The 56,966-nt window shown below is 43.8% G+C and overlaps 4 protein-coding genes across 4 annotated transcripts; all 4 read left to right on the forward strand.

Moving 5' to 3' along the window:
- Positions 1-1,311: 1,311 nt before the first annotated feature.
- MED6 (mediator complex subunit 6) lies at positions 1,312-14,325 on the forward strand. The gene is made up of 8 exons (XM_035113287.2): positions 1,312-1,371; positions 6,026-6,185; positions 8,214-8,305; positions 10,628-10,710; positions 11,591-11,699; positions 12,179-12,294; positions 13,019-13,046; positions 13,499-14,325. The coding sequence occupies exons 1-8, from the start codon at positions 1,350-1,352 to the stop codon at positions 13,627-13,629; spliced, it is 741 nt and encodes a 246-aa protein (XP_034969178.1). The 5' UTR covers positions 1,312-1,349; the 3' UTR covers positions 13,630-14,325.
- A 4,714-nt stretch (positions 14,326-19,039) lies between these two features.
- On the forward strand, positions 19,040-22,257 carry LOC118084010 (disintegrin and metalloproteinase domain-containing protein 20-like). The gene has a single exon (XM_035113224.2). It carries the CDS (start codon positions 19,045-19,047, stop codon positions 21,157-21,159), a length of 2,115 nt encoding a protein of 704 aa, XP_034969115.2. The 5' UTR covers positions 19,040-19,044; the 3' UTR covers positions 21,160-22,257.
- Positions 22,258-22,393: 136 nt separating this feature from the next.
- Positions 22,394-31,613, forward strand: LOC118084000 (disintegrin and metalloproteinase domain-containing protein 20-like). Its single transcript, XM_035113212.2, has one exon. It carries the CDS (start codon positions 27,998-28,000, stop codon positions 30,146-30,148), a length of 2,151 nt encoding a protein of 716 aa, XP_034969103.2. The 5' UTR covers positions 22,394-27,997; the 3' UTR covers positions 30,149-31,613.
- A 16,708-nt stretch (positions 31,614-48,321) lies between these two features.
- On the forward strand, positions 48,322-52,101 carry LOC118083991 (disintegrin and metalloproteinase domain-containing protein 20-like). The gene has a single exon (XM_035113203.2). The coding sequence runs from the start codon at positions 48,608-48,610 to the stop codon at positions 50,819-50,821; it is 2,214 nt and encodes a 737-aa protein (XP_034969094.2). The 5' UTR covers positions 48,322-48,607; the 3' UTR covers positions 50,822-52,101.
- Positions 52,102-56,966: the final 4,865 nt, after the last annotated feature.

The following is a 56,966-nucleotide window of genomic DNA, read 5'->3' on the forward strand; positions in this document are numbered from 1 at the left end:
GTTGGACAGTGTTCTTGAAGCCACCAACATGAGTTTGACCAAACTGCGGGAGGCAGTGGAAGACAGGAGTGCCTGGCGTGCTCTGGTCCATGGGGTCATGAAGAGTCAGACACGACTAAACGACTAGACGACAACAACAACCTATAAACACTTGATGAAATGCATACGGGTGCGGGGAAAGTATGTGTGCAACTTTTGAGAAAAAAATTGTGAAGTTACAGGTGTTAAGCAACAGACAATCCATTCCAAGGCTGCAATCCTATATCCACTTATATTGGAATGTACCCAACTTAACTCAGTGGAACTTATTTTTGAGAAAGACATCTCACTGTAATCTCTCAAGAATGTATCCTAAAAGAACAGAGGTCAGACCACAAGCAACTAAGCCCAGCCAACTAGTTTAGGGTGCATGATTTCAATGGGCTCCATAGCACATTTTTGTCGGGTATTGGGCTCAAGATTAAATAGCTTGTAATTAGAGTGGCAGACCTTGGAGCCTCAAATTTCAGCCCACCTCTCATTCTTCATCATAGTAGTGGCCCCCCTGCGGCTCCGTGCCCAGTGCAACCAAATCAGTCGTGCTGCCCTCAATCCACCTCTGTAATTAAGGTTGCCAATTTTTTTTGTTCATGAATTTCTGCTTTTTTTACTTCAACCTTACCATGTTTGAAATTTAGCAGACATGAGAAACGCCACCCCACCCCCAGTCCTTATTTCCATGCCCCAAAACCTGGTTTCTGTAGTTACAGGTAGGTAGCCGTGTTGGTCTGACGTAGTCGAAACAAAAAATAAAAAAAATTCCTTCCAGTAGCACCTTTGAGACCAACTAAGTGTGCTGTTAAAAGCATACACGTTGGCCTTTTGTTTTTTGGCGGGTTAGATTTACAACCAACTATGCAACGGTATACTTCATATGTGTTGCATTTGAAGCGCTGGTGTGTGTATCTGATTTACTTTTCAGCGCAATCCTAACCACGTCGACTCAAGAGGTAAATCCTATTGATACCCAATGGGACTTATTCCCGTGTGTGGAGCTAGAATCGCACCCTTAGACTTTTTAAATGTCCTTAAAAAGACACCCTTTACTTTTCACTCCTAAAATTATATTTCACCCACTTTGCTTTTTAGCGCCCATCAGGGGTGCGCAATCCTTCTGGGACCCCAAAAGGATTACTCCTCCAGTCGCTGAAGGGACAACTACGCATACTCCACGCTCGGCTCTCTCGTCGCCGCTCTAGCCATTCGCTTCGCCTCATCTCCGAGGCTTGCCATCCTAGGCAACGTCTCTCTATGGTGCAGTGAGGTCATAGAATTGCGCCGGGGCGGATGCGACGCGCGGCGCTGAAGCCATGGCGGCGGTGGACATACGAGGTAATGGAGACTGGATACTGTTGCTTTACTATAGCTCCTTAGGCACCTTGTTTAAGGAAAGGCCACTGACTCCCGGCTCCCTTCCCGTCCCGTGTGTCTCCATTTTGCCATCCATGTCCACCAGGGCCCCTGAGGCAGATGCAGAAAGCAGGGGCGAGCGGCGTTTGTCGTCTCGATAGGGCTGGGAAGGAGGGAGTGGACGAAACCTTTGTGGGGGTCGCAGAATAAAAGTAATTCCAGTTATTATTTTTTAAAAAGACGCAGTGGAATCAAGTGTCGTTGTTGTTTTTATAAGACTCCCAATAAGTCCTGCGCCCAAAGACATTGTAACGTTGCGCCGATCTGCGGCTGAGATTAGAAGCGGTATTAGTGGTTTGGGGGCTTTTGAAATTATAAACATTATTCTGTTGTCGAGAGTAGACAAAACAAGAGAAGGAAAGACGCTGATACTGTAACATTACAACTCGGGATCACCTAATGATATTGCCAGGAGGTTCAGGACAAATTCAAAAGAAACAGGTCTTTCATAGAGAATAACGTGTTCACTACTCCACACTGTGTCAATAGTCACCAGATTCAGATGACTTCAAAAAAGACAGAAACTGGATCAGAAAGGATTTCTGAGTTTGTACTCTTCTCAGTTTCATTTCATTACAGATGGACTATAGATATCCTTGAGTTTCTACCTAGAGTTGCATGTTGCCTGCAGTGTTATAAACTCAGATATATAAGCTAATTGCCAATTAGCACCTTAAACCTAGGTTACGGTTGCCAGAACAGAATGTCTAGGTACCCCCCCATGAGATTTATTGTTATTATTAATATCCATTTGCGACTAGCGTGGGTCCAATTACGACCTGGCACATATCTGGGTGCCAGGTTGGCAACTGACATCTCCATCTCACTGCCTCCCCTTTCTTAAGCAGGTAAGCAAAAGAGCTTATTTATTACATTTATACCCCAACTTTTTTTTCTCAAGGAATACATGGTTTCCCCCTACTCCTCAGTTAATACCTACAACAACCCTGTGAGGTAGATTAAGAGGCTGTGACTGGCCCAAGATCACCCAGTGAGCTTCATGACTGAGTGGGGCTTTGAACCCTGATATTCCAGGTCCTAGTCCAACACTCTAACCACAACACCACACTGGCTTCCTAGAGTACTTCTGCTTTGGGGCAGGTATATAAATTAAGTAGGCAAATAAATATGGGGAAGACAAAATGTCACTTAGAGAAGGATCTGAAATACTTTCCTTGAAGCTTGAATTTGTTTTTGTTCTGGATTTTAAAAAATGTTTTAGTGTTTTGTAAACTACTTTGAGATATTTTTAAAAAAATTATAAAGCTGTATAGAAATGAAATGAATCATCATCACCGTCATCTCCACGGGGGGCGGGGGGGGGATGACGCCTAGACATACCATTGTGGCAAACGCAACCCAGGTTTGGCGATTAGCTTATATATCTGAGTTTCTAACACTGGGTGGGACACCAGTGGGGTGGGGTGGCACGTTCCCATTTTGCCTCATTTTTTCTAGACTTAACAAATGCTGTTATAAGAATAACCTGAAGTGCAGACAACTTTGAGGCATTAAGGTAAATGTTTATTTTTGAAATGATTAAAACAGAATTTCTGACACCTCAAAGAGAATGATTACATTCGTACCTCGAAAGTCGAACAGAATCTGTTTGGGAAATCTGTTCTACTTCCAAAATGTCCGGAAACCAAGGCGCGGCTTCTGATTGGCTACAGGAAGCTCCTGCAGCCATTTGGAAGCTGCGTCAGATGTTTGGGTTTCAAAGAACATTTGCACACCAGAACACTCACTTCTGGATTTGCTGTGTTTGTGTTTATTAATTATTTTCACAGGAAAGGTTCCATTGTTTCCACTGATATTCCCTAATGTGGGAATGCTTCCCCCCCTTTTGAATTGCACTTGAAGATAAAGGCGTGACTTTTTGATGTGTTCCTGTATTTTAGTTTGTACTATGGGTAGAAGCCCATAGTGAACAGATATAACACTAAAAAATTATTGAGGATAGGTATTGCTGAATCTGTGGCATCTGTGGTTTCATTAATTCCCACATTTTAACCTGCTTTTATGAAAGAAGGTAAATTGCTGCATTGAGAGAAACCTTTCTCTATAGAAGTAGAATGGAGGAAGGCACATTTACATAATAATATGACCATCTCTTTGCTTGCCTCTGCTTTATGCAAGAGTTTGAGCAGCATATTATTGATGCAGCATATGCATTATTCATACCACTATTTATGCAGCATTAATCATGGTTTCCTAAGCATCTAGGTATGCTTTCTAAAAGATTGCTGAAACAATGTACAGTGGTACTTCGGTTTTCAAATGTCTCAGTTGACGAACATTTTGGTTTACGAACACCGTACACCTGGAAGTAAATGCTTCAGTTTTCAAACACACCTCAGAAGTTGAACATGCCACATGGCTTCTGCTGATCCTGAGGCCTAGCTGTCAACTGTTGAGTCCTGAGCACCCACACAACATGGAGGTGATATTTGGGCTTATTTGGTGACTGTGTGCAATCAGTCTGTGTTCATGTCATCTCAGAAGCCCTCTGCCAATCACCCCTTGCTGTGAGAAATGGATAAAATCTGCAAAGCCAAGAGAATCATTAACAGAACAACAATAGAGGTGAAGAAGGAAATTCTTTCCAAGCATGAAAGTGTAAGTGATCTGGCAATGCAGTTTGGTATGCCCAAATCTACAATTTGTACCGTCATAAAAATAAGAATGTCATTAAGGGAGCCAGTGTTGCAAAGGGTGTTAAGACACTCACAAAGCAACGAACACAGAGAATTGAAGAAATGGAGAAATTGCTTTTAATATGGATAACTGAAAAACAGTTGGCCGGTGACAGCATTTCTGAGAGCATAATTTGTGAAAAAGCTTTACATTTGCATGCTGACCTCATCAGAAACACCCCTGGAACAAGTGCTGAGGGTGAGAGTTTCAAGGCAAGCAGAGGGTGGTTTGATAAGAGGGGAAGTGGCATACACAGTGTGGTGAGACATGGTGAAGCTGCCAGTGCCAACAAATTAGACGCCGAGCAATTTGTTTTGGAATTTAAAGATTGTTAAGTCACAGGGTTTCGTTCCCCAACAAGTTTTCAACTGTGATGAGACAGACCTCTTTTGGGAAAAATGCCAGAGGACCTACATAACAAAGGAGGAGAAATCCTTGCCAGGACACAAGCCCATGAAAGACAGGCTAACCCTTTTATTTTGTGGTAATGCAAGTGGAGATTTTATGTTGAAGCCTTTGGAGAACCCCAGGGTATTTAAGAAAAACAATGTCACAAAAAGCAAATTGCATGTGATGTGGAGGGCAAACAGCAAAGCTTGGGTAACCAGGCAATTTTTTATTGAGTGGGTTCATGAAGTGTACGGGCCAAGTGTAAAAAAAATACCTCCAAAACTATAATCTTCAAATGAAGTGCCTGCTTGTTATGGATAATGCTCCAGCTCACCCTCTAGCATTGAAGGAGTTGATGGAAGAGTTCAGTTTTATCAATGTAAAGTTATTGCCCCCCAACACGATTCCTCTCATCCAGCCCATGGACCAGCAGATCATATCTAATTTTAAGAAACTTTACACCAAAGCACTGTTCAAAGGTGCTTTGAGGTGACCTTGGACACAGAGCTAACCCTCAGAGAGTTCTGGAAGAATCATTTCAATATCCTACATTGCTTACATCTCATAGAAAAAGCATGGAGGGATGTGTCTCACAGAACAATGATGTCAGCATGGAAGAAATTGTGGCCAGAAGCTTGTCCCTGAACATGTATTTGAGGATGTTGAAGAGGATGCTCCTATTGTTGAGGATATTGTGCCTCTGGGAAAGTCCATGGGCTGGGAAGTGAGTAGTGATGATGTGGAGCAGTCAGTGGAGGAACACAAGACTGAACTCATCACAGAAGAACTTCAAAACATTCAGGTGGAGCAGCAACAGGCGGCAACTGAGGAATTGTCTTCGGAGGAGGAGGAGAGAAGAGAAAGTGTTTCTACTGCACTGATCAAAGAAATGTGTGCAAAATGGGTTGAAGTGCAATTTTTTGTTGAAAAATATCACCCTGATAAAGCTGCTGTAAGTCATGCTACTAACACTTTCAATGATAATGCTATGTCTCACTTTAGACAAATTTTAAAATATCGGAAAAAGCAAATGTCAATTGAAAAAGTTTTAGTGAGGAAAAGAGCCCGTGAGTCTGAACCAGGTGTCAGTGGTGTAAAAAAATCAAGGGAAGGAATGGCAGGAAAGGAGTCACCCACAGTGATTCTGGAAGAGGGCTACAGAACACCTGTAGAACACTCACCCAACAACAACAAAAGTTTTGTACAAAGTTGAGAGATCGACTACCCTTTAGAGAAAGTCTGCCAACTTCCTGGTGCTTGAAACCAGTTCCCCATAGAGCAAGTCCATGGGGATCCTGCCATACTCTGAACTCCAAGCACCCATTGAAGCAGGTGATAGTGGTGGACCAGCACTTTATTGACCAGGGCTGCCTGGCTTAAAGTGGGCAGTAGTTGACCAGTGAGACACAATCTCTCACACTGATGAAGACTTTCACTATTGTAACTATACAGTACTTGTGCTAATCATACATTTCTCTTTCTCCTCCAGATAACCTCCTGGGAATTTCCTGGGTCGATAGTGCTTGGATTCCAATATTAAACAGTGGAAGTGTGTTGGATTATTTTTCAGAGCGTAGCAACCCATTCTATGATCGAACGTGCAACAATGAAATGGTCAAAATGCAAAGGCTATCGCTGGATCACCTAAAGTAAGTTACTGCTAAACATTGGTAAAGTAATCCTATAAAACAGGAATAGGGAATGTCCAGCCTACAGACCTGATTCATCCCAGCAGGTCTCCCTATTTGGTGCTATTTGTTTTAGGCACACCATGGCCAAATGCTGCAGCTCTCTTCATATATATGTTATGCCTGCAAGCCCTGTTCTGCAGCAGTTTCCCGTTTCCTGACAACCAGCTGGCTGATGGGTGATTGGAAACTGCTGTGTGAAGCATTTTGCTAGCTCTTTGCTTGGAGTGTGAGAAGTGGTGGCAAAGCTCCTAGTGCAGCTCTTTCCAAGTGCCTGACAGCCACCTGGTTGTCACATGCTTTGGAAGCGTTATGCAAGGGACTTAAACACCCACCAGTCACCTGATGTAATTATGACACCACATGATTGACAGAAGGATAGTCCAGCCCACCTTTCACAATTGGTCTGCTGGAGTGGGGAGAGAGGAGGATCTGGGCTGTTGAGACTATGTTTCCCCTTGCGGTTATAAAACAAGGTTTAGAATAGTAGTTGTCACCTGTGAAAAGTAAACACTACCAGTAATTGAGGTACTAAAGCCAGAGATGATAGAACTTTTCCCTTCTCTTTGTCCCTATTTTGCCTTGACAGCTGGTTCACTTAAACTGCTTGCCCTGCCCTTTTATATAAGCAGAAGACAGTTACCCAATTTGTTTTGTGCTATGGATGAAATATGGGTTCAATGATTCTGGCTTATGTAAGATTAGAGAAATGCCTATTAACTGGTGGTCTTCTGAAAGTTTCTTATTCTGTTTGAAATGGTACCGTAGATGTTGAATGACTAAGATACTGTGTTCCATGCATATGAGAAATTGTCAACTTTCCTGTTGATTATAGAATGCTCTGCAACACAGTTGTTTGCATATTTTACCATCAACTAAAGTTGGAGCTATAAAAGATTGCTTTAATTAATGTTAAATTAAAATTCATTTCAAAATGAAGAGCATCATAACTGTTTTGGATATTTTTTTCTATTGCTGTTAAAGGATAGCTTTATTAAGTATATTCAAAATAAACAATGAACAAATATATTTATTGGGAAAGACATACTAATGAAGGAAGGAAGCACTGTTTCTTTTTTACATCGGAAATAGAGCCTATAGAACAATTTAAGTGGTCTCATTAGTAAGCAGTTACCTTGAAACCCCCTTTCTCCTTTATTTCTATTTGCTCTGAAAATGCTTTACAATAAGATAACTCTTTTTTTTTGAATATTCTGAAATTTCCTAATGAAGTCCTTGTTGGTACAATTTGTGGCTGGGATCCTTTATAGTGTTGCATCTCCAAACCTGCAGAGAGTCAGAATCCAATAACCACACTAATCAAATCCAAACATGAACACTATGTTAAATCATCCCATGGTGCTGTTAAGCTGTCGATGAATTTGGTGGGAGTCCAGCTGGTGAAAAATTTATTCAGGACAGCAGTATGAAACCCGATAGATTAAGAGCAAATAGATCCATCAGGTGACTGTCAGAAAATTACTAGGATCTGGGACAATTTTGAATCCCAGCTTCTGCCCACCTAGCAGTTTGAAAGCACGTCAAAATGCAAGTAGATAAATAGGTACCGCTCTGGCAGGAAGGTAAACAGTGTTTCCGTGCGCTCTGGGTTCCATCATGGTGTTCTGTTGCGCCAGAAACGGTTTAGTCATGCTGGCCACATGACCCGGAAGCTGTCTTTGGACAAACGCCAGCTCCCTCAGCCTATGGAGCAAGATGAGCACGCAACCCCAGAGTCGTCCGCGACTGGACCTAACAGTTAGGGGTACCTTTACCTTTTAAGACAATTTATTACATGATTTGGTCCAAGAGGGGGCACACTTGCAAGTGTGCACTAGATGACCCTTTGAGTCTCTTCTAATTCTACAATTCTATGATGCTATAGGTGTGATCTGTCAGTGGGAGGCTTGTACTTTCAGGTGGCTTCTTTAGCCTGTACAATAAATAGTAGTCTTATCTCCTTGTTCAGTCTTGTCTCTATTCTTTCAGTCAAATGGTTGGAGTGGAATATATCCTTTTACATGCACAAGAGCCAATTCTCTTCATTATTCGTAAGCAGCAAAGACAGAGTCCGACGCATGGTAAGGATTTGTACAGTATTTTGTGGAGGACAAGATGGAAACAACAAAAAAGGATAGGTACATTGCTTCCCTGTACAGATGCAGTGCTCACATACAGAGGAATCTTCACAGGGCTAAGCAAAGCTATATTCTCCAACCTTCCCTCAGTGCACATACAGGAAGTGATTTGGTGTTTATGAAGAACAAGAGGTCTCTGCATATCCTCATTTGCATATCCCCATCCAGGCTTTCCATTCTGCTTGATTGATCAAGTTAACCTACCTCTGTAGCGCTCATAACTTGAGCAAACGGGGAGGAATTGGCATACAGAAGGTGCATATTCCACCTCCAATTCCTCATATCAGCTTGTGCCTTTTTTGAGGGGTGGAGTGGAAAGAAATGAGAATCCTATGTTTAGGTGCTGGGCCCCGAATGCTCCACCTGCTTTTGTTTTCCTGTTCACAGAAGCATAGGTAGAAATGTTAGCTCCCAGAATTCACTTTGCTGTTACATTTTCTTCCTGAATTTTGCTTTATGGTCTAATTTCCTTTTTGAGATAATAAAAGAATGCCCCCTTGTGGCAAAAGGCAAATAGTGCTGATAAAAACATGCCTATTTGCAGTCTTATGTTTTTATTTATATATTTTTTAAATACTTTTTATTAAATTTTCCAATTAAAACACAATTCAATTATTTCAATTATTTCAAATTATACACATACATATCAATTAAGCCAAATAATATGCCAAATCATAATTTTTTTAGGCTTCCCATGCTTCAAAATGGGGATTCTAGATAACTGTTCGCACTGCCATCCTAATCCTGATATCAAAATCTTGCTCATAGTCCATTATAGTCCCGATCTTTTCCAAAAGTCCCTCTAGATGTTTTCTTCTCTCTTTTGTCACAGCTTCTGAGATAGGCATCAAACAAGATTTAACACATAATCGTTCTTCCTGTGTGGGTTTTTTATCCAGTCCAACGTCCCCATAAATCTTCCTCTTGATCTGGAGTGCCTCTCCTTGTCATCTTTCCGCAGGGCCTGCAAGACAGAGCTGTTCTGCCTGGCCTTTGGGTTGGACTTAGTCTGACCCCTGTGCTTTCCTCCCTCATGGCTGGATTTATGGACTACTTAAAATGAGGCTGCATTTTAAATTTTAATATTGTATTTTAATCTGTATTTTAATTAATTGCTTTTTTATCTTTTATTGTAATTTTATTGGTGTGAGAGGCCCTTAGCCCGGTTCTGACTGGGGAGGGCGGGGTATAAATAAAATTATTACGTTTAAAAATTCTCAGGGCAGATAGTGCAATTGCATAATAAAAGAATAAAAGCAATACCGGTAATAATAATAATAATAATAATAATAATAATAATAATAATACTAGTAAGTAACAAGGATAAAAGAACAAAAGCAAAATGCAGCATGGCAATATTGCCAAGAGCAGACTAAAAAAAAAGCTGAATTTTTTAAAGGCCTGGGGAAAATAAAAAGGTATTTTAATAAAAAGGTAAAGGCATGAAAAGACACCATGTATCTTCACCATGTAGGAGATCTTGGAGACAATATTAATATGGATGGATATGTGATGAAAGCATAGGAGGGGGCTACCCTAGGTGGATGTTTTCCCTTTAAAAATACTCCTCTCCCTTGTTCTTGATATGCACCTCAGGTTGAGGCTTGCCTGTACAGTCGTACCTTGTTTTGTGACCAGGATCCATTCTGGACCCCCGGTCGCTAGCCAAAAAGGACACAGGACAAAGCGCCGTGTCTGTGTGCGGAGCAGTTTGCATTTCTGTGCATGTGCAAAGTGCGATTTAGTGCTTCTCTGCATGCGCAAGCGGCATACCCAGAAGTAACCTGTTCCGGTACTTCTGGGTTTGCCGCGGACATTCACCGGAATGGACACTAGATGAGGCGGATGTGGAGGTATTACTGTACAGTCTCAAAATGTTTTCTTTCCCCGTGTTATTTTGCTCAAGTGTTGGACTGGCAATAAAGCATGAGGAAAAAGACATTCAATCCCCTCCCCCAGGCTTTCTTCATGTTTTAACCATGGGTTGAGATTTGCTCTAACCATTGAGTTTTTCTCCCCATTGCTTGCTTCAAAAGTAAGAAAAGTGGAAGAAGACTGAGCCCTCACAAACTGAGCCCTACTGGGCCATGTGTGTGTGATACACACGTGTGTGTGTGTGTGTGTGTGATACACATATGAGAGAAATTAGGCACTCTGCTAGATTTTGGATAGTAGGCTTGAATGTCCCATGACCGATCTACCAAATACACTTGCAATGCCAGTTGTTCATTTAGAGTAGACTAATGTTGTGCTTTTCTTTTATAGTTACCCCACTGGCTGATTATTACATTATTGCTGGAGTGATTTATCAAGCCCCTGACTTGGGGTCAGTTGTAAACTCTAGAGTGGTAAGTCTATTTCCTGTATTCTTATAATAAAGGTATTACCAGTGCAAGTGCTTAGGGTTTTTTCCTGTTCCCCTGTTTGTCCTCAGGTTTGGGGGCAAAATGTGTGAAAAAAGGATCTCCACCTTTTGCGAAAAACATTTGTGTTGTAGGAAGTAAGATGATTTACTGTTGTTCTGGACTGTTAACTTTTGAATGGTGTCTTGTTCTTAAGTTTAAGGTTGAATATGCCCTGTATCAGAATAGGTTTTTCCTCCCTTAGAGGGAGTGTTCCCAAAGTGGGGTACCACATCTCAGAAGTCCCTCTCAATGGTTACCAACTGCCTATCTTCAGAAGATGGAGATATTTGGTCACTGAAGAGGTATATGTACAGTGGTACCTCTGGTTACAAACTTAATTCGTTTCGGAGGTCCGTTCTTAACCTGAAACCGTTCTTAACCTGAGGTACCACTTTAGCTAATGGGGCCTCCCGCTGCCACCGCACAATTTCTGTTCTCATCCTAAGGTAAAGTTCTTAACCCGAGGTACTACTTCTGGGTTAGAGGAGTCTGTAACCCGAAGTGTTTGTAATCCGAGCTGTTTGTAACCCAAGGTACCACTGTAGTAGAAAATTACTTCAGAGCATGTGCAGACTGCCTTGCCTTTACTCCATGTGTTCCCACCTCCTAAGTGAAAGATCTGGCTCAATGGTATCATTATTCAACTCCCCTCCCAATCTTCCAGCCTCTGTGCATGAAGGTACAGGGAGATTCCACCCCAAACTCAGAGTACTGGACAACCTGTATAATGACATTTATTTTGTGAGTTGGCCGGTTTGGCTGGCTAAAATATAGCACAATGTGGGAAATCATGTATCTTGTTACAAACTTATTTTTTTTCAAGCTCAGTGCAGTACATGGAATCCAGTCAGCTTTTGAAGAAGCCATGTCCTACTGCCGCTATCACCCTTCGAAAGGCTATTGGTGGCATTTCAAAGATCAAGAGGAACGAGGTAGCATTCTAGGCTTTAAAATATATGCTCTTTCTCCTTTGACAGAAATTGTGGGCTTGGGCTTGGTGTGTTGACTTCTCTGAAATGCCTGTTCTGCTGGTTTATGAATGAATGAATGCACCTCAGGAGTTGGAAAGAGTTAAAACATTCCAGAAAAGTAATGGTGTCAACACAATGTCATTTTAGGTGTCTGGGCATGTAGGATGGGGCACTGTTGGTGGTAGTGAAAGCTTACATTAATTCTGCAGGGATACGATACCAAATCAACTGAAGGAGCTTAGGGAAGATATCAAGTAAACAGAAAGGAGAAACCTTTCTGAGAAGTTGTGGAAAATTAAAGGTTAACTTCTACTGCAAAACTAACAAACAAACAAAGGAAGACAAGAAGCTTTATTCTGTAAATGAATGGACAGATAAAAGAAAGTTAAAAGTTTATGTTCTGATGGGATGCTTCATTACAATCTCTAAATTATTTTCAGATAAAGCCAAACCCAAAGCCAAAAAAAAGGAAGAACCAAGTTCCATTTTCCAGAGACAACGTGTAGATGCATTACTCCTAGATCTGAGGCAAAAATTTCCTCCAAAGTTTGTGCAGGTATTAGTTGGGCTCACACTTTAACTGATAATACATCAGTACTGTACTGTAGGTATTAGAGCTGTCATTCAAGCCTAAAGATTGGCATCTGTTATGGTTGGCATCTTCAGCCTATTTATTTATTTACTGAATTTATATACCGCCCTATACCCAGGGGGTCTCTTGTTAGCTGGTTTCATATGTTACTTGATTTTTAAAAGTGTGATTATTAAAAGTGATATAATTTGACTTTCCTGAGCAATACTTTGGAAATCTTGTGTAATGAAAGCCATTGCACAAGGCTATAGATTTGGCTTCTGCAAGATTAAGTTCTGCCTCACAAACCTATTATTTGAGTGTGTCAACAAGCATATACATAGATATACATAGATAAGAGGTTGTGTAATTGACATGCTGTACTTGAATTTTTTTTTTAAAAAAAACTACTGTATATTCCGGCATATAAGACGACTGGGCGTATAAGACGACCCCCAACTTTTCCAGTTAAAATATAGAGTTTGGGATATACTCACCGTATAAGAAATACGACCTGGTGTATGACGACCCCCGACTTTTGAGAAGATTTTCCTGGGTTAAAAAGTAGTCTTATAAGCAGGAATATACAGTAAATTGTTTTTTATATAAGGCAGCAGTTATTAGTAGGACAATAGCAAGATTGTGCCAAAGCCAGATGCATGTATTTTTTTAAATTAGTGACTGTTTTTCTTTTTGCTCTTCTTCACAGCAAAAGTCTGGAGAAAAACCCATTCCAGGTGAGAATTCAGTCATTGTTTTTAAACAGAACCAAATCCAAAGACACTGCAGTTTTCTTTTCAGCTGAGGCTTATGAGAATATTGCCACTAAGGTCATGTTCACTATAGAGAGTGAGTGGGGGAAGAGAGAGTGAGGTCCCCAGTGCTGGGACCCTAAAAAAAACCCACCACTTTTATTAATATTTATAAACATTCTGGGTGCAGGAAACTATTATTCTCCAGTAGGATTGAAAATCTGAATGCAGCAATTCGAGTTATTGTATTTAATATTTTGCTGGAAACCACCCAGAGTGGTTGGGGAAACCCAGCCTGATGGGCGGGGTATAAATAATAAATTGTTGTTGTTGTTGTGGTTGCTTTATTCTGGCAGTTTTGCATTGGAAAATAATCTTACGGCAGAATCACATATGTAAAGCTGTTAGAGTTGGATTTTTTTATTTTATGTTTCCAGTGGATCAGATCAAGAAGGAGCCAGAGCCAACCCCTGAAGCTACAAAACAAGAGGAGAAGGACACGGCTAAGATCACCCAACAGAGCACTAGCACCAAAGGACCACCAGAGAAACGGATGAGACTGCAATGAGAGAAGGGAAGATTATACTCTTAAACTGCAATACAGCAAGGAAAGGAATGACAACTGAGTGGTGGACTTTTGACATTTCAAGGCTCTTTCCTTTTGCACTGTTTACAAACCTGCTAGCTGCAAACCTTTAGTTAAATACAGGAAAAAATAGTTTAGCCTTTCCCCTATTTTAATATTGAAGGCTGTATTTCTTTTAAGAAGCTTAGACCTTGGAAAAGGATGCCTCAGGAAAGAAGACCATCAAGAAAAAACAAATGCAAAACTAGCCAATTCCTTGATTATTATCTTCCTTTTACCCCTCATTCTTACGTGTTCTACAGAATAACAAATGTGTGGCAGGATTATGTGAAGAAATGAGCAGGTTATGCTTTGGGCTTTGAAGAATGGTGTTGGCAGTAGATGAAAATATTTTCAAAACTGTTTTACAGAATCCATATAATTGGAAGTGAAATGTAGGCTGAAATTTCAAAATCTTCTTGATAACTATCTCAGTAAATAACATAATTGGAACAGTCACCCTCTTTATAAGCTTTTGAGTCCATACTGCTTTATATATAGAAAAAGCTTTACCTTTGTTAATTTTTCGTAACAGTACAGTGTAATGTTGAAATAAACTCAGGTACTCTGGTTTTTGAACTTATATTTTAAATTTATTCCTGACTATCCCATATTACCCTCTAATTAAAGTTGGTGAGAGAATAAGTTGCACTTATCATCTTGGCCACATAATTAACTTATCATATTGTCTTCGGCTTTTGTAATTTGACCTGTTTATTATGGTTAACGTCAAGGCAAGAAATAATATATAAAAAGTTGAGCCTTTTATGTAATTAGCATTGCCCCAAATAATAGGAAGATGGAGTGCGAAGAATTACACTGGTAAGCTCCTTTTAAGTCAAATGATGTTTTTATGAAGCCACAAACATCAAGTTGTCTAGATCAGAGGTGTCAAACTCAAATTCATCAGGGGCCGCATCAGCAGTTTGGTCACCCTCAAAGGGCCGGTTGTATCTGTAGGACTATGTGTCCACTTTTTATTATCATAAATTATTGTCACTGCATTCAATTATTACCGTTTTTTTTGTTATAATGTAAGTAATAACTGGGACCCAGGTGGCGCTGTGGTTAAACCACTGAGCCTAGGGCTTGCTGATCAGAAGGTCGGCGGTTCGAATCCCTGTGATGGGGTGAGCTCCCGTTGCTTGGTCCCAGCTCCTGCCAACCTAGCAGTTCGAAAGCACGTCAAAATGCAAGTAGATAAATAGGAACCGCTACAGCGGGAAGGTAAACGGCGTTTCCATGTGCTGCTCTGGTTTGCCAGAAGCGGCTTTGTCATGCTGGCCACATGACCTGGAAGCTATACGCCGGCTCCCTCGGCCAATAATGCGAGATGAGCGCGCAACCCCAGAGTCGGTCACGACTGGATCTAATGGTCAGGGGTCCGTTTACCTTTACCTTTAAAGTAATAACTAGCTCTGAAAGCAGAAACATAGTCAGAATAATGGCAAGTAGATATTCAAATGTTGTACAATTGTACAATTTATTGAAAAATGATTTTTGGTAACTGCACTGGGTGGTGGGTTTCATGCAGGACCTTTGCAGAGCTACTAGTACCTGGAGATGCTGGGGTCCTTCTGCATGCAGGACAGATGTTCTGCCAGTAAGCCACCACCCTTCACCAAAGGGACTGGCTGAGGTTGACTCACTGGAGCTGCTCTCCTGGTTCCAGGGTTTAAGGGCCAGAAGTATAAAGCAGCATCCTATGTTTCTGAGGAGAGGGAGAGGGAGGGGAGGGAGGGAGGAAGGAAGAAAAGAGGGAGTGGGAGGGAGAGAGGAAGGAAGAGGGGAGAGAAAGAAGAGTAGGAAATAAGGAAGGGAATAAAGAAGGAAAGAAAAAGAAAGAGGGAGAGAAGACGGAAAGGGAGAAAGAAGGAAGGAAGTAGAGGGAAAGAAAGAACAAGAATGAGGGAGAGGAAGAAAGATGGGAAGGACGGAAGGAAGGAAGGAAGGAAGTAAGGAAGAAAGAAAGAAAAGAGGGAGCAGGAGGGAGAGAGGAAGGAAAGAGGTGAGAGAAAGAATAGTAGGAAAGAAGGAATAAAGAAGGAAAGAAAAAGAGGGAGAGAAGACAGAGATAAAGAAAGAAGGAAGGAGAGGGAAAGAAAGACCCAGGGGCAAAAAGCATTTCCTGTGCAGCGTGAGGCAGCGGGTGTCCGTTTTAGGAGAAGTGCGTAAAAGCCTCAGAGTTGCACGTTCGTGAGGCTGAGCTGCTGCTGAGCTCACGTTCATGAGGCTGAGCCGTGGCAGGAGGAGGAGGAGGTGAGGCAAGAGGAGGCGGAGGCTTGCCGGGTCGGTGCCTGGCAGCGCCGTGCGGAGAGTCCCGAGCCTCTGGGACGCAGCAGTGCTCTGTAGCACTTTGAATCCTCCTCCTCCTCCACGCGGCGCTGCTGGGTGCTTTGTCTGTGCTTCAGCAGCAGCCGTTTCCAGGCGCTGAGCCGTGGCAGGAGGAGGAGGATTCAAAGTGCTACAGAGCACTGCTGCGTCGCAGAGGCTCGGGACTCTCCGTGCGGCGCTGCCGGGCGCTGACCCGGCAAGCTGCCTCCTCCTTGTCCTGCTGTGGCTCGGGGCGCTCCATGCAGCGCTGCTCCAGCCGCCTTTCTACCCCCCCCGGCCCCAGCTGTTTGTCGGCGCTTTGTCGGCGTGGCGCTTCAGCAGCAAGGTCCCGCTGCTGGGTCCCACTGGCTGGGGCGCTCAGCGGGCCACATGACAAGGTCTGGCGGGCCGGATTTGGCCCGCGGACCTTGTGTTTGACACCCGTGGTCTAGATTAATGTTGCCGGCCCTGGTTCTACTGCACAAGATTGATAGCTGTCTGGCTATCCAAGCAGGACAAAGAAAGTGATCAAAGCAGGTCACATCTCTAGATGTGCTGTACTACCTTACTGGTGGGACAACTTTTACTGGACAAAAGGTCAGGATAAATTTCTGCTACCTGCCTGCTGCTTATCATAGAATCATAGTGTTGGAAGGGACCACAAGGGTCATCTAGTTCAACCCCCTGCAATGCAGGAATCTCAGCTAAACCATCCGATAATCTTGAATAAACATCCCTGTTGGCTTTAAAAGAAGAAAAAAACAGGTTCCATCTTCCAAAGCAGGCATACCATCACCCTAATCCAAGGAGATCGGTGAGTTCATGTGTAACATTTGAAACTTTACATTACAGTATCTGGAATTTGCTGCTATTGCTACTACTAAGCATGATATGCTAGGTGTCATATAGAACAAAATCCTAAGAGTCATTCCCACACACAGACTTCTGAATAAACTTGGCAGCCATGGAACAGGAGGACAGATTTTCTTCTGGACTAGTAAAATGTTGGAAAAACAGGAAAGTTTTCACAAAAAATGAAACCCCACCTCCAAAAAGATCCTTATTAGAACAGGTGCTATTTAATTTTCCAAGTTATCTATAATCAATAAGTAGCCAGGCTTGCAGATGACACCAAAGTACATAGAATGGTGAAAATCAGATTGTAAATTTGTTTGAGACAACTTCAGGCTGTCTGTGGGTGGGGTGGAGGGTGAGAGGGAAGAGAGATGTGGTTATGGCATTGGGGGAAATCCCTTCTCTATTTAACCCTAACTCAGAAAACAAACGGGCACTTTGAGCACCTTCTAGATTGAAACTGCAGCTAAGCAGCTGGTCAGGAAAAAAAGCTAATTTTGAAAATAAAGCCTTTTGAGCTAGAAACGGGAAAGTGTTCAATGTGCTTTTTTATATTATATGGCAGCTAAAATTACATATTAAAACAATTTCCAGAGCAGTAGCTATGAGCAAAAGAAATGAAGAGGGGTTTTGGCACATTTTATTATGGCATATGGAGTGATTCAAAGGAAAGTGTACGTACAGCATATCACACATGGATTTAAATGAGTTTAACAACAAAAGGTTATAAATGATCGGAAAAAAATAGTTGCAGCATATTCTGGAATAGGAAAGTGGGTAGATGGTTGACTGTATCTTCTAATTTTCCTGAATTGTTCCGTTTCAGAGATTAGCAAAATCTAATTTTCATAGTCTGTTAATAGGGAGGTATGAGCCTTGTGAGGAGGGAATGAGGAACCTGTTGCCCTCCAGATCTTGCTGGCCTGCAGTTCCCATTACTCCCTGAATGCAAATACTGATCAAGGAAGATGGGGGTTGCAATGAAACAATTGGAGTCCCAGGAACCCCTATGCCTGCAGGCTATTATTATGATCCAATTTCTCCTTTTAGATTATCCATACCCACCAATTGAAATATTTAACGCTACATCCTCTCCGTACCCCTCTCGTTTTTAGACTCACGATAACACCGAGAGGTAGATGGGCAGAGAGCGCGCGAGTGGTCCAGGGTCACTTCGGGACGCTTCCTCGCCTAGCGAGGCTTGTGTCCTGTGGACATCTTCTCTCAGGCCAGCATCCTTTCCCTCACACCTTGTCACCCGCCGCGCCGTCGGGAGAGGCAAGCGAGGAGCGAGATGCTCCCCGACCTCGAAGGCGACGGCGTTGCTTAAGCCGTCCAAGGTGCTTCGTTCCCTCAGCGAAGGGCGCCTGCACACCTGGGGCGGCCAGGTGAGGTTCCTGTCGCGAACCGTTTCTTAAGGGCCGAATGCCGCCCACCACCGCGGAGCTTAAATCTGCCTTGCCCGCTGCCTTGGGAGCCGTTAGGACCCTGGCGGATTACACGCTTCCATTGGCGGCAAAATCACCGCTACGCCTCCTCAGAGGCAACGACGCTGTTCGAGGATAGGGCCAGAGGCGCCCTCATGGGTTGCATCGCTTTCTTGGACCCGCCGGCTCCGTGTGCTTCGCCGCCCTCTCGGGTTATGCAGACGCCAACAGAGACTTGTTATTTTTCGCTACCCCACCCTCCGAATAAACCCCTGAGAAGAAGGCGGAGAAACGAGGCGCGGGGAGCTTGTTCATGACACGGGAAAGCACCGCGCGTGGGACAAAAAGCACCTGCTGAATTCCTCTCAGGGGAGCGGCGGGGCTCGAGAGAGAGCGGAGCGGCGGCGGGAGAAGGGCGGCAGCGAAACCGCAAAATCAAGCCGAGCGCCCCGCCAGGAGGGGGAAAGCCAGGTAAGCCGCTATTTTGTTCTCGAACGGCGTCGTTTTCCCGGCCCCGCCGCCGCGGCTCCCGCGCTCGCCCCTCCCCTCGGGCCGCTCAGTTCCACGGTTGCTGGAGCGCCGGGCGGAGGACACCACCGATGGCTGCTCTCCTCCCCGCAGGGCGGCGGTGGCGCTGGTGGCGTCGGCGACAGCAGCAGCAGAGGAACCTCGTCCTTCTTCTTCCCACCCCCTGCCTGGCTGTCACCTTCCCGCGTGAGGCGAGGCCCTCCCGCCGCCCCCCGGCCCGCACGCGAGGGGAGATATGGGGCCGGGTGGCGCCGGCGGGGGACTCGCGTGGCTGCTGCTGGCCTCGGGCGTCTTCCTGAGCCAGGCCTCGAGCCAGGCGCCGCCTCAGGGCTTCCGATACGTCTCCTACGAGGTGATTATCCCGAGGAAGATGGCGCCGCGTCGCGGGCGGGAGCCCCAAGACCTCACGTACCTCGTGGAGCTGCAGGGGAAGGGCCACGTGGTGCACCTCCGGCAGAAGAGAGGCTTCGTGCCTCAGCACTTCCCGGTGTTCACCTACGGCAAGGAGGGACACCTCCAAGCGGACTACCCTTTCGTCAGGGACGATTGCTTCTACCACGGGTTTGTGCAAGGCCAGCCCTCGTCTCTGGTCGCGGTCAGCACATGCTCAGGAGGCCTTAGGGGCCTCCTGCAGGTGGAAAACAAGACGTACGAAATCGAGCCGGTCCAGGCACCCACGAACTTCCAACATGTGGTTTATCGGCTGGAAGAAAAGGAAGGCGCTGTCCGCATGAGGTGCGGGCTCACTAAGGGAGATCAAAATCTCCAGGAGGCCATGATCCAGATCCCAGAGAATGTAGAGCTCAAAAGTTCCCAGGGAGCACTCTGGCAGACACATGCCAGATATGTGAAAGTTGCTGTTGTAGTGGAACATGAGCTGTTTGTCCATACTGGCAGAAATGAAAGTCTTGCTGCTAGAGAAGTACTGGATATTGTCCATATTGCAGATTCCCTCTATAAGCCTCTTGGGATTCATGTAGTTCTAGTGGGACTAGAAATATGGTCACAAAAGAACCTCATGGCAATTGCTAAAAGTATAGATGAACTGCTTGATGTTTTTAATATTTGGAGAAAAACGACCTTCATCCACCATCTAAGGCATGATGTTGGCCACTTATTTGTATATAAGCATTTTGGAGATAAGCTTGGATTATCATTTGTGGGAACAGTGTGTGATCCCATTTGGGCATCTGCTGTCGAGGCATTTATTACTTCTAGTTTGTTCTCATTCACTATAACTTTTGCTCATCAGTTGGGCCATAACCTTGGCATGCAACATGATGAGAAATACTGCACTTGTAGTCAGCATTCTTGCATTATGGCTTCATTACAGAGCAACACAAGTCAGTTTAGCAATTGCAGTTTTGATAGTTATTCTACCCTAATGAATAGTGGTAGGAAACAATGTCTGTTAATTCCACCGGAGCATGAGAAACTGTATGAGCTCGAAAACTGTGGAAACAAGGTGGTAGAGAGTGGAGAACAATGTGATTGCGGTTCAGAATTTCATTGTGAATTGGATGCATGTTGCCAGTCGAATTGTATGATGCGGTCAGGAGCCACTTGTGCTTTTGGAACATGCTGTGCCAACTGTCAGTTTCTTCCAGCTGGAACAGTTTGTAGAGAAAGGACTGGCATCTGTGATCTTCCTGAATACTGCACTGGGATTTCAGAGTGGTGTCCTGAAGATGTTTATGTACAAGATGGAGCTCCATGCTATGATGGTGCCTACTGCTATCACGGGAAATGCTCTACTCACATTCAACAATGCAAAATGATATTTGGCAAACAAGCAACGGTTGCCCCACTAGATTGCTTCAAAGAAATAAATACGCGAGGTGACCGCTTTGGCAATTGTGGCGTTATTCCTGGTGATGTTTATAAGAAATGTGAAAACAGTAGTATCTTGTGTGGAAGAGTCCAGTGCATAAATATCGATAAAGTGTCTAATCTGAATGAGCATAACACCATAATACAAACTCCTGTTAGCAACAACTTGTGCTGGGGTACTTACTACCCAAGTGGAATGGGCATAGCTGATATTGGAGCAGTGAGAGATGGCACACAATGCGGCGATGGCAAGATATGTATTAATAGGTATTGTATCAAGGTATCCCTTCTGAACTATGACTGTAATGAAACAAAGTGCCACAACAGAGGAATGTGCAACTCTCATAAAAATTGTCATTGTAACTATGGTTGGGCCCCTCCATATTGTCTAAATGAAGGCTATGGTGGCAGCATTGACAGTGGACCCCCTCCACCTAAGAGTGGCAATTTAGGTATGACTATAAGCATTGTAATAGTTACTTTTACTGTTGTTATTGGAGCTGGGGTTGGAATCATATAAGGAATTTCACTGATAGAAGGGTTGAAATTACTTACTGTATATTCCTCATTGAAGTGTCAGACTCCAGTAAGCTCTCAAAAGTCAGCAAGTCCTAAAGTGTCTAATCTGACATTGCAAACACTTAGGAGATGTTGAGCTTATAAAGGATTTCACTCAGTACATTGTGCGGCAAATAACGTATTTTGTTGCTTGTAAAACAAGTGTGGCCTCTCAATAATTTAAAAATCTGACTTGCTATTAATTTTCTAGGCTCATCAGCTTATGAAAATACTTGGGCACCTAGATAGTAATGTTTGAGGATGACTTTCCATGGGGCCTGTTGTAACATAATTTCTAACGTTTGTACGCTGTAAATTAGAGAGGATGGGAAGCTTGGGAAAAATTGAAGTAGCAAGAGAATGCCATCCAGAGACAAACCTAGAAAGATGATACATTCAAAAAGAATTATGAACAATTCTTTTAACTGCAATAATGACAATACAATTGGTTTCTTCATGCATCTGAAATGCCTTTAGGAATGAGGTAAAACATCTCAGAATTGCACATTCATGAACCTCTTACTCAAGATTTGTGTAGCTCTTTAAATGATATTTAATCATGTGTAAGTGTGTTGGGAACTGCAGCATTCATTAGTAGTATAACTGACACACTGCTGCTCTATACATAACTCCAGTATGTTATGACTATTCATAAACTGCCTCACAAGAATAAATGTAAACTCCTGCTTTTGATTTGCAATGGCATACAATATAAATTCTGAGAGATTTCATGTATGGTTTTTGCAGAACACAAAAGTGCAAACCAGCAGAGCTATGTGGTGTATGTTCTATAGCAGTATTGTATGCCCCTTGAACAATCAAACATCTGGGGTGAAAACATTATTTATGGGTCTGTGTAAGAGAATTGCTCTAGTGAAACCGGTTCAATTAAATACAAATTTTGCCTTTCTGTCTCAGTCTGTCTTGCATTCTAATTTAACTGAAAGCATTCGTCTTTGACTTCCCTCTCACAAACCATTCATCAGGACTGCATTGTTTAACACTTGGATATTTCCTGGAAGAATCAGTTTACAGTTCCTAATAGTGATACTTGTTCAGAACAGTGAGAGTTTATATATATATATATATATATATATATATATATATATATCACCCATCTTTCGTAATTTATCTTTATCATATTGTACAATATACTGTTTTGAATGCCCTTTACTGATGTACAACCATGAAAACTATTGCTTAGAAATTATTTCAGATTACTTAATAAAAATATTTTATGTAAAGGTATTTTTATTTATTACCTTTGTATCCCACCTTTCATCCAAGGACCTCAAAGAATCATACATAGATCTCATTTCCCCCCCTCACAATAGCCTGTGAGGTAGGTAATAGCATCTGGTCTCAGATAGATTGTAGTGACTGTCCCTGCTAATTTCATGGCAGCTTGGGAATTTTAATGTAGGTTTCCAGGTGCTAGTTAAACACTCTGCAATAGTGATGTCTTCATAAAAAGGTGTATATCAGCTTTTCATCAAGAGAACACCAATTTGTTTTGGTGTTATGATTGGTTTTATGAATGCAAATCATTCCTGGAACAGTATAGTTGTCTACTATTACAACTAATTTTTGCCTTTTATTCAAAGTAATAATAGCCTCTAGACATATAAATTACTGTAGATTATTTGGTAGTCATGCCTTCTGCAGCCAGTGCAATATCTTTTATTGGGACACCCCATGGAATTTAATGAGAGCAAAGCAGATGATATGTATGAAAGTGACAAGTTTGATAACACATACGGTGTTGGTACAGTCCTCATTGGGTTTTGCCACTCCAGTGTTGTTTATGCTGTCAAACGTTCCTGGCTACTTAGCAGACCTCTTATTTTGACATTTTGCCAGTTGGGACTCCCTCTAGCTCAGGGGTGGGGAACCGATGGCTCACAGGCCAATCTTGGCCCCATCAGGGGTTCCAATTTAGCCCATGAGGATATTTTCCACGAACCACACCCACATGTGGCATCAGTTTATGGGCAGGGTTCAGTCCTGCTGGGTGCTGCTTCACTAGTGGAGAGTGCATTAGCAAAGTAAATTCCTGCAGAGAGCAGAATTGTATCCTCTGCTCACCAGCTGGTGAGTGGAGCACTTAATCTTGCTGGATGCTGCTTTGCCACTGCATTTTCTGCAAATAACATCTCCCTTCACCTATAAGTCAACTTTAGCATGTGGATGGTACTGCCCACTAATCAGTTACCTGACACCATTATGTCAAAGATTGACAGGTGTGTGGCTACTGCGTACCTGTCGAAGATGGCCCGTGGGGTGGTGGGCATTAAAGATCTTGGCTGTTGAACTTCCGCTTAAGGCACCACGGAAGATGGCTGAAAATTCCATTGCTCCAGCTCTTACGGGGTAATTAGAGGCTGAGATGGGAGTAATCAGTCTCCCAAAATCTTCCAGGGGGGTATGGGAAGATGCAGTCTCATCCGCAGATGCCCAACAACCCAGCCCCAAATTTGGAAGGAAGGAGGGGCTGGGGGGCACTGGATGGAAAAACCCCGAGAGAGTCTGGCTCTCCTGGACTCTGTCTCCGTGAGTGAATCAAGTTCCATTTCTTAAGATGAAAAATTGGATTTAAGTTTTGGACATTCTTCGAGCGAGGAGGGAGGAATTACTCTGCTAAACAACCCAGCCACTGAGGTGTCAAAAAAGACTGAGTGGAAGAAGGATTAACATCTAAGTTGGTATGTTGGAACGGAACAGAATGGGTGAAGATAAAAAGTTGAAATTCCAAATTGAATTATTGGAAGGCAGAGAGAAATTATTATCAAAAATAGATAATTTCTTGTTGGAATGGTTTACAAAAGATGAATCGGCAAAATATGCTATGATAAAATGGGCAATGGATTTTGGGTACAATATTGAATATGACGCGTGGTTGAAATTATGGAATGAAACATTGAAATTTACTGCATCTACCGACTTGAAGGAAAATGTGATGAAAATGATGTGTAGATGGTACTTAACACCGGTGAAATTAGCTAAAATGTACAGGATGAGTAACAAAACATGTTGGAAATGTAAAGATAAAGATGGTGAATTTTATCATATGTGGTGGACATGTGAGAAAGTAAAAGGATTTTGGGAAATGATATATAATGAGTTGAAAAAGATGTTTCAGTATTCTTTTCCCCCAAACCCGAAGCATTTCTATTAGGTTTAATGGGAGAGGAAATAGCAAAGGGAGATCAGAGATTGTTTATGTATGCTACAACTGCGGCGAGGACTTTACTAGCCCCAAAGTGGAAATTACAGGAGATACTGAAGATTGAGGAGTGGCAAACAAAGATGATGGATGATGCTGTACTGGCAAAGTTGACCTGCGGGATCTGAAACCAGGGAGAGACAAAGTTCCAGAGGGAATGGAGTAAATTTATTGACTATATTGAGAAGAACTGTAGAAGTTTGAAGACACTTGCAGGACTGAAATAAATCCTATGATGTGAACTTGTTTGTTTTCATAAAAAGGAACTGCGAGATGAGATTGAGAAACAAAGCCGAATGGCGGGAGGGAGAGAAGTCACATGCTCGGCAGAGCGTAAAGACTGAGAAGGGTGAATTTAAGATGAAATGTAATTTGTTTTGTTTATTTGGAAAATAAAAGATTATCCAATTTGTTGACATCAGACAGAAGCAGGATCTCATTAGCCGCTAGAGTCTTGTTAAAAAACCTTGGATGGTTTCCTAGAATCTGTGGGAGCAGTGTCGCAGTTTTAATTTGGAAATCCGCCATATTGGAAGTCAAGACCGGGCTGAAGAATTATAAATAGTCATAGGGGGAGGTGAGCCTTTAAAATGTAATTATATTTGTATTTCCAGTTTGATTTGGTAAATCTCCCCTGAAAAGGCTAATGTTTGATGTTTGATGTAACCGGTTTGGGAAAATTACTGAGCAGATGCTTAGACTTGATTTTATTGGAACTATGTGAACATGGTGGCTGCCAGCAGTGAAATGACTTTTGGATTGATTCCGCAGAAACACCAGAGTGTGAGGAGATACTGTGAACTTATGGAAGGGAATCATAGACATAAAACCCACACAGAAAGACATAATTGTTTGTTTTAACTCGCTTGTGGGAACAACTCAGAGGCTGCGAAAGAATGAAGGATAACAACAGAAAGAAATAGAGGAACCACTGAAAATGATTATGAAATGCAGTAGAACTATGATGATGACCAGAGCCCTTCAAATTTGAAGCATGGGAAGTCCTCAATAAATTATAATTTGGCAGAATATTTGGATTATTTGATATATATATGTATAATTTGGAATATTTAGTGTGATTTGATTGGATTGTTAAAGTAGAAAACTTAATAAAAATGATTTAAAGTGGTACCTTGACTTATGAAGATGATCCGTTCCGCGGCGCTCTTCATAAGTCGAGGTTTCTGGATGTCGAAGTGGCCATTCTGCGCATGCGCGAAGCACGATTTTGCGTATTTGCGCATACACGGACCGCACGCAGGGCGAAAACACTTCCGGGGGTGTCAGCTTCGTAAGTCGAAACCTTCGGAAGTCGAAGCATTCGTATGTTGAGGTACCACTGTATATAAAAAGGGGGGGAAATTTATATGCCTGACTAGCTTCCCCCAGCTGCTAATCCAGCCAGTGAAATCAGGAGGTATGGCTCAAATTCCAGTGAGTAGGAATTTGAAAGGGAAAGGTAAATTTAGCCCCTGGGAATGGGATTGTTTTTGTAACCAAGGGAAATGACGGTGCGTGTTAAGAAGGGATAAGGCAATGGGCATTGAATTAACTGTGGAATTAATGCCCTATGGATGTTTCCTTTTTAAATCAAATGTTTTTAACCAGTCACAAAATGGCTGCTACATCTTGTGGAAATAGAGACAGAGCCACAAAATGGTCAGCCACCTCATCAATGGGGAGGGGGCACCAACAGAATCCACTGCTGTGCTCTCTTGCAGGGAGAATCCATCACTTCTCTGTTTAGAACAGAATGGATGGTGAGTGTCCAGTTCTGGCATTCAGTGAAGGGGTGGGCATTTTTAAAGGGCTGAAGGTATTCAGTGTGGTAAAGGCCAAACCAGTTCAAACAAGAACTAAGCAGGAAGAGCAAACAGTCTCTAATGCATTGCGGTTTTGAGAGGTTACTTCTTGTGACCTTTCACAGGTCATGGGAACCCCTGCCATAGCCAATATCTTATACTGTATAAGTTCAACTACAATGACAATTTTCTCAAATTTTGAAGAAAATGAAGCAGCTTTAAGCAATGTAATATTACCATAGTTTATTTTACATAAATAAAAAAGTACTTATTTTAAAGTCACATTAAGTTATCTTCTGTATGACAATATGCCTTACATGAAGAATTGTGTACCGTTAAACAGAAATAATCTGGTGTCTAATCTTTTATCACTATTTGCTTCCTGTCTCATTGGGTTGCTAATAAGCAAATTCAAACCATCATATCAAAGGCACCTAAAAAGAGGATACAGAGAACTGTGGAAGCAAAAATATTAATGTTATATGGACAAAATATAAAACAATCTTACCAATAAGAAGCATTTATTTATTTGTTTATTTAAAAATGTGAAAAAAACAATTCTTAAGAACTGAAAGCAAAATGCCTACATTTTTTATCTGATATAGGTGTAAAATAGCTCAGAAGTCCATTAAATGCCCCTTTTAACAGCCCCTATGTTACCTCAGTAACCTCCTCCCTACCCTGAAACTTTTGTAAGTTATTACCGGTAATTAAAAAGCATGACAAATCCTCAGGCTATGACCATTTACTTTGATGTGCAAAGGGCCATGATACTAGTCAGGATTTTCCTGCTGTGAAAACCAGTAGGCAGGAGGAAAAAAACCCAGGTTATCCTGGAGACTCAAAAGCAGGAATAGGAACATTGGGACATGCCTTATACTGAGTCTGATAATTGATCTATCTAGCTCTGGCATGTCTTAAGACTGGAATCTGGGTGGTGGTGGTGCACAGACATAATTCCACTGTCTATAACTTAAACTTCAAACCTTCAGATTTCCACCAAGAGCATAACTATGGTCCATTAATTATTGTCTGGGGGATTGGTCTGCTTTTGAAGAGTGACTTGCTCATGAGTTTCTTTTTACTCATGCAAAATCTTTATTCACCAGGTGTGCATTTCTGCATCTGGTAGCCAATCAAGCCTGCAACTTTAGGCTCCTGTGGTCCTTAGAACTAAGTGGATACCTGATGTCTGTCTCAGATTCAGAGAGAAGGTTATCCACATATTAGGAGGAAGCATGAACTGCTCTCTCCCTCGATGACACTGGATCCAATTGGTGTGCCTTAATGTTCCTTGACATGGTCCGTCTCCCTATAACATTGTGCTTGGGAAGCTTAAGATTATCTCTGAAGAGAATAACTCCAGTGAAAGCCAGATACTGTAGTATCAACCCCCAAGGAGCCTCTCCTAAATAGAGTTCATATTTCTTGTATTAGTATGAGGTTAGTGATTTTGGTTATCTTTCACTCCCCTAACATCTTGGTCCGAAAATTTTCCACAGAACATCCTGTTCTTCCTGTAACTGCCCTTTTTGCTAACCATCTTCTAGGTTCTCCCCCACCCTTTCCATTCTCTCCCCATTCCGTCTTGTTAATAACCAAGCTCCGCCCACATTCCAAAGGGAAATCTGACAGTTGCTATAGACAGAATCCTTCTCCTCTATCTAACATGCAGCCTTCTTCCTATCTTGCCTTGCACCCACAAGAAGCTTCCCTATTGAGAAAGACAAGCAAGAGTGGAGTGGTCTAGTGAATTATTTCACCGATCAAGGAAAATGACTAGCAATCTTGCCTGGCTACTGGTGCTGATCTCATGGAACGTGTTATGTGAGAATGCAGGTCAGAAGCCACCACAGGGTTTTAGATATGCTTCTTATGAAGTGATCATCCCGAGGAAACTTACTCCCCGATATGGAGAACATGAAACTCATGATGTCACATACCTGCTGCAGATTGAGGGGAAGGGTCTTGTGGTGATGCTCAGGAAAAAGAAGAGCTTTGTCCCTAAACACTTCACTGTCATCACATACAGTAAGGAGGGAGACCTCCAGGTGGACTATCCTTTCATCAAAGATGACTGCTTCTACCATGGCTTTGTACAAGACAAGCCTTCCTCTAGGGTCACCCTCAGTACTTGCTCAGGGGGCCTCAGGGGTCTACTTCACTTAGAAAATTACACCTTTGAAATTGAACCTGTTCAGGCACCTGGTACTCCTCAACATGTGGTGTACAGATTGGAGGGAATTGAAGGTGCTGTTCGCATGAGGTGTGGGCTAACAAAGGAAATTCAAAGGCGCCAAGAGGCCATGTTCCAAAATGAAATGAAAGTATTGACTGAAAGGGCTTCTAGAGGAGCCTGGTGGTCACACACCAGGTACATAGAGGTTGCAATCGTGATAGAACATGAACGATATGTCCAGTTTGGCAGAAATGAAAGTCGTGTTGCTAGGCAAGTTATGGATATCATCCATACTGCAAACTCAATATATGAGCCACTGTCTGTTGAGCTGTCTATAGCTGGCTTGGAGATATGGACAGAAAAGAACCTCATAAAAATTGTTAACAGCATAGATGACACTCTTGAAATGTTCAGCCATTTTTTAAAAAGTTCACTAAGTAAACGTATGCAACTTGACGCTGCTCACTTATTTATATATAAGAGTTATGAAAGTAAACTTGGGCTAGCGTACCTAAGTACAGTTTGTAATACCGATTGGGCAACTGGTGTTGAATCATATGTGACTACCAGTTTGTTCCTTATTTCTCACACATTTTCCCATCATTTAGGACACAATCTTGGAATGAAACATGATGAAAAATACTGCACTTGTGATCGAAGTTCTTGCATAATGGCTGTATATCAAACAACCTCTGATAAGTTTAGCAACTGTAGTTATAATGAATATTTCAACATAAGAAACAGACAGTGTTTGCTAATTCTACCAGACTCCGATAAAATATATAAATTTGCATACTGTGGAAATGAAGTAGTGGAAGATGGAGAGGAATGTGATTGTGGTTCACCTGATCAATGCAAGTTGGATCCATGTTGCCAGTCTGATTGCATGTTGAGTCCAAGTGCTGCTTGTGCTTTTGGACAGTGTTGTGGTGAGTGTCAGTATCTTCCAATTCATAAGGTTTGCAGAGAACCGGTCAGCAGCTGTGATCTGCCCGAGTACTGCAACGGGACTTCAGAATGGTGTCCTGAAGATGTTTATGTACAAGACGGTGCCCCTTGTACTGATGGTGCATATTGCTATCATGGGAATTGCACAACTCACAACGGGCAGTGCAGAATGATATTTGGCAACAAAGCATCCAGTGCATCAAAGGATTGTTTCAGTGAAATGAATTCTCGAGGTGATCGCTTTGGAAACTGTGGGCTTAGACATGACACTTATAAGAAATGTGATACTCAGAACATCTTGTGCGGCCGAATCCAGTGTGAAAATGTTGATACAGTACCTTCTTTGGAGGAACACAGAACCATAATTAACACGCGCCTTGGAAATAGGAAATGCTGGAGCACAGATTACCACACTGGAATGAAGATACCTGATATTGGAGCAGTGAGAGATGGGACTCCTTGTGGCAAAGAAATGATGTGTATTAATGGGGAGTGCAAGAGTGTGTCCCTCTTGAAATATGATTGCAATGTCACAAAGTGCCATAATCGAGGAATATGCAACTCTCACAAACATTGTCACTGTGATAATGGCTGGGCCCCTCCAGACTGTCAAAACAAAGGTAATGGTGGCAGCATTGACAGCGGACCTCCTCCACCACGGAAGGCTTCACTCCATATTGGCATCATTATAGGAATTATAGCAGCAACTGTATTTCTTGTTTTTTCTGTTTCTGGGCTGGGTATTTATTTCAGGAAGCCTCTGAGAGAGCGGTTTGTAATAAAACCAGAAAGAACATAGGAAGACAATATAAAAGAGGGAGAAAATCCCAACTGAATCAGAGAATTGAACAATACACTGAATGTGTCAAATAGATGTGCAGGAAATAATGGACAGTATTATGTAGTGATACATTTAAGTTTCTAAAGTTTTAAAAGCCCTTCATTACATTTGTCTACTTCGCACAACAGCGTAGAACTCTGCAATGTGTTGATGTTTTCTGTGTTCTCTAACTCTCAGAAGTATCTCCCTCAAGCCCACTGGGGAAAAGAAACTTCTGTGGAGGAAACTAAATACTTTCAACAAAAGCCAGGCTCGGAATAAAATCCCATTTTCACAGAAACCAACATAACCACTGATGCCATTTGAGTAACTGAGGTGATGTTCTAAAATATGCTAGTTGTAGAGCAGTAAAAAGGCAACAAAATACTTTAACAGCTGAGCACCACAATGTTATGTAATCTTAGTGATTCCATGCCTTCATATCAAAGCAACTGAAGAATGGATACAGAGAACCGTGGAAACAAAAACAATGCTAAAATGACAAAATGTTTATTTGTTTAATTTATTCATCACACTTTAAAGAAAGTAATCCAAAGTGATTTATAATATAGAAACAAACACATACAGTACATTGAAACCAGCAGAAAATAAAATAAAAACCAAGGATAAATCTAAAATAAAATCCCATTTTTTAAAAGGCGGGATTAAAACATTCCACCCACTGGAGACCACAGATAACTAAAAACAAAGATCTAGCAAAAGAGGGGGGAGTTTTTGCTTAGTGCCTAAAGCTATTTCTTTATGATGCCAGGTGAGCCTCCTCCGGGGGAGCATTCCATAAGCAGGGAGCCGCCACTGAAAAGGCCCCTTCTTGTGTTTCCACACACACACACACCGAACTCCTGAGGAGGAGGCACAAGAAGAAAGGCGTCAGATGATTATTGTAGGGTCTATGCCGGTTTAAACAGGGAGAGGTGTTTCTTCAAGTATTTGGGTACTGAGCCACAATAGGCTTTGTAGGTCAAAACCAGCAATTTGAATTGGGCCCAGAAATTGGGCCCAGTGTGGTTGGGCCAGGATTGGTGTTATGTGCTCAGATTGGTGTTATGTGCTCCGTGAGCAACCTGACTACTGAATTCTGTATCAACTTCTGAATTGCCTTCAAAGACAGCCCCATGTATAACACATTGAGTAATCTAACCCAGAGGTCATCAGAGTGTAGCTGGCCACCAGCCAAAGCTGATAGAAGGCACTTCATGCCACCAAGGCCGCTTGAGCCTCAAGTGATAGCAAAGCGAAGTTTCCAGATGTGTAACCCCATCAAGAGCAGTCCATTTCCCATCCATCCAGTCCAGGGAACCATTCACTTCAGTTTAATCTGAATTGAGCTTCAGTTTATTGGCTCCCATCCAGTCTATTACTAAGTCAAGACATCAGTCATGCACATCCACTGCTACAGGGGCGTAGCCAGGATCAAAACTAGGGGGGGGCAAGCCATGGTCGTTCAGGGGCGGGGCCCCGAAGTGGGAACGTGGCCAGGGCTACAGGGCCAGCTGGCCCGATGATATCGTGGCGGCGGGAGCGGCAGCGGCCACCTTGTGCTTCTGGGGCTGGCAGCATCGGCGGCTACCCTGCTTGGCTGGAGAGGACGGGAGGGTCGGGCAGGTGAGAGGGGGTGACAGGGCGGGCGAGGGCGAGGCAAGGCACGGCCGCAGACACGACGGCTCCAAGGCATTGCTGCATATCAGCATAATATTTCAACCATGTTGTGGGTTCAAGCCCCACCTTAGGAAAAAATTCCTGCATTGCAGGGGGTTGGACTAGATGACCCTTGTGGTCCCTTCCGACTACAATTCTATGATTCTATTGATATATAGCCATAGCATATGCATCATTCTGCTTTCTTGAATTGTCCTACTAGGCATAGCAGCCAACTCCTAGAGGCCTAGGCGCATGCGCAAAGCGCTATTTCCGCTATTTTGCGCTTTGCGCATGCGCAAAGGCGTGCGGCGCTTCTGCGCACGCGCGCACGGTGAAAATACTTCCGGATTTGCAAAGTTCGTAACCCGGGTTGTTCGTAACCCGAGGTGTTCGCAACCCGAGGTATGACTGTACTGTATTTTAAAGAGTCAACCCCCCCATGTTGATGGGCTTTCTATGTGGGGCTTTTCTGCCCCCCCTCGTATTTTATTAAGGATGGAAGAGGGAAGGAAGGAAGAAATAGAGAGAGGGATAACTCATATTTGTGGGTGCCTCTGGGTGATGCTGTGATGCTGGAACTCTGCAGTAAGAGGACGGGAGGGTCGGGCAGGCGAGAGGGAGTGGCAGGGCGGACGAGGGCGAGGGAAGGCACGGCCGCAGTCACGACAGCTCCGAGGTGTTGCTGCATATCAGCATAATATTTCAACCATGTCGTGGGTTCAAGCCCCACCTTGGGAAAAAGATCCTGCATTGCAGGGGGTTGGACTAGATGACCCTTGTGGTCCCTTCTGACTACAATTCCATGATTCTATTGATATATTACCATAGCATATGCATCAATCTGCTTTCTTGAATTGTCCTAGGCATAGCAGCCAACTCCTAGAGGCCTAGGTGCCGCCACCCCCCAATTACTGGTAAATACTGTATTTTAAAGAGTCACCCCCCCATGTTGATGGGCTTTCTATGTGGGGCTTATCTGCCCCCCCCCGTATTTTATTAAGGACAGAAGAGGGAGGGAAGGAAGAAATAGAGAGAGGGATAACTCACATTCGTGGGTGCCTCTGGGTGACGCTGTGATGCTGGAACTCTGCAGCAAGAGGAAGATACTGGTACGCCTGTACAGGAGCCTTGCAAGCAGCTTTCTCTCTGCTTGATTTACAGCAGGCACGTCCAACAGGTAGATTGTGATCTACCAGTAGATCACTGGATGTCTGTGGTAGATCACTGCTAGATCACTGGCACCCCTAAAAAAAGCTCACCCAAAATTTTCCTCCTCCCTAAAAAAAGCTGAACTACCGTTATGACCTGAAGCCCTAAACAAAAATGGGCCTCCCTTCCTCCTAAAAGAAGCTCAACAAGTTTGACCTAAACTCAAAAAAACAGGGCTTCCCTTCCTTAAAAAAACTCAACAGCTTTGACCTGAACCCCCCAAAAGGGGGTAGATCACTCCCAGTTTTTAACTCTGTGAGTAGATCAGAGTCTCTTGGGAGGTGGCCACCCCTGATTTACAGTATACAGATGCAGGAGGAGGGGCAGACTGGAACACCTCTGCTTTTTATAAACATCACTGTGTCTATCAAAAGCTACAGCCCCCCCTTTTCTTATTCATTTCCTTTTAGCCTTGCAGAGCCACCTTAGTCAATGCACCCTCATTAAATCGCCAATAGAACTCTTAATGCGATCCCTGAATGCTCATTAACAACTACCACTGAAGAATAATAGGGTGAATTGGTCAGCTATCAAACCTTGCCTGAAGGGATTTTCTGCTCCATTGTCTTAACTGCTTAAGTACCGGTAGCCACTTTGCTTTATTTATTTGATGTGTTTTTGTTACAGCTGTGTTCTCGCCCCCCCCAGCAAGTGGAGAGCTGCTCTCGCTAAAGCAAAGCCCTTCCACTTCAGTTTTTGGAGGGGAAAAGTGCTGGTTATGGTCTGTAAAATACAATAATAATTTTTTGCTTCTAGGGGGGGCAGCTGCCCCCTCCTGCCCCCCTGCCTACGCCCATGCACTGCTACACTTGTTGATGTAAATAAATCCAGCTGTGTGCCATCAACATATTGCTGTCAACATATTGCAAGACTCTGGATGACTCCATTCAGCCATTTCCTGTAGACAGGGCCTTCTCAAGCACATCCGGCACCGTGATGCAAAGATCCCTCCGGCACCCTGCCCCCCCTGTTTCCCAGAGTTGTCAACCTTTTTTTAAGGGGAGGACCCCAAAGTTGTTGACCTTTTAAGGAAAGGTTTCCCAGAGCTGTTGACCTTTTTTAAGGGAGCTGACACCACGCTTACATATTATCTCTGCTAGGGGAAAGAAAACAGGAAACATAAACCTTTTAAAGTTTTTCATTTATTAACAATGCACTTATATATACACCACTACCACATTTTGTTTTTTCTTGTTTTTTGCAGATTTAAGATCTTATTATGTAACACCTTGTTTTTAACAATGTTTATTTCTTTTTATATTCAGATCTTTTTTAAAAAAAACTAAATGACTACAAAGCCAGTCCAACAGTTCTTTTTTCAGAAAAACAATCCAAGAGGCTCACAGCTGAGCAAAGCCGGAAATTATAGATAAAGCCAAAATCTGGCAACAGGCAGGAAGGGTTTTTTTTTTCTTAACTAGGTGTGCGTGTTCATGTATGATGTGTAAAAGAGAAAAAAATCTATAAGGAAGTGATGCTATGCAGCAAGAACTAGCTAATGTGATCTGCACAGAAACAACAGAATTAGGAAGCATCATTGTTTTAAACAAAAGCAAAAGATCCAGAAGGAATTGTCAGCTGGTATAGCAGTGCAACACTTTAGGCCATTTTTTGGCACGAAGAGGACAGATCAGTGTGATTTTTCATTCTAAGCACTAGCAGGGCTTTTGTTGCACTGCCCACTGTGATCCAAGCCAATTTTGCTTGTGTTCCTCTCCACCTTTGAGATGTGTGCTTTCAGGGCCCACTGTATTCCTTTGATTGTTAACTGTTTTAAATTTTGAATTTTGAATTGTAACCCAATCTGGGACATGTAAAGGGTGTGTAATTAATGACGACGACAACAACAACAACAACATGAAATAGTAGAAATTGCTTTAGGTACGTGCATACTTTTTGGTCACTAACACTAGTAATCAAGAGGAAAGGTTAGCAAAATTTTCAAGTTCAGAGGTCATCATGATTTCCAACACTTATTTCTTATTTCTTTTTTTTTAATGATGTTTATTCATTTTAAAAAGATACAGCATACAAAAAAGACAAAAACAAAAATACAAGAAAAAAATCAAAAAATAACAGCAAAAACTTGACTTCCCCCTTCCTGGGTCCATTTTTAATTCCATCTTAGCAATTTTCATATTATATCTTAAATCATTTTCAACATCTATTATTCTTAACCTTTAATCCTCAAATATTCCTAACGCAGAAATTAACTTCCCAACTAACCATCTTCTATTTCATCCCTTAGCCTAAAATTAATTCCCAAAAATATCCATAAAATCAAACATTACTTATTATATCCTAACAACATTTAAGCACTTACATCTAATTCAGCCCCCCCTCCCCTGGTATCTCCCAGATGGCTCAGCCAGTTCCATGAATCAATCCAGTTTCAGATGTTCTTAAGCAGACAGAAAAATTAAAAAAAAAACTCTTATTACTTCTTACCCCACTACTGGCATCTTTCACGTCTCAGATTTCCTGGGAACAGCAGAGTTGTAAGGCAGGAAATGGCGCAGTTTATATCTCCAATCTTCAAAAGCAAAATTTATGTCCAAACTGGGTGCAACTTATCATTTTAAATTCTTGCTCATACATTTTTTCCATATGCATTTATGAAGAGAACATTTATCAATCTCAGTCATACATTTTGTATTCTCTTCACTTCTTACAATTCCAACCTCAAAGAGGTAAACACATTCCTTCCTTATTGTGATGTCATAATGGCAGCTCGTTGATCCCTCCAGGGACCCATTTCCAGCGTACAGGGGGACTTTCCCCAGTCCAAAAAATAAATCTTTTACAGGGATTTCTCCCCCCCCAATCAGCCCTTCTCCCCTTTACCCTGCCTCAAGGGGAGAATTTAAGTACAAATCTTTGGGAATTTAAAACTTCCCGTCAGTCTTTCCAGCTTCGGGTATAATTAACTGCTTTCTCACTTCACACAGTGGGGGAGATCAACTTCCATTTTTTGGATCTCCTCCCATGGCCAATTCCTTCTAATTTTCAAATTTTAAAAATCATTTTCTTTTACTCACGGTGTCCAATGTCCTCAGATCTCTTTATTTTGGGGAAAATCCACCGCTCCTCCGCTGCCGGCTCGGAGCTTCGCTCTGTGAGGGTAGCAATTGACTCAAAAATGGCACCCGCGACTCTACTCCGCTCGCTCTCAGGGCTCTTAAAAGAGCTTACTGGGGAGCGGAGGATTCGCTTCTGGACGCAGCTGAGCTCCTACGCCCCCAGAAAGCTTTTGGGGGTCTGTGGTACTCTCGCGGCTCCCCCCTCCCTCACAGTGCCAGGAACCTCGGAGCTTGAGGTTTCCTTGCCGATCAGCGCTGGCGGTAGACCGGAAGTCCAATTTCCAGCACTTATTTCAGCCCTGAAACCTATGGCTATTGTTTGGTTGTTGGGGGGGGGGAGCAGGGAGGTAGTTTATTCCCATGAAAGCAGATGTGCTTCAAGAGTTAAACAACAAGCTAATGACAGATTTTTTTCATTTTCACCATAGTTTTCTGCCAAACAGGTGCTCAACGGATTATTTTGATTAAACTGATTATTTGGATATTGTTTTTTAGAACCAATTACTTGGTACAAATGTAATACATCATCTTTAAATATCACATAAGAAGGCCCAGTCCTGCCTTACTCCCCCAACAATCAATGGGACTTCACCTATTCCTGAGTTGCACCATATACAAAATACAGTAGCTTTTAAAAAAACCTGTTGCACCAAGCCAGTGATCCACCTAGTCCAGCATCCTGTTCTCACAGTGGCAAAGCTCACCTGCAATTTCCAGCAGCTGACCTTCAGAAGCATACTATCAAGAAGTACCACTTAGAACAGGGGTCCCCAGACTTACCCGCCTTCGGGCCGGAGGGCGGGGGAGTGCGCGCGCAGTGGGCCAGAGGGTGGGGGAGTGCGTGCCAGTGCACATGCGCACACCCATTTACTGGCGCGGTGGCGCGCTTCCAGGCCGGAACAATCGCTGAAAATTGTTATGCACATGCGTATGGGCCTCCCCCGACCCGGAAGTGCACCTCCCCCGACCCGGAAGTGTGTCGGAGAACCAGCCGACTCTTAGGTGCGAGGAAATCACGAGACGAGAGTCAGGAGTTTCAGATTGAGAGCATGAGCAGAGTGCTGAGCGAAGTGCTGCCTGCCTCTCAGCCTCAGCTCCTTTATTATGGATGGTTTCCTTGTAAAAAACATTAACCTTTTAACCTATACATGACTCATGCAAACAAGGAAGATGTGTAAACAGACAGGCTGGCGCCAGTGGTCCTGTGGTCCTGTGGTAAATCACTTGATTGATTACTCCCCAATAAACCTGTGCCTTACACAGAGAACTCCATTTGTACATTCCCACAGAGTGTTTCCTGTGTATTTTCCCACAGAGTGTTTCCTGTGTATATTCCCACATCACCTCTTTCTTTTTATTTTTAAGCAACAGGGTAAATTAACACGTGGGAAGCCAGATAGGGAGTCGCTGATACCTCGCAATGAAGGCTCCATGTGAAATTCCAGTGGAGAGGTGTGCAGCCTGAAACCAGGTCATGCATTGACCAAAGAGGGAGGGTAAACATTGAATGCAGCAACATAACATAACCAAGCCACAGGCTAATCCTATAAGCGTCAAAAGTGTTTTCCTGATCCAGGCACCGTTAGGCAACCAAGACAGCAGCCATTCCCATGGATCAAAACCCATGGCAGGTTGCAAGGGCCGTGCAGCCACCAAGTTCTCCATTTCTTGTATAGTATGAGTAATGTTAGGACCATTATCTTGCACATACATGCAACAATGACTATGTATTAAGGCACATACGCCTCTTTTCGAGGCTAAAATCACATCCTGTAATTCTGTATTGATCAATTTCATGCCTTTAACTGTGTCATTGAACAAAGCCTCTGTCCAGTTAGCTAAGTGATGCAAATCTCTATAATTCATTGCTACTCCTAATAATGGCAAAATACTACGAGCTATCTGAGTATCAATATATTGTGTTATAGGGGCATTGACTTCGTGTTTATTGCGCAAGCAGGTGCGAGGAAGAGCATCTAACTTATACACCAGTGGTATCACTACCCCTAGAGTGCAAGTCCCTGAAAAAGCAGAGGGAATCTCTTTGTATGCTTTCTTACCACACAAAAGCCACAGATTTGATTGTAACACGCATGTGGATCTCCAACTCTTTTTCATCCAATCAAACCATGAATGAAAATCACGGCATGTAGCCTGTTGGTAATATGTCATGTATCTGGTAACATTATTAATTGTTACCTTGGGCCTGCCGCTTTGGGTAGTGACGTTAAGAAAACAAGAGCTACCATTAACATACTCATAAGTCCAATTACAATAAGGATAAGGACCTAAAAATCTGCTACTATCGTGATTAAAATGAAAACATCGTGGAGCTACTTCTAATAATGATAATATAACAGGGGGTGAACTAATACGATTATCTCTCATATTATTACTAATTCTAAAAGAATCATTAATAGGAATACCATGCAGTAATATACCCTAATGTCTTGACTACGAGGGAATATGTAAGCAAATCCAACAATCAGAATAGTTAAGCAATTTCGCAAACTGAGAAATATCCTGTACATAGGTATTATTATCCCATATGGAATGATAAGAGTCATGTCTTTGATACTTCTGTAAAATGGCAGCACGCCTAGAGCGATTATGGCTTGCAGATCGAATAAATGGAAGGTGATCTTAACGGAGTGCAGCCATATTTAGAGCACGATGCCGCCAGGTGCAATGGTGTGTCAGACCGGGTGACAGGTGCTGTCCTCCAGAAAGAGTGTAGAAAGGTCTGCCTCCTCCCTCAGCGGCATCTGCGACTGAATGGGCTGAAGAAGAAGCTGTAGATGATTGCCAGGGTCGTACACAGCGTGCTGGCACCCACAGAGGGTCCCCATCGATGGCATATCCATGTCCCCAGGTAATCAGCAGTACAGGGCCACGCCATGCTGGATCCGGATGTTTCCTGAAAGACACAAGGGAGCAAGGCAGATCCTCCTCTTTTCTAAAATGTAATTCTGCTGGAGGAAGCTGCTTATCATGCAGATATAAAAGATTAAAAAGCACTTGATGCACAATATTAGGTATTTCAGCAATAGGAGCGTTCTTTCCACTAAGTTGTGGAAAAAGCAGAGATTTAAAAGTTGAATGCTCAACAATTGCTTGTCCTGTAGAATTAAAAGGAATACCATGAGTTAATTTCACATTCCACAATTCACAGAAATCAGAAAATCGCTTAGAAATATACGCTGGGCCATTATCCGTTTTGATGCTGCTAGGCTTTCCCATGACCGAAAAACAGCGCAGAGTGTGCTGTATTACGTGCCTGGCTGTCTCCCCTTTTAAGGGCGTCGCCCAGATGAAGCCCAAAGACGTGTCCACCGTGAGGTGCAGTCTTGAAAAAAGAGGCTAACAACGGGGTGAGAGTGACATCCATTTGCCAAATTGAGAGAGGGGCAATCCCTCTGGGATTGACAGCATCAAAAGGAATCATGGTAGGGGCTTTAGAACAAGAAGAACATTGCGAGACAACGTCTCGTGCCTGAGAAATTGATGTTTGAAAAGACTTGGCAAGAACCTTGGCAGATTGGTGAAAGGTGGCATGGCTCAGCAGAGGGTCAGAAAACAAAGAAAAGACCCGCTCTTGCTTCAAGGCAGCATCTGCTACAGCCTTGCCATGTGCCAGAAATCCTGGCAGATTAGAATGAGAACGCAGGTGGGCCACGAAAAAGGAGTGGCTACGAGCCTGTAGCAGACGCTGCAAAGAGAGAAACAATTGCAACAAAATCATCATCCAGAGCAGGATAATGTATGCCACTGACAAGAATGTTAAAAATCTGGAGACATACTGAGTATCAACAATCAGGTTAAACTTCACATTCTGAAACAGATCAAATGCCAAGATCACCACAGCCAATTCAGAACGCTGAGCGGAGTTCTGCTCCGTTGTAAATCTTGTCTTCCAGGCCCCCTCCTCCCTCCACACAACCACCCCCCTCGTCTTTGTCCCATCTGTGAAGAAGGTGAGAGCAAAGGGGATAGGGGAGGGGGAATAGGAGACAGAGGAAAGAAAAATCAATGCCACAACACGTTGTCTTCCCTTGATAACAACGTCCATAACAGCTGCTGGAAAAGTATAGACATTTCGCAGTGGTGCATGTGGCAAGTGTAGCCATTCAACAAGACAAACGCGAGACTGAGAAAATTCTGCAGGCCGGTAGAGAACAGCTGTGGGCAGCAATTTTGTGGCAAAAACAGCCAATGACAATAGTCCTGTGGAATCCAGGCGATCCACCATAGATTTTTGCAAATGGTGATTAATCGTTGCCAGGGCTGATTCGTTGCCAGGCATATCCTGGGTTACCGGTGTGATGTCTGCCGGTTGCTTGTGTCCTTTCAGGGCATTGTACAGAGGTGATAGTACACACGTTGGTAAGTCTATGTATGATTTTGCCCAATTCGAATGTCCTAACAGCAGTTGTAGATCCACCAGCCAGAGTACAGCTGGAAAATGCAGCTGCAGTATCAGGGGGGGTGCTGCTTGTTGCGTATCCTTGTGTTCCAGGTATGTGATAGGCAGGGTGCGTTGAATTTTTTCCGGGGCGATTTTAAGCCCTGCAGAGGTGAGATCCTCTGTCAGCTGGTGCACCCATGTTTCAGGAATGTCTTTAGCGGCAAGCAATTTTGCTGTGTGGGATTCAGAGCCGATTGATTGACAGGCTTTTAACATGTCGGCTATTGCCACATTAGGTGTAGCTACCAGCGGGCGCAAAGATTGTTTACAGTCATCATTGGCATTATCAAAGGCTAATTGTCTGATGATTACTCCTTGCGCTGCTGTATCTTGAACCTGGCGTTTAAGGGTATTGTACAGTCTATTTATGAAAGCGCCATAAGGTTCAGTGGGTCCTTGCTGCACGCTCCCCCATCGCCCCCCTTTTCCTAACTTCACAGGAGGAACAGACATCAAAGCCTCCTGGGCAGCTGAATTTGTGGCGTCCCAGTACTGAGGATCCAGAGCCAATTGCTGCGCAGTTGTTAAAAAATTCCCAGCCCCTGTGAGACCATCCAGGACGTCTCCAGGTGTTAACATAACAGGGGGAGGGAGGGGGGGTGCCCCTGCTGCCAGAGCTGCAAAGGCATTGGCATGTGCTGCCAGTGTAGCATTATTCAAATATGTTTGGATATCATGGACTCGGCGTTGACAAGCCCAGGTCCAACTTTGCATAAAAATTATCATTTGATTTGGTTTGAGCACTGTTCTAGCCAGTAATTTAATAACCTCTGGCAATAATTGCTGTTGAAAAATAGTGCCAAAGAGACCAAGAGTATACGGGGAATGCAATCCATTGTCTCTTACTGACTGATACAATTCTTTGATGTATCGGAGTTCAAATTGCTCGTGCCGTGGTGCCCCACCCCCAGGTCCCGCAGGCACAATCACAGTAGACTCAAAAGCCAGCAAAGGAGCTGCTGCTTTAAGAGATTCCTGGAGCTTTGTAGTATTCCCCCCCTCCTGCTTCACAGTGGGCATGGTACTTTGAAATGCAGGCAAAACCTGAGAGACATAGGCTGGAGGGGGTGGGGTGGCAGACAAAGAAAGTTGCTGTTTTCCTGGCGGAGTTAAATTAGGTGGGTCCGGACCAGGAGGGATGGGGGCAGGCAATGCCGGAGAAACAGAAGGCTTCAGTGGGGGAGGCGTGCATGCGGGCGGTGCAGAGGGGAGGCTGGAAGCAGCTGCCAGAGAGATATTCTTTGGCACGACTAGTGCCAAGCATGCTCTTATTTTTCCCCATGTAGTTAAGACACGTACTCCAATGCTGGGATGAGCATGAAAATGTTCACCAAGTTTGTCCCAAAAATCTAATTCCCAAGTTCCATCCTCCGGAAACCATGGACAGTGCTCATAAGCAGTATGAATAAAAGCAATAAGATCGTCTTCTGAGGCATGCTGATTGTTAGAAGTCAGCAGGTATTTTAAGTCTTGAAGAAAACGTTTCTGTGGCACGGAAAGCGAAGTGCCCATTGTAAATGCAGGAAGAGAAAGATAAGCAACAGCTGGGAGCTAACTCACCGGGGATCCTGAGATGAGGTAGACGTCTGAACCCTTGCCGGGCGGGTGAGTAGCTGATGCAGGACCACGACGTGCGTCCTTTCAACAATGGCGTAGAACTTTTTGGCCTCACACGGGGCACCACTTGTCGGAGAACCAGCCGACTCTTAGGTGCGAGGAAATCACGAGACGAGAGTCAGGAGTTTCAGATTGAGAGCATGAGCAGAGTGCTGAGCGAAGTGCTGCCTGCCTCTCAGCCTCAGCTCCTTTATTATGGATGGTTTCCTTGTAAAAAACATTAACCTTTTAACCTATACATGACTCATGCAAACAAGGAAGATGTGTAAACAGACAGGCTGGCGCCAGTGGTCCTGTGGTCCTGTGGTAAATCACTTGATTGATTACTCCCCAATAAACCTGTGCCTTACACAGAGAACTCCATTTGTACATTCCCACAGAGTGTTTCCTGTGTATTTTCCCACAGAGTGTTTCCTGTGTATATTCCCACAGAAGTGCACTGGAAATGACCTCTTCTGGGTCGGGAGAGGCCCATACGCATGCGCAGAAACGATTTTCGGTTATTTTTTTTCAGATCTGGAAGTGCACCGCCGTGCAGTGCTCCGCAAGAGCAGGCAGCGGGCGGCGGGGGTCGTCGCGGGCCAGATTGGGAGGCCAATTGGGCTGCATCCGGCCCGGGGGCTGTAGTCTGGGGACCCCTGACTTAGAACTCTTACTAGAAGTTAGGATGACTTTACTCTATATAAGAGTGCAAAGTTCTGTGAAACGATTTGGTATTCTTCCCCCCCCTTTTTTTTAATAAAAAAATCACTCTTTGGGTGAGGCATATTACGGTATATCAAAAACAAAGGAACAAAATATATGGGGAGTTAAAAGGTTGAAACAGGCTTGACATCCACTTGATTGGAAAGTAGTTTTGGTATCTTTCACCCTACCCCACCCTTCCATTCATACTATTCGTGAATGGATTACCTATAAGGTATTCCATTCTATGGTAGATTAAAAATGAGTTCGTTCATTCAAACATCATTAAGAATAATACTTGTTAGTTTCCGCTTGGCATTCCTACTTATGTGGCTGAGTAAGATTTACAGTACTCAAATCCAGTTAACAATTTTATAGTTAAAACAATAGGCATCTATGATGGAATACTACGTGTTTTCTCTCTCTCTCTCCCCACACACACATACTGCCATTGCAGGAGGCTGGACTAGATGACCCTCAGGATTCCTCCCAACTCTACCATTCTATGATGATGAAATACTATACTACGTGTGTGTGTGTGTGTTTATGTGTTTGTTTGTTTATTTATTGTATAAAATCTATACACTGCTTTATTGTAAAAATCCCCAAAGTGGTTTACAACAGACAAGCCAGTAAAAGCAAAAATAATAATAATTACAACCCTACTTTAAAATGTGCAAAAGTAAAAATACTAAAACTGGTTACAATTACCTCAACTTTCTAAGCACCTGGGTAGGTTTGTCTAAATAAGAATGTTTTTAAACAGGGGTAGAAAAGAGAACTGTGAATATATGTGTGTGTGCATATATAGATGTGTTCCTTTCTCAAACGCGAATCCCCAGATGTTGCACTACAATTTCCATCATCCCTAGCTACTACTAGGACCAGTGGTCAGGGATGATGGGAGTTGTAGCTCAACAACACCTGAAGGCTGATGTGTGGAGCTGGTATATACAGTGGTACCTCAGGTTACAGACGCTTCAGGTTACAGTCTCCGCTAACCCAGAAATAGTAACTCCGGTTAAGAACTTTGCTTCAGGATGACAACAGAAATCGTGCTTTGGTGGCGCGGCGGCAGCAGGAGGTCCCATTAGCTAAAGTGGTACCTCAGGTTAAGAACAGTTTCAGGTTAAGAACGGACCTCCAGAACGAATTAAGTTATTAACCCGAGGTACACCTGTAGTGCATTGTAGTCTGAGGTCGGCACTTGCTCAGAGTCCAAGCTCGCACTGTTTTGAGCCTGGTCCTCAGCTATCCATGTCTCCACTGTAAATGGAGAAAGCCACCTTTCTTTGTTTCTACAGAGGTTCCCTACAAATAAAAGGCAAGTGTACAAAACCAGGACCTACCTCTGTAAAAACAAACAAACACTCATTTCAGAGATAACATGTTTTTCGGCCGGAAAAAAGTATTAGAAACAGTTAGTCTGTTAAAGCCCATAAAACAATTTGTTCTACCAAGAGACTCTGGCTGATTTACTACAAATTCCTATTATCCCCAAGATGTACAGTGGTGCCTCGCTAGACGAAATTAATTCGTTCCAGGACTCAATTCGTCCTACAAAAATTTTGTGTAGCAAGGCACCGTTTCCCATAGGAACGCATCAAAAGTCAATTAATGCGTTCCTATGGGCTCTGGGGGCCTGGCGGCGGCAGCGGTACTTGCTCTTTTGGCTCGGGGAAGGCAGGCAGGTGCTTGTTCTCTTGCCTGCCTGCCTTCCCCGAGCCAAGAGAGGTGTGTGCCACCGCCTCGCCCGACAGCCGGCATTTGACAGGGCTTCCGAACCCCCTTCAGATGCGGGCTCTGTTGGGCGGGGGGGGGGGGGAGAGGAACGAAGGAAGAGAAAGCAGCCCTTTCTCTTCCTTCCTTCCTCTCCCCCTGCCGCCAGCTTTCCCCCCACCCCGTCCGACACAGCGGGATCGGAGGAGAAGCCTCCTCCTATCTGCGCTGTGTCGGACGGGCTGAGGGGAAAGCGGGGCTTTCGGCAGCCAGCGAAAACGTCCCCGCACTGGCGGGCTTTGGCTCCGGGTGATGGGGCCGAAGTGCGCCGGTGCGGGGGTGTTTCGCTGGCTGCCTTCCCCTTGAATTGGGGAAGGCAGCCAGCGAAAACGTCCCCGCACCGGCGCGCTTTGGCTCCGGGTGATGGGGCCAAAGCGCGCCGGTGCGGGGGTGTTTCGCCGCCCCCCGCAAAAGCAGGCTTGCTAGCCACTGTTCCAACAGCGCCTAGCAAGCCCGCCCAGGTGAGGGGGTGGGCGGTGGGAGCAGCGCCCGAAAGGGCTCATTTTGGGCGCTGCTTCCGCCACCCCCTCGCAACAGTAGGCTTGCTAGCCGCCATTCCAATGGCGCCTAGCAAGCCCGTGTCGGGCGGTGGGAAGCGCAGGATCCTCCGCTTCCCCCCCACTGTCCGGGGATCAGACGAGGCTGGAGAAGCCTCGTCCCATCCTCACAGTGTCGGGCGGTGGGGGGAGCGGAGAATCCTCCGCTTTCCCCCACCACACACTGCCCGGGATCGGACAAGACTTCTCCAGCCTCGTCACATCCCCGCAGTGTCGGGCGGTGGGGGGGGGGAGTGGAGAATCCTCTGCTTTCCCCCACCACACACTGCCTGGGATCAGACAAGGCTTCTCCAGCCTCGTCCCATCCCCGCAGTGTCGGATCCTCTGCTTTTTGGATCCTCCACTCTCCCCCACCACACACTGCCCGGGATCGTCCCTTCCCCGCCTCGTCAGGCAGTGGGGGGGGAAGCGGAGGATCCAAAAAGCCCCCGCCGTGGACTGGCTTGGCGGTGGGGGGAAGAATCCACTTCTCCCCCCCCCTTCTTCCCGCGCTACAGCCTTTGTGTTCCCCTGGTCTCTGCCGGTTGCCCCTCACCGGCAGAGACCAGAGGAACACAAAGGGGAACGAGCTGCAGCGCAGGAAGAAGGCAAAGGAAGATCATCTGAGAGGCGGTGACAGCTGTCAGCACCTTTCAGCTGATCTTCCTTTGCCTTCTTCCTGTGCTGCAGCTCGTTCCCCTTTCGCTAGAGAAATGCCCTGTAGGTTTTGTGATCGGAGGTTTTGTATTTAAATCAGTTTGTATATGTGTGCAGTGTAATGTTGTAACTCTTTGTGACCTATTTCAACTATATATTACTTTTCAAAACTGCATTGAGGACCCCCCCCACACACAATCAAGTAGTATATAAATTTTATTAAATAAATAAACATTTGCAGTTGCCATCATCTTTTTTAAAATCAAAATCAAAATTAAAAAGAATAGATTGTCAGTAGGGCAGAGACTCTTTATCTCAAAACCTTTATCTTCAAAACCAGGAAATTAAGATATGCTATGGAACTTACATGTTCTTTTTCGCAACTAGATAGTCTGGAAGTAGCAAAGAGGGTGGCCAATGGCATACACTAATTTGATTGTTTTTCAGTGCAACTACAATGACAATGTTTTCAAATTTTGAAGAAAATGAAGCAACTTTAAGCAATGTAATATTACCATAATTTATTTTACATAAATAAAAAAGTACTTATTTTAAAGTCACATTAAGTTATCTTCTGTATGACAATATGCCTTACATGAAGAATTGTGTATCATTAAACATAAATAATCTAGTGTCTAGTCTTTTATCACTATTTGCTTCCTGTATCATTGGGTTGCTAATAAGCAAATTCAAACCATCATATCAAAGGGACCTAAAAAGATACAGAGAACTGTGGAAGCAAAAATATTAATGTTATATGGACAAAATATAAAACAATCTTACCAATAAGAAACATTTATTTATTTGTTTATTTAAAAATGTGAAAAAAACAGTGCTTAAGAACTGAAAGCAAAATGCCTGCATTTTTTATCTGATATAGGTGTAAAATGGCTCAGAGGTCCATTAAATGAGATTTCTTAATTTTCTGAATAATCTCTTCTGAATAAATCCTCAAGAAAGATAACTGTATGGACAGCTGATATGGACAAAATAATAATACATTAAGCCATTTCAACTCCATTTAGTCATGGAAATAGGAGAAAAATAAAAAAATGTCCAATTTGGACATACATTACAATCTTTGAAATAAAATTTATTTTTAAAAATTTATTTTTGTCAAATTCCCTCATCCTGAAAAAGTGATGTAGATACGCCAGTTGTATAAGGTTATTGTGAAGCTCCAGAATTCTAATGATAGATTATTTGTCTTACATTGAGGGTGGTCCATATAGACTTCGTAACACAGATAGGTGACTGGAATATCTATCTATCTATCATCTATCTACCTACCTACCTACCTACCTACCTACCTACCTACCTACCTACTTATCTATCTGTCAATTTGTCATCTATCTATCTATCTGTCATCTATATCTATCTATCTATCTATCTATCTATCTATCTATCTATCTATCTATCTAGAGTTGCCTTTCTGCCGTTGTTTCCCCTATGTGAGCATGGAAGAGAGCAAGCAAGCAGGAAGGAAGGTGCATGGGGGTCAGACAGGCAAGTCATTCTATCAGTTATATTTTATTTACACAATTGGAATTAATTTCAGGAACCAAAATGCTTTTTTCTGTGCAGCCTGAGCAGGAGCAGTGAACACTGTTATAGTTCATTATTATAGCTTGTTTTCACTTACCTCACATTTCTGAAGAATATCTGAACATTATGAATGGTCTGTTTCACCAATAAGAAAAAGAGGTTGGAATAGGCCAATATATATGTGATTTGTACTTGGATAAAGGTGACTTTTCTTCTTTAAGTCCTTAAATTTCTTAACCCAGCTCAAGGTAGTCATCTGAACTAGCCAGAAATTTAACTGATAATCACAGTCAGTCCATCATTTGAAAAATAAGAATTTAGAGCCACCTGATGCTAAAATGGGAACTAGACATTACATTTTGGCGAATGTAACCTTGGTTTAAGGAGCCATTTACTGCCTGGCTTATATACATGAGTTTCTAACACTGACCACTACACTGACCACTAAGCCACCTAGCAGCTGCATTTTGTACTAGCTGCAGCTACCAAACCAAGTGCAAGGGTCATCTAATTGTAAAGTTATCTTGTCTGTGGTAATGGGAACAGCAGATTCTAGCAGCAGAACAGCCTTTATACACAGCACATCATGATTTGATGAATCACGTTCAAGTATACAAACCCCCTTTTTAACAGCCCCTCTGTTACCTCAGTGACCTCCTCCCTACCCTGAAATTTTGTAAGTTATTAATTAAAATCATGACAAGTCCTCAGGCTATGACCATTTACTTTGATGTCTCACTATAGCATTGTGCTTGGGGAGCTTAAGATTATCTGTGAAGAGGATCACTCCAGTGCAAGCAAGATAGTAACATCCCCCAAGGAGCCTCTCTTAAATAGAATTCATACCGTATATATTGTATTAGTATGAGGTTAGTGATTTTGGTTATTTTTCACTCCCCTAACATCTTGGCCCAAAAATTGTCTTCAGAACATCCTGTCCTTCCTGTAACTGCCCTTTTTGCTAACCATCTTCTAGGTTCTCCCCCACCCTTTCCATTCTCTCCCCATTCCGTCTTGTTAATAACCAAGCTCCGCCCACATTCCAAAGGGAAATCTCCTGACAGTTGCTATAGACAGAATCCTTCTCCTCTATCTAACATGCAGCCTTCTTCCTATCTTGCCTTGCACCCACAAGAAGCTTCCCTATTGAGAAAGACAAGCAAGAGTGGAGTGGTCTAGTGAATTATTTCACCGATCAAGGAAAATGACTAGCAATCTTGCCTGGCTACTGGTGCTGATCTCATGGAACGTGTTATGTGAGAATGCAGGTCAGAAGCCACCACAGGGTTTTAGATATGCTTCTTATGAAGTGATCATCCCAAGGAAACTTACTCCCCGATATGGAGAACATGAAACTCATGATGTCACATACCTGCTGCAGATTGAGGGGAAGGGTCTTGTGGTGATGCTCAGGAAAAAGAAGAGCTTTGTCCCTAAACACTTCACTGTCATCACATACAGTAAGGAGGGAGACCTCCAGGTGGACTATCCTTTCATCAAAGATGACTGCTTCTACCATGGCTTTGTACAAGACAAGCCTTCCTCTAGGGTCACCCTCAGCACTTGCTCGGGGGGCCTCAGGGGTCTGCTTCACTTAGAAAATTACACCTTTGAAATTGAACCTGTTCAGGCACCTGGTACTCCTCAACATGTGGTGTACAGATTGGAGGGAATTGAAGGTGCTGTTCGCATGAGGTGTGGGCTAACAAAGGAAAAGCAAAGGCGCCAAGAGGCCATGTTCCAAAACAAAATGAAAGTATGGACTGAAAGTGCTGCTAGAGGAGCCTGGTGGTCACACACCAGGTATGTAGAGGTTGCAATCGTGATAGAACATGAACGATATGTCCAGTTTGGCAGAAATGAAAGTCGTGTTGCTAGGCAAGTTATGGATATCATCCATACTGCAAACTCAATATATGAGCCACTGTCTCTTGAGATTTCTATAGCTGGCTTGGAGATATGGACAGAAAAAAACCTCATAAAAATTGTTAACAGCATAGATGACACTCATAATATGTTCACCAGCTATTTAAAAAGTTCACTAAGTAAACGTATGCAACTTGACGCTGCTCACTTATTTATATATAAGAGTTATGGAAGTACACTTGGATTAGCGTTCATAAATACAGTTTGTAATACCCATTGGGCATCTGGTGTTGAATCATATGTGACTACCAGTTTGTTCCTTATTTCTCACACCTTTTCCCATGAATTAGGACACAATCTTGGAATGAAACATGATGAAAAATACTGTACTTGTGGTCGAAGTTCTTGTATAATGGCTGAATATCAAACAACCTCTGATAAGTTTAGCAACTGTAGTTATAAAGAATATTTCAACATAAGAAACAGACAATGTTTGCTAATTCCACCAGACTCCGATAAAATATATAAATTTGCATACTGTGGAAATGAAGTAGTGGAAGATGGAGAGGAATGTGATTGTGGTTCACCTGATCAATGCAAGTTGGATCCATGTTGCCAGTCTGATTGCATGTTGAGTCCAAGTGCTGCTTGTGCTTTTGGACAGTGTTGTAGTGAGTGTCAGTATCTTCCAGTTCATAAGGTTTGCAGAGAACCGGTCAGCAGTTGTGATCTCCCTGAGTACTGCAATGGGACTTCAGAATGGTGTCCTGAAGATGTTTATGTACAAGATGGTGCCCCGTGTAGTGATGGTGTATACTGTTATCATGGGAATTGCACAACTCACAACAGGCAGTGCAGAATGATCTTTGGGATCAAAGCAATCAGTGCATCAAAGGATTGTTTTAGTGAAATGAATGCTCGAGGTGATCGCTTTGGAAACTGTGGGCTTATACATGACACTTATAAGAAATGTGATACTCAGAACATCTTATGCGGCCGAATCCAGTGTGAAAATATTGATGCAGTACCTTCTTTGGAGGAACACAGAACCATAATTAATACGCCCCTTGGCAATAGGAAATGCTGGAGTACAGATTACCATGCTGGAATGGAGATACCTGATATTGGAGCAGTGAGAGATGGGACTCCTTGTGGCACAGAAATGATGTGCATTAATGCGGAGTGCAAGAGTGTGTCCCTCTTGAAATATGATTGCAATGTCACAAAGTGTCATAATCGAGGAATATGCAACTCTCACAAACATTGTCACTGTGATAATGGCTGGGCCCCTCCAGACTGTCAAAACAAAGGTAATGGTGGCAGCATTGACAGTGGACCTCCTCCACCAGGGAAGGCTTCACAGCGTAGTGTCACCATGATAGGAATTATAGCAGCAATTGTATTTCTTGTTTCTACTGTTCTTGCTATTCTTGGGCTGGGTATTTATTTCCGCAAGCCTCTGAGAGAGCGGTTTGTAAAAAAACCAGAACAAACACATGAAGAATATGTAAAAGAGGAAGAAAATCCTGTCCCAACTGAATCAGAGAATTGAACAATACACTGAATGTGTCAAATAGATGCACAGAAATAATGGACAGCATTATGCAGAGATTTCTAAAGTTTCTAAAGTTTTAAAAGCCCTACATTTGTCTACTACGCACAACAGGGCAGAACTCTGCAATGTGTTCATGTCTGTATTCTCTAACTCTCAGAAGTATCTCCCTCAAGCTCACTGGGGAAAAGAAATATCTGTGAAGCAAACTAAATACTTTCAACAAAAGCCAGGCTCGGAATAAAATCCCATTCTCACAGAAACCAACATAACCACTGATGCCATTTGAATAACTGAGGTGATGTTCTAAAATATGCTAGTTGTAGAGCAGTAAAAAGGCAACAAAATATTTCTAACAGCTGAGCATCACAACGTTATGTAATCTTAGTGATTCCATGCCTTCATATCAAAGCAACTGAAGAATGGATACAGAAACCATGGAAACAAAAACAATGCTAAAATGACAAAATGTTTATTTGTTTATTTAATTTATTCCACACACTTTAAAGAAAGTAATCCAAAGTGATTTATAATATAGAAACAAACACATACTGTACATTGAAACCAGGAGAAAATAAAATAAAAACCAAAGATAAATCTAAACTAAAATCCCATTTTTAAAAGGCGGGATTAAAACATTCCACCCACTGGAGACCACAGATAACTAAAAACAAAGATCTAGCAAAAGAGGGGGGAGTTTTTGCTTAGTGCCTTGTAGTGCTTGTAGTCTGAGGTCTTCACTTACTCAGAGTCCAAGCTGGCACTGTTTTGAGCCTGGTCCTCAGCTATCCATGTCTCCACTGTAATTGGAGAAAACCACCTTTCTTTGTTTCTACAGAGGTTCCCTACAAATAAAAGGCAAGTGTACAAAACCAGGACGTATCTCTCTAAAACACACACACACACTCATTTCAGTTTTTCGGCCAGAAAAAATATTAGAAAAAGTTAGTCTGTTAAAGCCTATAAAACAATTTGTTCTACCAAGACACTTTGGCTGATTTACTACAAATTCATATTATCCCAAAGATGTATTTAAATCAGTTTGTATATGTGTGCAGTGTAATGTTGTAACTCTTTGTGACCTATTTCAACTATATATTACTTTTCAAAACTGCTTTGAAGTCCCCCCCCCTACAATCAAGTGATATATAAATTTTATTAAATAAATAAATAAATAAACATTTGCAGTTGCCGTCATCTTTTTTAAAATCAAAATCAAAATTAAAAAGAATAGATTAAGTCAGTAGAGCAGAGACTTTTAATCTCAGGGTTGTGGATTTGATTCCTGCATTGCATGGGGCTGGAGTAGAAGACCTTCATGATCCCTTCAAATTCTACAATTCTATGATTCTACTGGCTGGCCCGGCCACGCGTTGCTGTGGGTCATCCCTGTGATTCCCCCCACCCTGTCCCAATCCGTGACGTATCCCGCCCCCTCCCACTCCCAGGTCATCTGTGTGAGTGTTCCCACCATGTCCCGACCCATGAACTATCCTGTCCCCTCCCCCCCATCCCTTGGTTCATCCCTGTGATTCCCTCCACCCTGTCCAAATTTGTTTATAAACTGAATGAGGGATATTTTTGTACAGTATAGTATTTGTTGTGTAAGGCATAGAGGTTAGTGTTGTGATTTTGTTTAGGGTGTTCTTTGTTTTTGACTCAGTGTTAGTTGGAGGTGGTAAGGGGTTTGAATGTGGTTGTTCTGTGTGTGGGTTGTGGTGCAAGTGTGGCTGCCTGGAGGTTTTATTTTTTATTTTGGTTTTGTGAGGTTTTGTTTTAGGTGGATAATAATCTTTGTAGTGGAATTTTTGTGTGGGTTGTGGGGGTTTTATTGGTGGGTCTTGTTGTGTTGTGATTGGTGGGTTTTTTCTGGTTTTGGGTTTGGTGTTAGTTAGTATGGGGTATGGTTATGTTCTTATTTTTATTGGGTGTTTTTTAAAGTGAATTAGTATTACATGGACATGGTAATGGGTTTGAATGTGGTTGTAGTTTATGTGTTGTGTGGTTTTTGATTAGTGGTGTAAGTTTGGATGGTTGGAGGTTTTTCTGTACGTTGGTTATGTGAGGTTGTGTTTTAGGTTGTTATTCCTATGTGGAGTTGATTTTGGGGGGGGGGTTGGGGGGTGTTGGTGTTGGTGGGTGTTCCTTGATGGTGGGTGTGGGTTGTGGGATGTTTTTGTGTTGAAGACAGTGGTTTGGGGGTGTGACGTACCTTTGATGTTGTTGTTGGATTTTTTTTAGTGGTGGTGGCGGGACCCTGACTGTTTTGTGGTGGTGGCGGGGTCCGTTTTGTTTTGGTGTTGCCGGCGGTGGTTGCAATGGGAGGTCTGGCCTGCTCTGTGGGATTTCTGCGGTGGTAGCAGGGCTTGGTTTCCCTCACGGGTTTGTTGTTGTTGGTTTTTGGTGCGAGCGGAGGTTTGGCTCGTGGCGTCGTTGGGGGTGGTAGAAGCGGTGGCAATGGCGGTAGCAGCAACCATGGGCCCTGGGCTGCCTTACGGGGTTGTTTCAGTGGAGGCGAGGTGTGTTTTTGTCGCGGTGTCGGTGGGCTGCAGGGGGTTTTTCTACGGAGGTGAGGGGTTTTTTGTCGCGGCATCGGTGGAGGTGGGCTGCAGGGGTTTGTTGCTTCTTTGGCGGTGTACGGGCTGCATTGGGGTCAGCGGGGGCGGCCGTGGGGTGTGGGCTGTCTTGTGGGGTTGTTTGGGGGAATGGGAGTTTCGGTTTGAGGTTGTGGCGGCTGGGGGTGGGTTGTATCGTGGGGAGGGTGCCTTGGTGAGTAGGGCTGTCTCCTGCCGTTGCCGTTTGTGGAGTAATGGCGGTTGTGGGGGTTTCAGCATGTCAGGGGGTGTTGTCAAGCTCTTACCCTGCCCTCGGAGATGCTGTTTCTGGCTCCCCCCCCCCAGCATGCACTTTGGGGTGAGTTGTGTGTTCTGGAATATGTTGTTTTGGGGGTTTTACATGGCGAAGGTGTGACATCTGTCTTAGGTAACTTTCTAAGGTCCTTCGGACATTAACGTGATGTTGTGTCAAAATTTGACCGCAATCGGCCAAGCGGTTTTGGTGAAAAGTGGACACACACCCACATGCCCTTTTTACATTTTTATATATATAGATGATAAGAGAGCATTGTAATTTCTTTATAAAAATGTATTCTGCTTAATATATATTTAGAGTGTGACCCGTAACACTCAGTAAATCAAAACAAAGCTATTTGTCACAAAGAAAATCGATTTAGTCATGAAAATAAAAGAAAAAAATATTCTGGAAATCAATTATCATGCAATGGAATTCTAAAAAGCCATGTCAGATTTCTGGTGTTGAGAGTGATTTTAAAGCTTCAAAAGTAAGTCATGCCAGACCAATCTGATTTCTTTTTTTTTTTTATGGAATTACAAACTTGGTGGTTGAGGGAAATGCTGTGGATATAGTGCTGTATACCTCGGGTTACAGCCGCTTCAGTTTGCATCTTTTTGGGTTGCGCTCCACGCCGAACCTGGAAGTACCAAAATGGGTTACTTCCAGGTTTCAGTGCGTGTGCATGCATAGAAGCGCTAAATCGTGCTTTGCGCATGCGCAGAAGCCCCGAATCGCGACCCACACGTGTGCAGACGCGGGTTGTGAACGCTGTGGGTTGCAAACGTGTCTCCCACATGGATCACGTTCGCAACCCAAGTGTCCACTGTATCTCGATTTCAGTAAGGCGGTACCTATTTATCTACTTGCACTGGTATGCAGACAATGAGAAACCCATCAGACCATCTCTGTAAGAAAACACACACTTTGTTTTCTGTTAATAAGAAAAACTCAGAAAAGTTTTCCTGCTAAAGCAGTGGTCAGCAAACTTTTTCAGCAGGGGGCCTCAACTGTCCCTCAGACCTTGTGAGGGGCTAGACTATATTTTTTTGGGGGGGGGGAAATGAACAAAATTCCTATGACCCACAAATAACCCAGAGATGCATTTTAAATAAAAGCACACAATCTACTCATGTAAAAACACGCTGATTCCCGGACCATTAGCAGGCCGGATTTAGAAGGCGATTGGGCCGCATCCTGCCCCCGGGCCTTAGTTAGCCAACCCATGTGCTAAAGTGTATAAATCAGTTTATTGTACCATGGCACTGTTTGGATTGTTCCAAACTTATACCCCCCTCCTCTTGTGTGTTTTAATCAGTTTACACCAACACAGGACATAAATGTGCTGTTTAATTTTGTTATTGCTTGTTGTCACAGTGGCCGGAGTGGGCTACTTCAGAGTAACGACGCTACGCAGCTCTGCATTTTATTCTTTTATTGGTGCTGCGTATTTACAGTGCTGAAGTCATTGCTATTTACACGGAGTGATGTGGTCAGTCGGTTCCAGAACCTCCGAATGGCTTTTGGCGCGTCTTTCTCCAACACAAAAGCTTTGGCAGACCCATCCTCTTTCCCCTCCTCTTTCTGCGTAATTCCGGAGTTGGGGGGATGGGTCTCCCCCCCTTATTCGCCCCTTCCTGTCCCACCTGGGACCCTGGCTCCTCTACCTTGCCTGAGCCTCGGACACGACTTCCTGCTTCCCCATTGGAATCGGAACTCTCTCTGCTTTCCCCTGTGCTCGGGGATGGGCTTGAACTCAGGAGGGGAGGGACTTCGCGATATCCCCTGTCCCTCACATCCACCCCCCTCCCAAGCTCTCCTTCACCCCTCCCCAGGTCCCCCCCAGGTGTCGGTGACGACTGGAAGCCTAAGAACTCAGTGCCTTCCGAGCCCGTTGGTGTGAACACCTCCCCCCAGTCCTGTGATCCCCCCCCTTCCGCCTGGGAGGACGGGAATCCCAAAAAGTCCGTGGCGTCAGAGCTGGTAGGGGTAAAAATGTTCTGCCAATCTGCTCCTTCCTCTGACTGGGTGGATCTCGGTGACACCCATACCTCATCCTCTGGTTCCTCAAACTCCGCTTCCCAGCGCCATGGTGAACTGCTCTCCCGTGCTTCCTCCCCCTCCCCCTCCCTTTCCATGCGCCAGGGCTTGGGTCTATGGGGAAAGAGGGCGTGAAATTCTTCTACCAGGAATTCCTCCTGTATCTGAGTGGCTGGGACCCATTCATTCTGGGACGGTGGAGCATCCTCCCATGCCATGAGGTACTCCAGGCCCCCCACCCCCCTCCTTGAGTCCAGGATGGCCGTGGCCTCATTGAGTTGCTCCCTGCCTTCTCTCTCCCCCCCTCCCTCAGGGGTTTGTTCGCTGCCTCGGAGCCTGCTGCTTTCCCTGTACGGCGACAGCAGCGATCTATGAAACACTGGGTGCACCCTCATGTCCTCTGGCAGTGCCAGCCTGTATGCCACCGGGTTGACCTGTTGCGTGACCGTGAAGGGGCCCAACCTTCTGGGCGCCAGCTTTTTGCACCTCCCTCTGATGGGAAGGCCCTCCGAGGACAACCAAACTTTGTCCCCCACCCTAATGACCTCCCCCGGTCGCCTGTGGCGATCTGCCCCCTTCTTGTACGCTTCCTTGGCTCTCTCCAAGTGTTCTCTGAGCTGCTGGTGCACCGTCTCCAGTTCCTCTGCCCAATCCTCAGCCTGTGGGCCCTCCTCCTCCTCCTCCCCCTCCCTCTCTGGGAAAGATCTGAGGTCGCGCCCGTAATTGGCCTTAAAGGGCGACACCCCTGTGGAGACGTGCACCGCATTGTTGTAGGCAAATTCTGCCAGTGGCAGGCGATCCACCCAGTCCGTTTGCCGCTGGCTGACGTAGCATCTCAGGTACTGCTGCAGAATGGCGTTGACCCTCTCCGCCTGTCCATTGGTCTGCGGGTGTCTAGCCGTCGACAAGCTGACCTCCACCTGCAGGAGGTTCATGAGCTGCCGCCAGAACCTGGAAACAAATTGGCGGCCACGATCCGAAATAACCCTTAAAGGTAATCCATGCAGTCTGAATACGTGATCCACAAACAGTTTGGCTGTCTCTTCTGCAGAGACCGCCCTGGCACACGGTATAAAGTGGCACATTTTGGACATGAGGTCCACCACCACCAACACTGCGGTCTTGCCCCTGGAAGAAGGCAGATCTGTGATGAAGTCCATGGACACCACTTCCCATGGCCTGTGTGGCGTGGCTAAGGGCTCCAGCAATCCCGGTGGCGCTGCTCTGACCACCTTTGCCCGCTGGCAGGTGTCAC

This window comes from Zootoca vivipara, chromosome 1 (genome assembly GCF_963506605.1).
Source record: "Zootoca vivipara chromosome 1, rZooViv1.1, whole genome shotgun sequence".
NCBI classification, from domain to species: Eukaryota; Metazoa; Chordata; class Lepidosauria; order Squamata; family Lacertidae; genus Zootoca; species Zootoca vivipara.

Excerpts from the sequence above, each read along its gene's own strand:
- MED6 (XM_035113287.2), top strand. The coding sequence starts at position 1,350 with ATGGCGGCGGTGGACATACGAG. Across the intron at positions 1,372-6,025 it reads GGCGGCGGTGGACATACGAG|ATAACCTCCTGGGAATTTCC; the intron begins GTAATGGAGACT and ends TTTCTCCTCCAG. Across the intron at positions 8,306-10,627 it reads AAGACAGAGTCCGACGCATG|TTACCCCACTGGCTGATTAT; the intron begins GTAAGGATTTGT and ends TTTCTTTTATAG.
- LOC118084010 (XM_035113224.2), top strand. The coding sequence starts at position 19,045 with ATGGGGCCGGGTGGCGCCGGCGGGGGACTCGCGTGGCTGCTGCTGGCC.
- LOC118084000 (XM_035113212.2), top strand. The coding sequence starts at position 27,998 with ATGACTAGCAATCTTGCCTGGCTACTGGTGCTGATCTCATGGAACGTG.
- LOC118083991 (XM_035113203.2), top strand. The coding sequence starts at position 48,608 with ATGACTAGCAATCTTGCCTGGCTACTGGTGCTGATCTCATGGAACGTG.